Source organism: Dermacentor andersoni, chromosome 10 (genome assembly GCF_023375885.2).
Source record: "Dermacentor andersoni chromosome 10, qqDerAnde1_hic_scaffold, whole genome shotgun sequence".
Lineage (NCBI taxonomy): Eukaryota > Metazoa > Arthropoda > Arachnida > Ixodida > Ixodidae > Dermacentor > Dermacentor andersoni.
In genome coordinates, this window is record NC_092823.1 from 1,397,468 (window position 1) to 1,469,556 (window position 72,089).

A 72,089-nucleotide genomic window follows, 5' to 3' on the forward strand; every position below is an offset into this window, starting at 1 on the left:
AAATTTCACGGTCTAGCAGTAGACGTTGGTCGCCTTCGATGACGCCTTCTACGTCAGCGGGTGTTTCGGTGCCGACCGAAATAAAAATGCTGGAGCGAGGCGGGATGCTCACTTGATGTTCGAGCACACTCAAGGCGTGGTGACTACGAGGGCTCTCCGGCGGTATCGCATGATCTTCCGACAGCGTTATTGACTTCGACTTCAGGTCGATGACTGCGCCGTGTTGGTTGAGGAAGTCCATGCCGAGAATGACGTCTCGTGAACACTGTTGGAGGATAACGAAGGTGACAGGGTAAGTCCGGTCGTGGATGGTAATTCTTGCCGTGCACATTCCTGTCGGCGTAATCAGGTGTCCTCCAGCGGTCCGAATTTGAGGGCCTTCCCATGCAGTCTTAACCTTCTTCAACTGGATGGCGATGTGTCCACTCATGACTGAGTAATCGGCGCCTGTGTCGACTAAGCCGGTGACTGCGTGGCCGTCTAGAAGCACGTCGAGGTCGGTGGTTCTTTGTCTTGCGTTGCAGTAGGGTCTTGGCGTCGGATCACGGCTGCGTCGTGTTGAACTGAAGCTGGTACGTCGCGTCGTCAAGTCGTCTTTCGTCGGTGTAGTCTTGGCTTCCTGACTTCCTCGGGACGGCGGCGTGTCGTTATTATGTCGTCGAGATGGTTTCTTCGGCGTCTTCGTCGGCGGCGGAGGATCTTCGTCAGTTCGACGAACAGCAACCGCACCTCCATCGGTTGCTGCTTTTAGTTTTCCGGATATGGGCTCGCTGACCGGCCCCGGGCTGGGCCAGTGTATGGTCGGCGCTGTGGCGAGAGGTAGCGGCCTGGTGATGGCGAACGCGACGGTCGTCGAGAGCTCCACTGAGTAGCGGCGAGGTAGTCAGCGATGTCACGAGGGCGTTCACCTTCCCGAGGGCGCGGTGCATCGACGGCGAACCCTCGCAATCCCAGGTTGCGGTATGGCCATCGGCGGTATACATGGCCGGCTTCGCCGCAGTGGTAGCAGAGCGGGCGGTGGTCGGGGGCTCGCCAAATGTCCGTCTTCCTCGCATAGCTGCGCTGGGCGACGGGTGGGCGTGCTGGCAGCGGCGGTGGTGGACGACGGAATTGCGGCGTTACAGGGCCCTGGCGCGGTCGTGGAGGAGGACCTTGACGGCGTACGACGGCGGCGTAGGTCATCGCTTCGGGCTGGGGTTGCGGTAATTGAGGTTGCACCTCCGGAACTCCAAGCGACCGCTGAACCTCATCTTTGACGATGTCAGCGATCGAGGCCACTTGAGGCTGCGACGACGGGAAGATCTTCTGAAGCTCCTCTCGTACGACTGCTCTGATAGTCTCGCGTAGATCGTCGGTAGCCAGTGATTGAACCCCGGCGTAGTTTGTAGAGTTCGTGCGGCGATCGAATTGCCGGTTTCGGATCTCGAATGTCTTCTCAATGTTCGTCGCCTCACGAAGAAACTCTTCGACGGTCTTCGGTGGGCTTCTTACCATCCCGGCGAAAAGTTCCTCCTCTACACCACGCATCAGTAGGCGGACTTTCTTCTCCTCGGCCATATCCGGGTCGGCGTGGCGGAACAAACGGCTCATTTCTTCCGTGAAGATGGCAACGTTGTCGTTTGGTAGCTGCACTCGGGCGTCCAGCATAGCTTCATCCCTTTCCTTGAGCACGACGCTTGTAAAGGTGCGTAGGAAGCCGCTACGGAACAGGTCCCACGTTGTCAAGGTCGATTCCCTGTTCTCAAACCAAGTTCTGGCGGTGTCTTCTAAGGCGAAGTAGACATGCCGCAGCTTCTCGTCGGAGTCCCAGTTGTTGAATGTTGCGATTCGTTCGTAGGTCCCCTATTGAAAAAATATGTATGAGAATTGTACGAGAACTTCTCTACGCTATTATTGCTCCGTAGACTCAACGATGTCGTACGTCACATGTGTACGAGAGGACATCGTCACTGAACGACATCGTTCTCGTATGGGTACATTAAACGAGATTATTCTCGCATAGCTATGCTTGACGAGATAGTTCTCGCACGTCTATGCTCAACGATATCGTTCTCGTTTGTGTATGCTACATGAAAATATTCTCATTCAGCTATGCAAAATGACACTATTCTTGTTTAGCTGCATTCTACAAGTGTTCTCATTTGTGTTGAATGAGTTCTTTTGTTCATGCAATATTTTTGGTGAAGTTCCACACAGTAACATCTACTGCCAACATTACAGCGAGTTAATTTCTATCAAGTGAGTCGGCCGATGTGCCAGCTCGGAGACAAAGAGGACACTTTTTAGGGCCCACAATTAACACAAACCATCTTTATTTTGCATCCCGAAGCATGGTGGCCAGGTGCTTGTTCAGGTCCTTCAGCCTCCTTGCCTCTGTATCCACGGTGCTTGGCGTTTTTGAAACAAAGTGCTCGTATGCCTCTGCAAAAAAATGTAAACAAAGCAGCCGGCACTGTTAGATTCTAACAAGCCATTGGAACTGACATGCACAATAGGTGGCTCCACTGCATAACTGAATGGGCTGGTTCTTGCATGATATTGAGTAAAGCGTGAAAATCTCACAGAGAAACAGCAAAAAGAAAACACGGAGGCTTATGAGTTTTTTACCTATGTAAATTGATATTTCAACATTAACCACAGCAGTTGAAAGCAAGTGCTCGTCCTCGCATTGTCTTGTTCCTGTCTCTGTTAAATGTTCGTGTTTTACAAACAATATAAATGGCTGCAGAATTCCAATACAAGACCACAGAAATAGTCTAATACTTTTCCACAAGTATTTTACATTAAATGAACAAGCATAACAAGCTCATGCAAGTGAATACACAGATAGCACAGCTCTTTGCTACCGCACTGCGGAATATGCAGACGGAAAACACTGCATAGATGCCAGTGCAGAATTGTTTATAGGAAAGATTAATGCACCTTTAATACCACTATAGAAACTAAATGATAGCTTTTGTTAGCGAGCTAGAGCACAGCACTAAATATACGCATACAGCTATGCATGCCCCTGATGTGTAGATGTGAACTGTGTCAGCCCATATGAGAGATCACCTCAATACAACCTGATCTTACCGACAGCCCATTATATTCGTGCAGAAAAAGCACTGTGTGATAGGCATTACTCCTTTAACTTCGAAACACTTTGCAATCCTTATGAAAACACAAGCTAGCAGGACAGGGTCTACTTACTTAGATATGCACCAAGTTTTTGTGGTGTCAACGCTGGCTTGGCCTCACCACCTTCCTTTAGCTTTCGCATACATATTTTGCTCGTAACACTCCTGTGGATTAATTCATGTGCCTGCCACAAGCATTGGGCAATCTCCCTGGCAAACGTGCTGTCCGTTTTGGCTTGGTTTACCCACATCCACTTGCTAGCACAAATAAATAACCCATTTGGATTGTGAACCTACGAAAGATGAAAATTGCAAGAGATTAGTTACTCAAATACAAAAATAGCATATGTGCTCTCAGAAAAAGTATCTTTTCCCGAAATAATGGATAAAAAAGGTAACAGTTATTTAGGGAAACTAGGTTGCCAGACACAGTGATGGCACTCAAGGATAAAACTAAGATATATGCAAAAGGTTCAAAGTTTACATCCTGGCTGTAGGAAAGCCCTAGTCAATGAAGCTTCACTGATAATGGGCCAGGGACAATTCTAGCTCAGAGGATTCACCACATTTAATCTCACAGTCAGCGACAAGCACCTTTTGTACGGGATATACTAGATTTTCTTTACATTTGAGAAGAAGTTTAGGGAAGCAGATGGGAACAGTAGAAAACCACAGTAAAACTTCTTGCATCCTTAAGGAGCTGCTTTGTCCGAGCTAGAAATCTTACCCTTGAGGCTGAAAAAAGTTCTTGCAGTAACCCAGTGAGCTCAAATTACACATGCGGTGAAAGAAGGGGTGTATACAGTAAAAGCTCATTCATTTAAATTTCCCAGGACTGGAACAAAATTCTGAATTACCGGAATGTTGAATTACTAAGGGTATGAAAATAAAAAACAAACGTTCACACAGACACACTTTTATACTGAATTAATCCAGAAATCCTGTTTCTATTTCACACATAAGCAGTATGGGAGCTGCAAATGTCAATTCGCGACTGATTATACTGCTCGTAGTGGCAAGGGCCTTGAGGAAGTACTCCTTTGCAGTGCAGTCATAGCACAAGACTTGGTCACATCTTTATCAGAAACGTGCTATTCACTACCACGGGTCCATCCCGATAATTTTTTCACCATTGAGCTGGCTGTAACAGATTGTTCTACAAACTCAATGTAACTGGCTGATTGGATGCCAGCGTGCAGGCCACAGTACAATTATTGTCCTCGATAGCCATCATGTTTGTGAGACTGCGTGCATTGCACTAAGTCACAATGAAACTGCTACTTGCCACAGTTGACCGCTGCGAATGAAACCGTGGTCATGATCATCACAACTACAGAGTGTGACTATGCAGTTCTGAAAGGCGCCAGCCGCGGGGCGCGGCTGGCGACGTAGGCGCAGAGTAGGTCAATCGCGCGCGCCGGTAACCGAACGAACACGCCGAACAACCACCTCCGATCGCCCCCCAGCATTCATAGTAGCCATGCCACGTGTCGCATTCGCAGTTGTGCGAGCAACATGCATTGCCGATTTATCTGTTCTTGCCCTTTCGCTTCTCACTTGATGTTGCTGGGAAAGCAGTCAAACTGGATAGTTGTTAGACACTGGCGGTCATCTCCTTACCTTCCTTATGAATTGTGCGTTAAATGAGGCTTTTTTCTTGGTGAAAGAGTTCTAGTTTAAGGCCTAAAGAAGCTCCATGGCAGTTTGCATTTAAGGAGTGTAAGCATCCTCTGAAAACATGTACATGAGGAACACTGCAGAAAGAGCACTTTAAAAAAAGAACACGAGTGTATTTATCACCAAGGCCAACCCTTGTGTCTTCTTAAATATTTATCAAAAGTCAAACTGTAACTGATACTAAGGTGCAAGGTGTCCATATTATATTACCTTGTGAAAGCACCGTGGTGCCTGGATATTGTGGGACCAACTCGGACGTGGAGATCAGCACTGATCAGCAACACTGCAGTCTGCTTACAGCTTTTCTGCAGGCCCAGCCACACCTGCATTAAAACAAGTGAGCTTGGTGTCACAAGAGTACTGTATTTACCCGCATAATGATCGCACTTTTTTGTAAAAAAATGGTCGCAAATTCAGATGTGTGATCATTACGCCGGTTAAATTTCCCGCAAAAAGAATTTTTTTATCCCGCGTTTGCTACGGGATGGCAACAGGTCAACAAATAGGTGGCTGCCACTGAGTGTAGTGCGGAACACCAAAACAAAAATGGGGGCCGGCGCAGCAAGCTGAACACACCAAATGCGCCGAATGCGATATTTTTTTTCTCGTGAGTATGCTACATGCATTGAAACAGTTTCTTCCGTATCCGGAATGAATAATATCATTAATATCAGTAAGTCTGTGGCAATAACGTAGCCATGTCCACTATGAGGGGGCAGAAACAGATGGGCGCGCTTAGCTGCCAGTGACGTAGAAAGACACGGCGGGCATGCTGCGGAAACTGCGGCATTTGTCTTCACTACTATCCTAATACAGCACGTTTCCCCTAAGGGTGGGTGAATATCTTAGCTGTGTTACAAGTGTTACAAGATTTGTTGCGTGCCCACGAGTGCAGATGAGAAGAATCGAAAGGTGCCTTTTTTGTTGTTCTTGACCACAACCATTACAAAGCCTACACATAATAAAGGCAATTTTGGTTGTAGCTTTTTTGTCATGGAAGTGCGGAAAGTGATGAAAGGAATGAAATCGGGCATCTGCTGAAGAATGTTTGGTGCGTGCAGACTGCTTGGTTTGTCTTGAAGAGTTGTTCGCGTAGCATTCGACAGATGGTAAGCGCGATCATTAATAGCTAGACTTGGCACATGACAGATCGCTGCGGCAAGTTCGGAGTGTGATCAACACAGGAAATAAAAAAAAAATCGAATTTGGACGACAAAATTCAGGGCTGCGATCATTATGTGAGTAAATACGGTAAATATAGAAAGTGACACTGTGAACAAAGCAATACTTATTAGGTAAAAATAAGAATCAAATGCTGATATTTGCCCATAGAAAGCTTTAAGTAACAAAGCTTGCAAGATAAGAAAAATGCAATGTATGGGCCATCTGTACAAGAACATTAATCGAAGGTCCCTTCATTTTTTAGTCCCTTCTCCTCGTGCATAGATGGCAGTCGGGTTAAGTAAACTGGGCCAGATTACCACAAGTGTAAGCAAAGGTGGTCACTTTGTGGGCCAATTATGATACCATAGCACGACACGCATCCCTACAGTCGTTTTAATGTGTTCTGTAATGCTAGCCATCTTGTAGGCCCTACAGTGTCAAAGCATCCATAACCCTAACAGCGTTACCCAGTAGGGATAACCAATAAGTGTGCACAGCAGCACAACTCAGCATATCTATCAGGAGGCTTTCGTTACACTTTTACAACTCTCCTCCTATGGCTTCATCCCAATTTTTGTCAATACAAGCTTGAAGCATCTGCACAAGCTCAATGCACCAGGGCACCATAAGAAATACCACATCTTTCTACCCAATTCCATGTTGAATATAAGACTGGCAAGTTCACTATCATGTGTAGAACAAACCAAATTGTTCTGGAATCAAGTAATCTTCCACTACGTGTGAAAAAAAAGCACGCAAGAAAGAGTACGTAGAGCACAGGGGTGTTGATGGATATTAAATACCACTGTCGTGCAGTAGACACTACGTCGGCAAAACAGGCCAATGTATAAATGACTGGATTTGCAACCATGTTAACTGAATGCTCAGGTCATTTCGTGGTCACTTGGTAGTGCAAAGCTCACTTGCATTATTTTGTTTGAAAACTGTGCAACCGTGGTAATGTATAAGGACCATAGTGCTGGCGAAATTCGTTAAGATTTCCTTATATGTGTGACAGGGAATCTGCAAGTTGGCTCCACCTCCAGTGGACTATCAGATAGCAAGACTGCTTATTTATCATTGTAAAACAAGCGTCACAGTAGCCATGCCATGTGTCCTTTTCGCGGTTGTGTGAGCAACATGCATTTTCGATTTATCTGTTCTTGCCCTTCCACCTCTCGCTTTATAGTGCTGTGCAAGCAGTAAAACTGGATGGTTGTTAGACTTATGTCCTGTCACTTCCTCACCTTTCTTATGAATTGTGCATTAAATAAGGCTTTTCTTTTGGTGAAAGAGAGCTACTTTAAGGCATAAACAAGTTCCATGGCGGTTTGCATTTAAGCATCTTCTGAAAACATGTACATGAGGAACACTGCAAGAAGAACGCTTTAAAAAAGAACACGAGTGTATTTATCACCAAGGCCAACCCTTGTGTCTTAGCATATTTCTCAAAACTGATACTGAGGTGCAAGGTGTCTATATCATATTACCTTGTCAATGAAGCAAAGCACAGTGGCGCCTGGACGTTGTGAGGCCAACTCAGACGTAGAGATCAGCACCAGCACTGATCAGCAACACAGTAGTGTGCTTACACTCTTTCTGCAGGCCCAGCCACATCTGCATTAAAACAAGTGAGCTTATTCTCACAAGAGTATAATATAAAAAGTGACACTATGAACAAAGTAATTCTTATTAGGTATAAATAGGAATGAAATGCTGATATTCGCCCATAGAAAGCTTTGAGTTAACAAAGCCTGCAAGATAAGAAAAGTGCAATGTATGAGCCATCTGTGCAAAAACATTAATCGAAGGTACCTTTTTTTCGCTTCTGTCCTCCTCGTGCATACATGGCAGACAGGTTAAGTAAACTGGACCAGACTGCCCTGTAGGGTAAGCAAAGGTGGTCACTTCTTCGGGGAGCAGCCTATAGGCTGCTTCTTGAAAGAGTATTAGAAAATGCGAATAATGCATGTATGCATTATTCACAAGAGGCCTTGTTTCTCTGAGAATGCCACAGCCAATCACATATTTCAAATTGACCATTTTAAAATGCATGCAAAGTACAGCATGGCTTTGAGGGTACCCCAGACTACTGAAATTCACATCAGCCAAGTTCAGCAGACAACACCATAATTAAGCCTCTAGAAGTTGTGCATTTTACTGCAAGTTAACAGAATAATGAGGAAGAGAAGGTGAGGGAGATGGTGCCACTATAGCATAGTTCAAGCTCTATCCCACATCATGTGCAGAAGGGCAAAGAATGCCCAGCTTTCGGTTATACTCGCACCTGTGACCACTGCACCATGTTGACTGACATGCGTAACAAGCAGTTTGTGATACCACGTTATTACATCCTGCAACTGACGTGACATCAGAGATCAGCTTCAAGCTTGACGCTATGCTATACTAGGGACAGATAATGAACCGGCTACATTAAAATCTAAAGCAAAAGTGTTGAACATTGTTTGCCAAACCTGCCAGCCTCTGCACTTCATATTTTGCAAAAATTCTAGACAGAAATCTTGTGTTGGAAAGACAGCATGCACTTTCCTAAAGCTTTCTCTCAGCGCCCACATTTTTCTATGCATACATTATTAACCACTATTTACCTTGACACGCTGTACACAAACAGCATACTTGGAAAAGCAGAAACTAATCGGGAAAGTTGGCAGGTACCAAATACACGAATAGAACCTAGAACACATAAATGGCTGTGACCGTTTTGTACGTACCTTGTCAAAGCAGGCAGATCAGATGCTTGGTCGTGCTGTTCTGGCTGCATAGTGCCGCAGTCTCCTTTGTGGTGCAGAGATGCCTCCGTCTCAGGAAATTGTGACATCCCTAAACAATAAATGTTCAGCTTATTGTAATCACTGCTGAATCTGCAAACTTGTGATTTAACAACATCGCGTCAAATTGTGGAAAGCTCTCGTACAGCGAGCTACAAGAAGCTGCATCCGCTTAGACAAATAAATATTTCATCCTTACATCACAGGCGGTTATTAAACGTGTCAAAGGCACGAAAACAAACAGAACACTAAACACAAGAAATACAGGTTGTCTTGGCGACAATCTATAAGCATCAAAGTTTGCATACAAGCTAAAATCTTCTCACGAGTCAGATCATTTGGATGCCGTCGCGCGTTGACGTTAGCTGTGAAAACATTTGCACAACACATCAACGTACTTCTAGAATTGTCTATACGATTTCTTGCTGAGGAATTACGTACAGAAGCAGTGACATTCCCTGCTTGAATTTTTGTGCCCGTTCAGACCAAGCGATGCCCCGGCGCTAGCATACTTCATAACAAAAAGAAAATAAACAATAGATGAAGCTCTTAACAACATCAATCTCGGGGTAATTTTCGTGAAACGTTTTCCTAAATGTGCACTACGATATCGAACGAACATTAGGGAATCACTGTCACTGTTTTTGTAGCTGTACTAATCATCTTCTGCTGCGCATGACAAGGTACACTACATGAACCATAAGAATGCGCTAGGCGCCGGACTTACCTTCTGAGGCGAGCGCTCCTTCGTGTCCGTTCACGCCGCATCGACTGCACCAACAGTCCGTCCAGCGTAGTGTTGAATTGCGGTGAACTACAGCACGCGATAGCACAACTATCAACACATTCTTCCGTGCACTGTGAGCCGATGCGGGAGCGGCGAGAGTACAACACTTCTCATGAGCCGGGCACAAAGGAAGCGCGTGTGGACCGCACTACGATAATCAACAACGGCGCACCGCAAGAAACATACAGCGAGCTAATAGCATTGCACAGGACCCAGGGCTTAGTGATCGTTAATTCACACAAAAAAGGAGCACATGTTCTCTACGCACCGCGTAAATACGATCAAACGATCAGTACCACATCGACCGCCCGTGACCACCGGGCCGCCGCAACAACGTTTATAGATCCTCTTTAAGTACCCCAACTCCTAGCCTATGCGCACCATTTAGCCCGCTACCGTTCACGCCACCACAGCGCTGCCATCGACCTCCGCGCCGAGCGTCCAAGCATCGTCTGCTATAGCCTGGCACGGTTATAGGTGCTTGTCGCGGCACTCGGCATTTACATGGTGCTCGCTGAATAAAGCAGCCGTTATTTCTTTCTGTTGTTGTTTAAGCTGAAGTATAATATTTTACAGACACCATACATGGGGGTGCAGGTCCGAAGAAAGGAATGAGATGAAAAAAAAGTGGGCCTACAAACCAAAGTGCGCACGCAATGTTAACGCTCGGTGACCCACACTTCGCCGGTACTGGCGTCTCCGTGAGCGCAAAACTTGAACCGGACGCAAAAGACCTCGACCGCCAGCCACGTGCACGAGGACAGTGACAAGGCACACGCAGTGAGAAAATAAAATCGGCTACAGCACAAGAAGCGCTAACACCCGCAACTAACCTGCACATGTCAGCAGAGCAGCACCGCTCACTTGGTGCAGAGCTCGACCGCAGCGCCCTCACAGTCCCAGGAACAAGTCGCGCCTTGCTCGAAAGGAAGAGTCGTGCAACTGAGAAAGTAATTATAGGTCTCGGTCCGAAATGAGGGGAAATGACGTCTTTTGTTTACTTCGCCGTCTGTGGTTCCGGTAACCGTGATCGCATGGGTAGCGTGGGTAGTACAGGCGTATTATTTCAATGTTCTTGCGTGTTTTAGGCGACCTTTTTCAACAACTTTGGTGACATTGCTTTCAACAGCGAGGACAACCTGTGGAGCAGCCCTATCAACCGGACAGGGCCGTAAAATCTGTTTGAAGTTCGCAGCACATCGTCGTTTGGTTTGTGAATGTTAGAAAGTGTTCGTGATTCTCAGCGGCGTAATCGACGACAGATTTGGCGTCGAGTGGTGTACACTTTGTTCAGGCTTGTTGTGCGCCGTTCTACGGATGTGTACTGTGGTGTTGTTTGTGCTTCGGGAAATGGTGCCACGCCGGCGGGATTTGCTTTCTTGTAAGGCGAGTGCTTTCGGAAACTGCTCGCCTTTTGTGCTTGTGTGTGTGCGTGTGCGCGCACGCGCGCGCTTCTGATATGCGTCGAACGCGTAGGAACGTCCGTACAGTCTTTCGTGAGCGCTTTCGGAAACTGCTCGCATTCTGTCTGTGTGCGCGCGCTTGACATTCGTCGTTATTGCGATTTGCAAAGGTGTTTTTCATTTGGTGACTGCGTCCGCGAACGCCAGGATGTGATACACGTTCGTCATTTAAAGACCCTGCTTCAGTGTAGGGTCACTTACATTTTGGTTGCTTGGAGGTCAGCTTTCAACACATGGCAAGGCATTGCAGTGCGCTTAACCATCATTGGCACACGAACTGCTTTGTCATTTCTCCTTTAAATTTAAATTCAGTTTTGTGTAGTATGTAGGCAGATAATGGTCACCAAGTTGCGACGCTCATCTCGTTTTTTGCCACTGCTGTGCACATATGAGGATTTTTTACTAGGTCAAGCTCTCTTAGCAAGTTGTGAACACTTAGTGCAAATAATTTTTCACAGCAGTAACTGTGATCATGACCACAATTGATCACATGTCATTTTTAGGGATTGTGATTGTTATTACCACATTTTCTTATTTATTTGTGACAAAGTGCGATGGATTTTGACTGCTATTTTGGCTATCTGTTCACCAACCTATTACACTGTTTTGTGGTTGTGCTTTTTATTTTTATATGTGGGCATGCATGGCCAATCTCATGCCTACCTTCTACAATTTGACATAAACAGGCACTAACATGCTCTTAGCAGATTTGTATTTGACAGTATTGTGGTTGACGCACTTGGCTATTAGGAAAATATGCAGGTTCAAGTTCGCCCATTACTACCTCTGACTGATATCTCTGATGCAAAGCAATATTATTAGGATGTGACAAAGTGCATGCATAATTTGTCACTGATCAAACTGCCTGCAATAAACTTTGCCAACTCGTCCTTGTTTGAAGTGTTTCCAATGTGCTATAATCGCATTGCCAGATTATTTTATTGCGTGCACAAACATATAGCATTTTATTATGAAACTTTGATGGTACCCGACTCCTATATTGCAATAAAACCTTAGGCAGATCTACTCTGAACAAAGGATTCATTCTCTGATGATAGCTTTCGACAATATCATGGTGCTATCCAGTGCCTATTGGCTGGTCGAGGAATGCGTCATGCAAAGGCAGTAGTATCGCCATAAGTGTTCATCCGAGAATATGTCCCCAAGTGAAAATCATTGCATCAAAAGTACCGACAGCAGCTTTGATGGGGATGTATATGTGTTCGTTGCATGAAATTCCAGAAGTTGAACTCTGAACATCTTATTTACTCTGTAGTTTATGCTGGTATATATGTGTCACAATGGTTCAATGTGATCATGCAGCACATTGATCACGCTCTTGCATGTACTACAAACAACTAATCATAAATCTCACTGTCATTAATGAGCCTTTGTATGCACTACGACTTGAGTACACACACCTTGTATGCAATTCATAGTCATCCACAAAGATCAAGTTGCTCATACGACTACAGTGCGTACACATCACACACCACCTCACACACGTCATACATAATCTCGTCAGGTCTACGCAACTCATCGCACACATGTCATACAAGCTCTACGCATTCTTATCGCAGATCGCATAAATCTCGTGCACTTCGTAAAAGTCTGCGTAGCACATCATACAGATCTCGCTCATTTTCTACGAGAGTTCGTTCAATATGCATTTCATATCGTTCATTTCTCGTCAAATCTGTGCGACATGCATACATCTCGTTCAATTTCTCGTCAAATCTGTACGACATGCATACATCTCGTTCAATTTCTCATACAAATTTTTCAATAGGGTCTCCAGCCATGATTCCGGGTCTTCAGTCGCTGCTCCATGGAAGGTTGGTGGGTCCCGAGGTTGTTGTAGGATAACGGGGGGCGCTGGGGCAGCCATTGGGGTTGTCTTGACCACGATCTTCTTGTCGTCTCAGGTAGAAGTCCGTGCTCTGGGGGCAGTCCTTGCAGTCTGCGGCTAGCACGCTGGTCTTGGGCGATGTTGGTTCTGTCCTCGGGCTTCGGGCTTGTATCGCGGCTTTGCGGGGGCGTTCGGTACATGAACTCACAAGCACCTCCACCAGATGTCACGTGGTAGTGACGGTGAAGAAAAGCAGCAATACGGTGGAATACAAAACTAGCTTTTATTGGGCGAACCTGTGCCCACAAAAACAGGCTACACTTATAGCACAACGCACAACGATAGCGGCGAACACGGTCGGCGATCGTCGGAAATCTGATCAGCGAGTCAAGCACGTCGGCTTTTATACAGCAGTCGTCGAATGTTCCAGACTAATCGTTCGGACCCGCGTACCTTCCACAAAGTTCTACACCATTCGTCACACGATGAAATCAGATAACACAACGTTCGGCGACAACAGATAGCCGGGTAGAAGTATCGATAACTTTCCAGAAACGTCGGATACATGCAGGCGCGTCCCGCGCTGTGCGATTACTATTGTTAGGTGGCGAAACGTGGTCGCCCGATAAAGATAAGTACACGTGTCACTATCAAGACAGGGCAATGGATGGCTCACCAACACAGGTCACCATATTGCGTGATGAACATGGGTTGTGTGATTCCTATTTTCATACACAGTGGTATCTCTAAATTTTGATGTGCACACACAAGTGTGACAATGTGTAAACACGCAACCTAACATAGCAAAGCAGTTAGTATGGAATAAATACACTGCTGCAGGACACAGAGGGGAGTACACTACACTCACCTTGCATTGAACATAATTATGCACGTGTTTCACACTACCTTTGTAAGTTCAAGATGTGTAATTGTAACCAAGCCTTCTGGGCATATCCTAATCTTCCCGAGCTGCTAAAGATGACCTCCACACCATATCTGTGAACGGTTCTTTAGCTGTTGCGACATTTTATGAGTATAGACTCTTCTCTTTTCCTGCTGACCCTGTGTTAGTTTTGCCCCGTAGTTTTCACTCATTTGACTAGACTTTACAAGTTCACGTTATGATATCACTGGATATCCAGAATCTACCACCTGTTGCACCTGTTGGTCAAACACTTCCCTTAAGTGGGATTTAGAGCCGGCACGCTTGCCGACATGCAGCTTACGCCACTGTTGTTTCTGCAGGTTTTCGGTGCTTCCTGGACGGTGATCGCACATCGACCGCTTGGTGGGCGTGCGGTTAATCCGTGCTACCCCGAGCAATCTTCTGACTCATCATGGCACATATCGACAATCGACGCAAGCTCATCGCTGTACGAAGAACGCTGCAAGGCTCACTGGGATGGTTTTTTCGACCATGACGTCGACGGCAGGCTCGTCGAGCATTGCGAAACACGTGACCCGGGACTGGCTTATATAGCTGCGCAGCAACTTGACTGCGTGGGATTTAGAGCCAGCACGCTTGCCGACATGCAGCTTACGCCACTGTTGTTTCTGCAGGTTAGTACTGTTCACCTAATTGAAAGTACGAAAGCAGTCATGGCGTTGCCGGCTCTTCCCACGCGGGCGAGTGTTGCATGTACAGAGCGAGTACAGCGCACTGGACGTGATAGAAGTTTTCGTTTAGTTGTGAACCGAGTTCTATGGCTCGTTTTGCTCTTGCTTCTTTCAAGCGACATTGAGCTCAATCCTGGGCCTTTTGATAAAGGCGAAATGGATTTCTTGAAGAAACTACATGATACTATTATGAATAAGTTAGAAAACATTGATGCCAGGATAACTAGTCATGATGCCAAAATGGCTGAAATGGACAGTAAGCTTGACAAAACCCAAGACCAGATAGGAAATGTTATGAAGCTAGTACAAGAACAAGCAACTGTAATTAGGGATCTAAGTCATCAAGTAAGCATTCTGCAAAAGAAAAATTAGACCTCGAAAACAGAAGCCGTAGATCGAACCTCGTGTTTTACGGGATAGATGACAATGATCGGTCCGAAACGTGGGAACAACCTGAAGCCTTGGTTAAGGGTATCTGCGCTACAAATTTGGGAATTCAACTACAGTCCCTTCAAAGGGCACATCGGGTTGGTCGCTTTTATGAACGGAAGAAAAGACCTACCATTGTAAATTTTTCATCCGACAAAGAAAAAATGACCGCCTCGAAGAATGCAAGCAAGTTCAAGGGCTCCTCTTACAGTGCAGAACAGGACTTTTCATTTGAAACTCGAGCAGTGCGAAAGAAACTTTGGGAATACGGCAAAGTAAAGAAGGCTGATAAGAAAAACCAGGTTAAGTTGAAGGACGATAAACTGATCATAAATGGCAGAGAGTTTACATGGGACAATGAGAAGGAAGAAGTTATTGCCCTGTCAAAACGGTGACGTACAAATGATATTTGCTCTATTTATCGTGATGTAGTTATTGCGGTGGTAAATTGCCGTAGCATAGTCAACAAGATAGATGAGTTTGTCGGATTGGTTGAGCCATTAAAGGCAGATATAGTGATTGGTACTGAATCCTGGCTAAACCCGTCTATTACTGATAGCGAGGTGTTCCTCTGCAACTATACTGCTTATCGCGACGACAGGCCGGGTCATGGTGGTGGTGTTTTTATATTAGTTCATTCGTCCCTTTCGTCTTCGATGTTGAACATCGGTCATGACTCGGTCGAGTCGGTTTGGTGCACAGTTACACTGGCTAATAATCTTTCTTTTGTCACTGGAGCGTTTTATCGATCACCAAGCACGGATTTCAGTGTTTTGGAAAAGCTGTACGATATCGTTTCGGAGGTATCTGGCCAAATAATACTGCTTGCGGGTGATTTTAACTTGCCCGACCTAAAGTGGGAAAACGGTACATGCGAGCTAATGAATGCAAACCGTACTAATCTAGAAGTGAGGAACCTGGTTGATAGCTTTGGCTTTTTTCAGTATGTCCTCGAAACCACACGAATTAATAGTAGCCTAGATCTTCTCCTTTGTAATTCGCCAAATTTAGTTGGTAAAGTTGATATCATCCCAAGTATCAGTGATCATCGTGTTGTGGTTGCAGAGATCAAAACGAAAGTACAGCGCATAAAAAAGTGCATCAGCAGAAGAATTTTCTTCTTTGAAAAGGGCGATTATTCATCAATTTCTGATAAACTTCTTGATTTTCTTCCTGTTTTTGAATGCTTTGCGGAGGAACATGAAGAAGAATTTTTATGGAGCACATTTAAACAAAAGCTGTTTGACCTTACAGAGAAGTTCGTACTAAGTATTGAATCGGCTAGACTCCAAAAGCGTAAAAAACCATGGATCCCCTTTCGTGTATTGAGGTTAAGTAAAAAACGATGGCATGTGTTTCAAAGATATAAAAGAACAAAAACACACGCGTGTTTTAAAAGGCTACAAGAATTAACACGCGAATACAAAGACCTGTCGAAAAAAGCAAAAGAACAGTATCTTAAACGATTAAATGACAAAATGAAAACAAATCCTAAACCGGTCTGGCAATATTTGAAGGGATGTGGGTCTGATCCTGTTGGAATAAATGAAATTATTTACAATGAACGCATTCTTTCTGACGATGCAGAAAAAGCGACATGCCTAAACAGATATTTCCAATCAGTCTTTCTTTCTCAGTCTGCATGCGGCCCGAAATCATCCAATAGCAACGTTCCTCTTATGAAACCAATCGAACTCAGTGTTAGCAGCATTGAATCTCTACTAAAAAAACCTTGATGAAAGTAAGGCTATCGCTCCTGACGGTATGTCTCCGAGAACTTTAAAACAGTGTTCTCACGCCATCTCGCTTTACCTTTATTTTATATTTCACAAGTCATTAACTACTGGTCAGATGCCGCAGGACTGGAAAATTGCAAATGTAGTCCCTATTCAGAAAGCAGGCTTTAAAAAATAAGTTACTAATTATAGGCCTATCTCACTTACCTCGATTTCGTGCAAGATCATGGAACACATAATATATAAGGCTATCATGGAACATCTAACGGAAACACATTGCTTACAAACAGACAACACGGATTTCGCAAGGGGTTTTCATGTGCGACACAACTGATTGAATTTTATGATGACCTGGCGTCTGTAGTTGATATGGGTGGGCAAATAGACTGCATATTTCTGAACTTCCGCAAAGCATTTGATACTGTTTGCCATTCTTTACTACTTCATAAACTTCGAATGTTAAGTATAGATTCTACTGTTTTTAGCTGGATAAAGAACTATTTGTCAAGTCGCCGTCAACGCGTGGTCCAGAATGGTACTAATTCAGATTATCTTGAGGTTACATCAGGCGTCCCGCAAAGATCTGTTCTGAGGCTTCTTCTCTTTCTTATATATATTAATCATATTAACTTAGGTATTGACTCTACAATGCGGCTCGTCGCGGATGCTGTATTGTGTATAAAAAATCGATAATGAAGATGATGTTCTCAAACTGCAGGCCGACCTAGATCGTATTTGCTAATGGTGCTCTAAGTGGAAAATGAATTTGAATACCGGAAAGTGCGTCCATGTGCGGTTTACTAAGAAGAAAAAAGTAATCGATGCCAGCTGCAGTCTAATGAATAATATATTAAGTAATAAATCCAAGACTAAATATTTGGGCGTGATGCTGTCGGGCGACTACTCTTGGCGGGCACACGTGGACTATGTAGTTGGCAAAGCGGCAGTTGCTTTGAATTACATTCAAAGAAATTTAAAATGCGCAAATTCTAACCTTAGAAGCACGGCGTACCTAACTTGTATGCGACCTATTTTGGAATATGCTTGTACCCTATGGGACCCGTCGCAGATATGTCTTATAAACAAACTAGAAAAAATGCAAAACAGAGCAGCCAGGTTCGTCTCGAGTAGGTACGGGAGGAAGTACAGTTGCACAGCAATGAAAACAGAGCTCAACTGGGAGTCCCTGCCGTCTCTCCGAAAGAAGCTGCGGCTAAAGCTTCTGTAACAAATCTATCACAACAAAACTGGAATTGATAGGGAAATGTACATAAAACCACCAAACTATATATCGGCACGCACTGACCACCTGTGCAAAATTATAGAATACCGGGCTAGGAGGGGCCTTTATGCCAATTCTTTTTTTGTAAAAACTATCGCTCAGTGGAATAGACTGTCATGTGAAGAGGTGTGCAGCGAGAATCAAGATGTATTCTTTTCATGCTTGTAACCCCCCTGCTGCAACGCTTTCGGGCTAAGCGGGCATATGTCTGAATAAACAAATAAAGAATAGATGGGTGCAAGACTCATTCAATGCGACACCAAGGCAAGATCTTGGCTGATTCTATTCTTAAGAACTTGTAAGTGGTTTGATGTGAAATTGAGGAGAGAATTCAGAGTGGAGCGAGCAATGCCACAAAACCAGAGGTCGAAATCCAAAAACCAATACGTCATTTTTTTTTATTTTGCATTATCTTGACAGCTTAATAAACAAACCCCTGTTTACCTGTGATATGGCAAAAAAACAACTTGCAATTTTTCGATATGTGCCTCAAGTTTTGTGACCACCATGTTTGTTGGCAGTACTCATAACGTGCTGTTAAGTGTCCTAAATTCCACATCAAACCATTAAAAAGTGAAGATTTGATTTGGCTGAACTGGCTTTCAGGCAGCATTGACAAAGTTTAGCACCCATCTAATAAGAGAAGTGTCTGAGCAACAGATGATGGATTCTTGATATGCAGAGCATGTCAAGGCATAAGCTTGTGGAAAGCTAGTAAAATGGTTGAAAACTACTGCAAAAAAAAGCTGGCACAAGAAAAGCAGGTTGTACTGTTTTAATTGTACTGCCCTAATGCGCGAACTGTTGCATGGGGCAAAGGACATAGGTGGCACGTGATGTCACATCAATTTGTCAGCAGCAGGAAAATTAGGATATACCTAGCCATTCATTGAGGGCTCTTTTGCAGTTGTGTGCTTGAACCTCTAAGTGCAGTGTAAACCAAAGAATAATTATGTTCAATGCGGAGTGAAGGAAGTGCTTTCTCTTCTGTTGTTGAGCAGCAACATGTATATGGGCCACATCTCTGTCGAAAATGAAATTAGTGAGTTCAGCACTTGTCCTCTTGTTCTTTACTTTGCACTGCATCTTTCGTGCTGTTTTTCTTTCTCTGGGATGTAAGCTGACTCATGCTGGGAGGACATACTGAAACCTATGTTTTATTCATAACAGAACTTTCTTTGTTGCCCCCTGTTGCTGTTCTTTGGCTTATAATGCTTAAGAGGTGACAAATCTTTCCAAATTATAGTGGTTATGGCAAAAAAGTGTTAACAACTTAAGGAATATCCTCGACTGATTTAATATCAGCATCGTTTTATCACTAAATTTCGAGAAAAGATTTCTCATTTGCAAAAGAATGCCAACAGACATTTCCAGTTGGGCTTGTAGGTTGTTCATCATTACCATGAAAAAGCGCAGAAATCTGATGATAATGAAGAGAGGCACAAAGCGCTGTGGGTGTCTTCTTTTCTCATCGACAGGTTCTTTATGTTGTTCCTTGGTAGTAAAGAAAAATCAGACGTAACACTTTTGTATGTGTCCTGTCAGCATCATCTGGTTTGCATAAACGATTCTGTTGTGTGGCAAGACATGTGCAGGCCAGAATGATCTTCTTCTCAACACACACCTGCAGGATTAAATCAGTCTCTCTATTCTCTGCTCCCATTTGGCGATGAATTATCACACATGCGAGTCCACCCTAATTTTCTTGCAGTATAAAAAATAAAGCGCTTGTCTTTGTTTCGTTGCTATCCTTTTGCCGCCTTTTCCCCATTCACGCACCACTATGGATTACAACAAGCCCCGTCAGCCACCTTCCTAGTTCGCAGCTTTGTCATCAAGCAGTTGCACTACTGAAAGTATAGCTGTGCATAGTGTAGCTGTTCACTTCATTAATGCTTGATGTGAATTTTCTTATTTATGTCTACACCTTGCCACTTTCTCTATTTTTTAAACGCTGTAGTGCATCAACATATTGAAACTTCGCAGTTGCCAAGTGAGCTAAGTGCTTAGTGTGCCCTTTTTACATGTGTATCTTGCCATAGAGCGTTTGTGTCATGTGTGATAGTGCAACTACTTACATTACTGCAGTTGTATAAAAGATGCTCAAAGTGCACTTTTCATGTTACATGGAATTTTTTGTATTGCTGTGGTAGTGCATTCATGTATTGTAACTTTGTAGCTCGCATGTAAGATGGTTAGTCTGCATCTTGCCACAGAGCTTTTGTTTCACATGTCATAATGCAACTTCATTACATTACAGCATTTCCAGAAATGAAGCTTGAAGTTCACTTTTTCTTGTAACCATTAATATTTTTTTTGCTCTATCAATACATCTTAATGTGTCATTAGTTTCAATACAAGACGCTTAGCACCTGTTTTATGTCTACATCTTACCATAGAGCTTTTGTTTTGCTGACTCGTGATAGTGCAACTACAGTGCATTACTGCACTGTTGTAAATGATGCTCAAAATGCGCACTTTCTCTCGTGTACCTTGCCACTTTTTTTATTTGCTGTGGCAGTTTATCCACATAGTGTGCCTCTTTTCATCTACATCTTGCCACAAAGCTCTTGTTTCACTCACAAGGGGTGTTGCACCTACATCACATTGCAGTGTTTACATACCTGGTGTTCAAAGCGCACTTTCTGCTAGATCTTGCCATTTTGCTTACGTATGGTAGTGCAAGAGCACATTGTATTTTATAGTTGCCATGCTAGTTGTTTAGTGTATACACTTCTTGTTTATCAGTGTATATTGAAATAGAGGTCATATTTTCGTGCCCTGTATTACAGCTAATTATAGGCTATGCTGTCTGTCATGCCTCATGTAGTGATACTGATATGGCAGAACTTTGCAGTAGTCATGCCAGTTCAAAGCTTGTGCTTATTTTTGAAGTGCACATTATTTCTTGTTTCTATCTGCAGTGTGCCTTTTTTAATATCGGAGATCATATGACTTTCCATTTGTGGTTGGTTGCAGTAGATTGCAATGTTGAACTTCCATACATGCATATAGTGCAGTATGTATTTTATCTTGCACCTTGCACGAAATTAGTGCGTACGATAGAGGTGATTTTGGTGCAGTAGTGGACTGAATCACATTTGTTTTTGCAGTACATATGGAATTCATTTCATTAGCCATTCACAGTTTGCAAAGCTGAACTCATTTTCTTAAGGTATTTCTCCTGTTCACAATACTTGTAAACAAGAAGGTTACTGACAGTGCTCCTGTGCTTTAGGCAAGCCCATTTACAATGCCATTGTATGTGCAGGGGGATTTTTACATAAATACTTCTATACTTATTAAGTGAGAAAGTGTCTCTTCTAGTCATATATATATGTGCCCAGTTGTGTGAAAGTCATATTTTTATATGTATCGTCCAATCGAAATTTGATTGGAACTCAAGACATTTCTCCTATTGTGATGCTGAAGGAAACGTGGTTTGATCAATGCTGTGATATTTTTTTGCATTAATAAAGCTACCTTGAAACTTTTTGTGTGTGTTTCAGGTAAGTTCAAATGAGAGGTATGAAAAGCACATTAATTGCTGAATTGAAAACTGCAGACGATTAGGCTTTGCATTTAGTACTATCCTGCAGTAGATTCTTATTGCCATGGCTTTTATATCAATTTCATGCACATACTTTGAGGACACTCCTTTTCTTGTATAGTTTCCCGTATGTAATTTGTCAGCATGTGAAAGTTTAGGAGTTTCTTTAACCGAAGTCTCATGTAGCTGTGGCCATCCTGCTGTGTACTAGTAAGCAATGTCACGTTGTTATGAAGAAAATAGTGTATAGCTGAGTAAGATGGCCTTGCAGAGTGTGGCTAGCTTTAGCAGTCTCTATTGTGCCTATTGATAAGACAAGTCCCTGTAATATTTACTTAGCTTATTTCCAGTTCAGCAATAACAGCTGCCACTGTTGAGAAACTTTTGCTTCACCGTCATAGGTGTGCTCTTTTACTGTTTTGATGTGCATTTCTCATTTCCAGCATTCAATGTGGTCACTGCCTTCTTTGCATTTATTCCTTCTAGCCATGCGATTGTGTGACGAGGTAATATCAGTAATGTACAGGTTTCACCAAGTGAAAGTTCCCTTGCAGGTTGTCAAGAGACACATAAATATATAGTTACCTTTATGTGGAGAGGCTATTATCAGCCGCTTCGACCCGACTCATTTTGAGGAATCGCTTTACAATGTTGCTAAGAGTAAGCTGACGCATTTTGAATGGTCGCTTGACATTCCATTTAGTGTCACTTGACCCACTTAGAATAGTTACATTAGTCTTTTGTCGAGAGTCCATTCTCGACTCCTATTCAAAGGTCCCTTGACACCCGAAGAAGTAGTTAGGTGACCCTTTAAGTAAGGGTTCTTGTGATCCATATAAGAGTGTACAGGTGACTCTTACAAAGTAGTCTGCATGACTATTGCGTAAAGAGTTATTTAACCTCTTTTTACACAGCACAGAGAGTCTCGGGACTCTGCAAAAAGGTAGTTCGGGTGTCCCCGCCAAAGTGTGTCATATACGTGACGAGTCCAGACTCTTCGAAAGGAGTACGGGATACGCTTTCTTTTTCTTAGTGTGTAGCACGAATCCTGATCCTAACACCTCTTTTGTCATGCCCGTCCCCACAATGCGCTAAAATATGCACTAACATCGGCGCTACCGTTCACAACAGCGAGGTCCGTATTAGATATATTAACAGAAATAAAAATATATTTGTACCACATTGCGCAGAGCCAGATGTCAAATTCACAGGTCTTGGGATTTCTGCTAAGCAAGCTTCATTTCACAACTCCCCGACCTGACAATTCGAACACGTCACACAAAGCAAAGAAATAATAAGTTTCTAAGTCTATAGCTATCTGGAAATTGCGGTGTGTCGTGCCAGTAATGCTTGCCGCTGCAGAGAACTACCGTGAAAGGCTGAAAGGCGCTTTCAATATGATTTTAATAAAATCTTCAGAAGTAAGAAGAACCAATAAATAAGACATAATATTGTTACGCGAACGAAGGATTACGAACTGGAGACTATTTACAAAGTATATTTACAAAGGATAATGCAGCGCTGGTCAGTTCAGCCGACAGGCAGAGAGCGGTCGTCGTCTTCATCGGGGGGCCTAAGTGCATTGTCCACACGAAATACGCAACATGCATGTATCATTATCCCCGGTGGCGGAAGCACCATCCCGGTGCGTCTAAATATCGGTGATAACAGGAGAGTAATATGGCTTGAGGCGAGCGACATGCACGTCAGTGGAATTCGGGGCAGATGAGTCACTGGTACTGACTAGGGCGATTTCGCACGTAACTGGAGTCACAGCACGCAGCACTCGATATGAGCGTGTGTACCGAGAAAGGAGTGTTTCTGAGAGGCCAACGTGAGGAGTCGCAGACCACAGGAGTACCAGAGATCCAGGCGAAAAGTCTCTGTGTTGGCGATCGTACAAACGCCGTTGCTTTCTTGCGAGGTCAGGAGGCGAGCGCTGGCAATTTCACGTGCTTGAGCTGCCCTGAATATGGCGTCAAGTGCATACTCGCTGGTCTCTGCTGCGGCGGATGGAAGGGATGCGTCAAGTGGCAATGTAGGTTGTCGGCCGAACAACAGAAAGAACAAAGAATAACTGGAAGTGTCGTGACGCGAAGAATTATATGTAAAAGTGACAGAGCGTAGGGCAAGGTCCCAATCAGTATGGTGGGACGAGACATACTTTTCAAGCATGTCTGTTAGGGTACGATTCAGACGCCGCGTCAGACTATTAGTCTGTGGATGGTAAGATGTAGTCAGCTTGTGCTTCGTTGAGCAGGAGTGCAGGATGTCGGCGTTGACTTTAAAAAGAAATGTCCGACCACGGTCAATCAGTAGTTAGTGTGGAAGGCCATGCTGCAGAATCACGTCGCGTAAAAGAAAATCGGCGACATCAGTGGCGCAGCTCGTTGGAAGAGCTCTGGTGATGGCGTAGCGCGTGGCGTAACTGCTCATTACGAAGTGCTCACTCTACGAAGTTCCAACAAACCTTTCTGTGTTATGTACAGGCCCCCATCTGGTGCCATTTATCACTTTGAATTCCTTGAAACAATCTTTAGCTACGCATCTGATCAATCTACAGATATGGTTCTAGGTGGCCATATTAACATAAATATGCTTTCACTCAGTCAAACCCAAAAAGAACTGCAGTATTTAATTGCTGCTAATGGTTTTTTTGGCGTAATAACAAAGCCGACGCGAGTGACCTTAGAAAGTGACTCCTTATTAGATGTATTGATTATTAATGTTGACAGTAATTTAGTAGTTGCAGACGTAGTTTATACCGCTATTAGTGATCATCTTGGAATCGTCATGATAGCTGATAAGGCTGTTCATGGTAATTACAAAGGCAAATAATTTATACACAATCTATAACGAAAAAAAATCTTAAATCCTTTCTTTCTGTGATTAGCCAACAGACCTGGAACCGCGTTTTCGAGGCAGATAGTAGTAATACCGCTTACCTTAACTTCATCACTACATTGAAGGCTATATATGATGCACATTTTCGACTAGGAAAGACAGCCACGACATCAAAAGCACGGAAACCCTGCATGACGTCCGACTTGCTCCAAATGATCAAGCATAAGAACCGATTGTACGCAGAGTTTGTACAATCAAAAGATGGAGAGTTGCTTCGGCAATTCAAAAAGTACAGAAATAATCTAACTTTAAAGCTAAAAATGGCTCGAGACGCCTATTTCACAAATGTATTTTGCAGCCCTGAAGAACAGCGATCGGATGTAATCTGGCGCAAACTGAATTGCTTATTGCAACAAAATACCCGTGATACTACCGAAAACATTCAGCATGAAGGAAAACGAATTTATGGGACCTGTTTAGCTGACGCTTCCGAAAATTCCTTTAGTTTACAGGCATCTCAGATTGACGTAGAGTGCAGCCAAAATAACATTGAATCCATGAAGGGAAGGAGCTGTCCATCATCCCTTTTCGTTGCGCCCACGAATTGCACAGTTTTCTAGTGCATAAGTTGTATTAAAAATAGCAAGTCAGTAGATGCAACTGGTCTCCGAATAGCGCCCATTAAACATGTTCTCCACCTAATTGCTCCGTTGTTACTCACATTTACAATGTCATATTAGCTACTGCTGTATTTCCAAAGGCACTGCAAATGGCTCGAGTGATACCGGTTTTTAAAAGCTGCGACAAAAATTTGATTAGTAACTATCATGCAATTTCTATACTGCCGGTGTTCTCGAAGGGTATAGAAAAATTAATGCATCGTAGGGTACTATCTTTGAAAAGCATAACCTGCTCCTTGACTTTCAGCACGGGTTTCGAAAGAATCGATCCACTGAAACAACATTACTGACTCAAAAAGAAATCATAATAGATGTTTCAAAATAAGGAAAAAGGTGCAGGCATATATATAGATTTTATTAAGGCTTTGACTTGATAAACCACAAATTTTACTGCATAAACTGGCAAACTATGGTGTCCGAGGAAAAGCTCACGATCTTATGAAATCTTATTTGTCGAACAGAACACAATATGTAGACTTTAAAAATTCGTTGTCTTCAATACAAAGTATTTGTGCCGGATTCCCCCAAGGAAGCATTTTGGAGCCGCTCTTATTTTTCATCTATATAAATGATATTGAGCAATGTATAACTGATGGAAAGATTGTATCCTACGCTGATGACACCTCGGTGTTCATATGCGGGAGATCAGAAAGTGACATTGAAGAGAAAGCAATCAAAACACTGAATGCATTAAATACATGGGCAAAATCAAATTGTTTGAAGATTAATTCTAAAAAGAGAAAAATAATATTGTACTTTCCAAAAGAAAAGATCATTTCTAGGCCGTTGAACGTGTTCTTAAGCTCTGATACTGTTGAAATTGTAGATTCTGTTAAAATCCTTGGCGTTATATTTTCAAAGCATTTGACTTCGTATGATCACGTTGGCTATATCAGATCAAAAGTGTCTTCAGCTGTCGGTGTCATGTTGCGCCTGCACGGTATTCTTCCTGTCAAGGTTAGGCTTTGGCTATACAACTCATTAGTTCTCTTTCTTTTCCAATATTGTTGTACCGTTTGGGGCACTACGGGTGGCACAAATTTGTCGAAGCTTCGCCTATTTCAAGAAAGAGCTGTAAGATGCATTGCTGGTCTTCCTTATTGTTCCCCCACACATGACTTCTTGTGGGCAATGCAGCAGCAGCAGCTTCAGCATTTTGCCTAAACGCTTCTTCTTGTTTGCACAGCTCCTGGATTTCTTCGCTGGTCATGCCGTTCGTCACCGGGGCATGGCGTGCCTTGCACCGGTTGAACACGTGGTTGATGCCGGCAATTCGTCATGGTCCTGCCCTATCGTCCAGGCGTATGACTGGCGTAAATTTTCTGCGCACTTTCTTCATCTGGCAATTCTGCGCACTACTGTGGATGCTCCTAGCGTGGCCACTCCGACAGGGGACGCCATCGGATCAGTGACGTCAAGCTTCATCAGTACAAAAGCTCCGTCGTTCCGGCGCCCCGACAGTGGGCAATGCAGCAGCAGCAGCTTCAGCATGTTGCCTAAACGCTTCTTCTTGTTTGCACAGGTACGTTACTTGGACAACTCTTACTGTATTCGATCCGATAATCGATTCCTGCTGCTGCTGTGTTGCCCACACAGTCGTTTGCGTAGTAGACTGACAACTGTAAAAAGCGCTATGAAAGCTTTGTTACCGTTAAAAATGAGTCTTTTGGAATGTGGCGACGTTGAGTCAAACCCTGGCCCAACGGATAGGGAAATGTTGTCGCACGTTTATCTGGCCAAAGTAGCATGACTGCTTCTATCAATGATGTACTGGCTAAACAGAGTAAAATTTAAACAGATATCGCTGATTTAAAAGAACGCATGCTCAGCTTGGAAGCTCAACTGAGTACTTTACGTTTATTACAAACAGATGTTATTAATGTAAAAAAAACAGTAACTGATTTGGAAAATAATGTCTCCAGCTTGCTATGTAAAGTCGATGAATTAGAAAACAGAGGTAGAACAAACAATTTGATCGTGTATGGCCTAAATGAACAAGACGGGAGACGAACGATAGTCTCTTGAATGTGATCAAAAAAGATGTTTTCAAGGAAAGGCTTGGACTTACTATTGATTATGTAGAAAGATGTCACAGGCTAGGAAAGTAAAAGGAAAAAGCACACCCCGTGATTCTAAGAATCTTGGACTGTCGCGATAAAAGTTCAGTGCTGAAAGAGTGCAAAAAGCTTAAAGGGACAACGCTTTCTATAACAGAGGACTTTTCTTTGAAAGTTCGGGAGATAAGAAAAAAATTATGGCAAAGCTCAAAAGAAGAACGTGATCAGGGCTCCAAAGTTAAACTAGTTTTTGATAAATGCAGCATTGATGGTGAAATGTTTGTGTGGGATGTGGAAAAGGACAAGCGCTGTAAGCTAAAAAGAAGGAGCAAATGGCGCGCTAACACTTGCCAATCACCATTCACCATCTTAAACCTTAACTGCCGCAGCGTCGTTAACGAAGTAGAACAGCTTGAAGGCATCCTTTGCTCGCTTGACCCCGATATTGCCGTATTGACGGAAACGTGGTTAAATGAAGGTATATGTGATAGCGAATTTGTCCCGATAAACAACAGTATAATGCGAAAAGACCGCGATAGAAGAGGAGGGGGCGTAGCTATTCTTTTTAAAGATTTCTTTAAAAGCTTAAGAATGCCGGACAACTCCGGAGTAGAAAGTGTTTTCTGCACATTTGGCATTAACAACGTCAAATACATTCTTGGTGCCGTATACAGGCCCCCCAACTCGCCTGTCTCAAACTTGGAATGCTTAGGAGAATATATGTACACCCATATAAAACAAGCAGATAAACTAATCCTAACCGGCCATTTTAACTTGCCAAATGTCGACTGGAGCACATTCACGTCCCGCTCCACCACAAATATTGATAGTGAGATGATCGATATTGCTTTTAATTTTGACTTATCACAAGTAGTTAAGGATTTCACTAGAACCCACAAAGATTCAAATGCAGTTCTCGATCTAATTTTTGTGAGTGGAAATATACAACATAATGTCTCATGTATGGTCACAGACGGCATTTCAGATCATCAAGCAGTGGTATTGTCGTTGCAATGTGCCCCTCGTAGTAAAAACGACAAGATTCAATATTACCCTAATTTTTCTCGTGCAGATGACGAGACTGTAATTGATACACTAGCATTTCATCTGGACGACTTTAAAAATAACACAGCTAGCATGAATGATCTGTGGCTTCTATTTAAAGGCATTATATTCAACTGTATGCAACAGTTTGTCCCAAAAATTGCGAGGAAGGCTACGCGTCGGAATCCTTGGATTTCCCGGGAGACGTTGCGCCAGCAACGCAGGCTTAAACGGCTTAAAAATTTCGCAAAATTGAAAACTAGTTCCTATTCCAAAAGGGTCATTGAGGAAGCATCAAATAAATTAAAACAAATGATCATAAATGACAAACATAATTACTTTAATGTACAGCTTCCTAGTTTCATGAAAACGTCTCCAGGGAGATTCTGGAGGACGATGAGTCATTCTTCTTCCCTGTCCGATATGTTTATAATAGACGGTGAGAGTGTACACGATGAGCAGGTTGTATGTTCTGCTTTTAACAATCATTTCAGTAGTGTATTCACAACGGATGACGGTTGTCTGCCCTCTTTTTACATGGATTTGCCTCCCATTCCCGATATTGTTATTGCTGAGAATGGTATACGTCACTTACTGTTAAAAATTGATGAAAAAAAATCCCCAGGTCCAGATGGCATACCAAACACTTAAAACGTTATGCCGAGTGGTGGGCGAAATACTTGGAAATTTTATTTAGTAAATCGCTTCAGGATGGCATCCTTCCGGATGACTGGAAGACTGCAATAATAAAATCCTTACACAAATCGGGAAACAAGAATTACATAAAAAAGTATCGACCAATTTCCCTGACTTCAACAACATGCAAAATATTTGAACACATAGTCTATAAGCATGTAATCGGTTTCCTTGATGAGCATTGCGTATTGACAAACGCTCAGCATGGATTTCGGCAGGGCTTTTCCACAACCACTCAGTTAGCAGAAATAATTCACGATTTTGCCAACACAATAAATAATAGTAAACAAACCGACGCTATATTCATGGATTTCAGTAAAGCGTTCGACAAAGTAGCCCACAGCAAATTACTTCACAAATTAAGTTTTATACTTAGAAATGATAAGCTATTCAAATGGATACAGGCGTAACTAACCAACCGTTTCCAATACGTTAAAATAAACCAGACTTCCTCCAACACATTACCTGTTGCCTCTGGCGTTCCGCAGGGATCCGTGCTGGGTCCTCATTTATTCTTGCTTTATATAAATGACATTGGCAATAATCTATCAGTAAAAATTAAACTTTACGCGGATGACTGTGGACTATATGATGAAATTGACTCACCCCAAGATCAAATCAGGCTAAATAGTGAATGTGGCAAAATAGTTGCATGGTGCCATCAATGGCAAATGGCTATTAACTATGAAAAAACCGTCTTTATGAGTATAAGACTAAGAAAAAAGCCTCTTCTCTTCCACTATTTTGCCCAGAACACTTATATCTCTGAAGTATCTCACTATAAATATCTCGGTGTACATATATCCCATAATCTTTCCTGGTCAAAACATACTGACACTGTAATGGCTAATTGTCTTCGCAAATTGTTCACCCTCAGACGGTCGCTGAAATTCTCCACACCAACTGTCCGCCTCCTGGCATATAATACAATAGTTCGTCCTACTTTAGAATATGCAATAATCATTTGGGACCCCTACACAAAAACAAATATTGAAAAATTACAAAGAATTCATAAGAAAGCTGTCCGATTCATCTATAATTCTTACGGTTGAACTTCTATAACAGATCTCCATAAACGCAGTGGCTTCTCTTCGATTACAGAACAAAATCGTGTTTCCCGATTAAAATTCTTTTTTCAACTAATGAATGGCCACTACCATATTGATACCTCACACATCTTAACAGCTTCAACTGTTTATGCTACTCCTCATAAACACTCCCTAGCAGTAACCCCGTTAACACGGCACAACAACTGCTTCAAATACTCTTATTTTACAAGAACAATAGTTGATTGGAATAAACTTCCTGATAAAGTCGTGACACAAAATTATTTATCCCGTGTTCAGGCGCACCTGCATTCATGAATCAACCGCACATACTTTATTTGCTCCTTTCTTCATGCATTTTGTCCTTTTGCCATTTTGAATTCAAGCGTCGGCACGATTGGTTGAGCTGTATGTTTTTTATGAATGTACTTGTATGTTCCCACCCTGCTAAAATCTTTTAAAAGATCGCAGTATCTATAAACAAATAAATAAATAAAAATATGAAATCCCGCCAATCTATAGTTCATACAATTATAGACTTCAATGATCTATAAACGCCCTTCACAAAGTGATGAACATTACATTTGTTATCAGGCAAAACTTGAGGAAAACACGCATATCCTGCAGACTAGACATAAGGAAATTTGGTTAGTGCCGACGCCGAGGGCATATTATACCGAGCAGTCTCTTTCTTATCCTCTTCCAGTATTATTAAATAAATTAAACAAAGAATTGTTTGACCCCTTGCAGCATTCAAGATGTTATTAAGCGATTTTTTCTTAGCAAGATTACGTAATATTGCACTCAGTTTAAAGCTATACCCGTTATTATTATTTTTTCATTTCCCCATAACCTGTTATTGGTTTTTCTAATACCTATGTTTGTGCTGCAATGCATAGCACTGCTTTTTACAAAGTGTTTTGTTATTTTGTTTTACCGTTTATTTGGAAAATTGAAAATCTCTGCCTGTGTACTGTACTGCCAAGTTGGTGAAGGGGGCAGGACCTCTGTCAAGCTTACGAGCTCTTAGTCCTGTCTCCTTCTCTGTCCAAGAGAAAATAAAGACTGAATAGAATTGAACTGAATCGGTCGCCAAAGCTACCGTTGGGGCGTGCATTGTGGCCGTCTAATACACCATCCTGGAGAACAAATAGGTGAAGGGACAAATAGGAATACGAAGCTTCCAAGCCATCAATGATGACGCGCAATGTGGCATCACGGCGTTGCTCGTCGGCAAACTGTAGCAGCTGAGAAACGGAGAAAACGCAAGCGTCTGCATCGGGGTCAGGGTCGGCGGGTAGTTGGTCCACTGGATAGCGTGAGTTTTACACTATGTACAGCATAGGAATCTTGCAGCCGCAGAGCCCAGCGACCAAGCCGGCCGGCAGGATCCCTGATTGAGGAAAGCCAGCAGAGCACGTGGTGGTCCGTGATCCCATAGAAGTGCGTGCTATACAAGTACGGGCGGAATTTGAGAACCACCCAGATGGTAATGCCCTACTCCTCGCGCACAGGAAAAGATGATATCAAAACGACGAAAGTCAAGGCTTTACGCGGCACGCGAACGAAGGCGGTCGTACCAACGTTTGGCAGTTGGGCACAATACGCGCGAGTAGAAGTTCGAGGCAACAGCTACCGGCAGAACAGTCGATCAAAACTGAATGCACCGTAAGAAAGTCTTGTACGAGGATTTGGTAATGGCGACAATTGGTCAGCACTGTAAAAAGAACAGGAACGTGGCAGTCGGGGCAAGTAATACCAGAAGTACACATTCAAGTGACGTCAACAGTGCTACCATCGGCCAAGCGGATGGATTGAGTAGTAGGAGGCGTGAGAACATTGCCGAGTGGACGACGGAGGTTACAACTCTTTAAGGAAACCTGGACTCTAGTATCTATTAACGCCGTCAAAGGGACACCCCGTCGACGTGAACACGAAGTAAGTTCTGGTTTGTTGGGTGCGTCAATGGAGGATTTCGACACGACGAAGATAATGCAGCAATATATTACATTCTAACCTGAATTTAGGCTCGGCATACGCTTTCTTGTCCTCGAGCTCTTACGATGACTGTAGAGAGCGGGCAGGTGAAGACAGTGCAGCGCCCGCGCGAGTCACATTTAGCGCAGTCTTTTTTGTTTGCCACAAAGACGGTATACGCGTATTTGCACCGTGCCGTGTGCTATGGGTGCCGGCACAGATGTATTTGAGACGAGAAAAGCATCATCGATGGTTGTGCAAATGCTTCCGGAAATTTGCGGAAATACTTTTCCTGTATACAGCTAGAGTCATCACAGTCCACAGGTTCATACGATGGACTTTTGCCACAATTATAATAATATTAATAATAAGCTTTATTTCCATTAAAGCGATGTAGGGGCCGTGGGTAAAAGCTGCTGAGCAGCTTGACTAGAGACCAAGGTCCCCTCTACAAGGCACTACAGGAACATACATTAAACATAGAGGAATCTAACAAAAGCTAACGCAAAATTGATTCGATTTATTGCATTACAAGGAAATCAATATTAAAATTGTTCAAAGACATAAGATATCACGTGGCGCAGTTCGGGAACTGTAGTACGACCTCAATAAATTTCGTATTTATTCAGATTATTAAGAAGTGTAGGCAAAATATTCGACAGTGTACAACAGAATAGTTAAGACGGGGAGTGACCACCTTCCCGTATTCAAACTGACGTATAGTATAGGACGTCGGCCTTATTTCCAGCTTTGCTAGGTTGCGAAAAAAATTTCGATTTGCTTTTCATTCTCGCTTAAACGCAACAATTAGTCTATAGCTGTATAATTTCCAGACACGCATTATATCTGCTTTAATGAACAGATTATGTGTATGACCATTGTACGGGACATCAAAAAGAAGCCTAATAACCTTTTTTTTTTTTGTAGGATGTACATGTTTGTTAAGTTAGTTACTGTGCTAGATCCCCATACTAAATATCAGTGAGAGAGGTGATAATAAAAAACAGAATTATATATCAGCTTTTTTACGCTGAATGGTAATATCGACGTACATATAGATAAAACACCAACGACATTTGACAGTTTCGTGCAAACAGAATCTACATGAATATCTCGTAGCATATATTGCGAAAACGTCACCCCAACAATTTTAATACTACTTACTATTTCTATTTTTCGGGCACCGTAGATAAGATCTATGTTCATATTTACGTGTTTTGATTTCGGTCTAAATAGCACAGCCTTAGTTTTGTTGGTGTTAACCCCTAACTGATTTGCTCCAGACCCCTTGCGAAGTTTGAGAAGAGCGGAGTTTGCTATGTAGCTGATTTGCTCAGTCTGTAACAGAAAAAACATATGCTGGCATCGTCGGCGTACAATATATATTTGATTTCAGCGCATGTATTTACAAGATCATTTATATATATAAATGTATTAAAAAGAAAAGGTCCGAAAATATTGCCTTGAGGCACCCCTCTTGCAATCGGTTTTAGGTCGGAGCAGTGCTCACCTATTTAAACATACTGCCGCCGATAGCCAAGGTAAGATTTTATGAGATTGCGGCAATGGCCACCTACTCCATACAATTCGAGTTTTCTGAGTAAAATGGAATGAATATGCTGTCAAATGCTTTCGTGAAGTAAATGTAGAGGCCCAGTACAATCACCTTAGCTGAAAACTGTGATAAAATAATCCATCTATTTTTGTTCTATCAAGATAGTCCCGTAGACCTATGCTTTCTAAACCCAAATTGAGCTGGTGTTAGAAGGCCATATTTCCGAGAAAAAATTCCAAGGCGATCATGAATAATCTTTAAACACTGAAAATATTGGCAACAGTGAGATGGGGCAATAATTCTTGATGTCATTTCGATCACCTTTCTTTACCAATACTGTAATCTTAGCCAACTACATTCTTTGTGGAGTTCAACCTCCCTTTCGTCTGACTTCATCGTGATATGATAGCAAATTTTTTCCAGGTTGCCGCACCTGGTGCCACCTTTACAGGAGATTAAATGGTGTATTTGAGTGCGACGAATTCATATTTATTCGAACGCGGAAACACGAGTTGTACACCTCTAGGAAGTAGCAAACGATATTCGCTGTGCATACTCGCGTGATCTTTTTATTGCGAGTGACCGGGTTTACCCACAAACACCGGGCTGTCCGAGTGTCCGGGCGTGGTCCACAACGTTACATACGTTGTGGATAGATTTATAGTTATCAAATTTCGCTTGCGTTTCAGGCTTGAGTGCATGCAATTGTTAACGTGAACTATTCATAACCTATTCGAAAAATATTCCAATTTTAGAACACTGACTTTTTGTTTCGCTTTCTATATGTGATAATTGCCATTCTACTTGAAGACCGACTAAAAATAGCACCATGCTCTGTTCATCCCTCGAAAGTTTCGAATATCCTCAAACCTAAAAAGAATTTGTTGAAGATATTCTCCATTTGTAAAGCATCGCACGCGTCACGTAGAAGATCCTACCGACAGCTCATCGACTACCTTTTCGATATTTTCGCATTCCAGTAAAAGATACACCGGCAATTTCCATTATGTATGTTTTCTTTTTTCTCCGAAAAAGAAGCGAACGCGAAGGACAACGTACCTTGAGCCAGCAGCCGTCATTACGCCGAAGGAACACATCGGCGCGGCTGTCAGCAAAGCACAAACTAAGGTCATCAGAAAATCTGCAAGAGAAAAAAATTGCTCGTTTTCACACTATTGGCACTGAGGAGTCAAGGGTAAGCGTGGCAGGATGACTAGCGAATGTTCGCGCTTTGCTATCTTTTAGTATATGACGCTCATTGCGCTTTCTTTAAGCATAAGAGGAATGTGCGCGTGCTTGTTTAAAAAGATCAGTGAACCGCCTACCTGCACACTGTACCCTGCATAAATGTTGCATGGTATAGAAAAGTAACAAGGAGTTAACGGGCACTTTCTTGCTCCGTGCAAGATTTGACATCAAAACCACCATTGTGAAAGCAAAAAGGGACACTTCGTTTTAAGCATGAGCATATATAAAAAGACATTAACAAATACGAATTGAAGTATTTTTATTCCTCTGTATACAAAATTGTATAAGCAACGAGAAGGTTTGCGATTGCACTACAACATTACATGACATACAGATTTTCATGGTGCTGAAACAAGCGAATTTCTCATGCACCTAGCATGAGAAATTCGTTAACTAATTCGTTCAGTAACGAACAAGTAATTCGTTAACTAGTCATCGGGTAAGAATTCAAGTATTGGGCAAATTATTGTGCAACATTAGGTTTCCACCACTTCCTTTTTCTTTCTAGGAATAATCAATGTATTCTCGAATATTGCTCCTGTGTGATATATTGGCGTTGTATAGTAGGCAATTTTTTTTCTGTCATACGGAATCTGGTGTCACTGGTTTGTCAGATTAACAAGACCAACTTACAAATTTTGGCGCAAACATCATATGATACAATAATTACGCAAAGCCTATTCAGATAAGGATTATCCTGCGTTTTTGTTCTTTCTTGGTTTTCTGTATTGACTCAAATGGACCATTAGGTGTTCTCCTGTTATGACAGGTGTCACTTTCGTAAAATAATTGTTAATTACAACCTTACTAGTGTCAAATCATTCACAGGGTTTTGGCGCATTGCGTGGGAATTATTTCAATGTAATACATGCAGGCAACATTAGACTGTTTGTCATATAATTGAAATGTTTCTAGCGTATGAAAATGTAGGAAGGACAACCGGGCTAGTTGGTAAGAATTCATTATAGGTAGAACAACGCAAAACGCGTCAAAGACTAGGAAGTAAACAGGGCGGTGACTCGCAACTGCGTCAAGCTACATTCAGTCTAGCTGAACCTTACAATGAACATGCAAGCATGAAGAGCCGAAAAAATACAAAAGTAGGAGACACGAACGTAGTAGATAGCGACCTCAATCATACATACTTATAAGTCACTCCGGCAAGAGTAGATAATAGAGTTTCACATGCCAAAACCACAATCTAATTACGAGGCACGTTGTAGTTAGGACTCAGGATTATTACTACCTGGGGTTTTTAACGTGCACCTAAATCTAAGTACACCAGTGTTTTTGCATTTCGCCCACAACGCGGCGGCCGTGGCCGTGATTTGATCCCGCGACCTCGTGCTTAGCAGCGCGACTCCAAAGCCACTAAGCAACCTCGGCGGGTGTCACTCCGGCAGTGCAGATACGACTCTTATGTACCCACTGTAGATAAGTCGCGTGAGTTGACGCATGTCTACGTCACCGCAATTTTTGGCATGTCTACGATCCCTGAAGATTGAATGACACAAAACTCTCCTTTCGCAATAAGGTAGTCTTCAAGCATATTTGTTCCGCGTTGGTTTTTTTTCCAAGCACAGTATTGTGTAACACTGGGACACAACCGCACGATGCAGAATAGGCCCCCAAGATATTCTTGCTGTATAAAAAACGCTTCTCTGGAACACTCTGCACCCAGAATTCTCGCAAAACACCTTCTGCCGTAAATACGCATTCCCACAAGTCAGAGAAAGCTGATATACTACATTAGAGACGCATGAAACAATAGAGTTCCTGAGGTTAAGGATTTCATGGTCCCAGCAGGTAAATAAAAACGTGAGCACAAGTAAAAGCAAGGCAACGGGACGTTCGGCGATGGACTAGGCAGTTTTCAATTCAAAAACAATTCTGGAAATCACTGCCCTGCAGGCTCAAAAAAGAACACCGCCTCTAAGCAAGAGAAGGTCTACACAACACACATGTAGACCCTTAAGACCTTATAATGCAGAAACAAGTACACCAGCCACGTTGTTCGACGAGGAGAAGAGAGGGGCTACAAACACAAGCTCACAAACAGGAAATCCACTACCCAAAATATGCAAACACTGCTTCACTAGCTGAATAGATTGGCATGAATCCGAGCACGGGGCGACGGCAATTAGCCTAAACCCTCAAAAGTGCGTAGCCACCTAAGTCCACTTCATAATGATGTCACGGCCAAAGTCCATAGAACAGACTCTTCTAGCAGTGCTGAATTTGCAACCATCTTACTGCCTACGTTGGCTAAGTGGAATGTCATTGACCTTCCTAACATAATCACCCCGGCCTCCACTCTTTCGTAACACGCCAAACGTTGCACCGCAGAAATACTAGATGGACGGCGCACGGTTTAGAAAATGTTCAGAAAATGCCCAGCAAAATCTTACACCACCACAGTGATTACCTCCTAACTCAGACCACGAAAGCGTTTTCTGTAACGGTAATCTATCAGGTAATCAGATCGTTGTGGCGGGAGTGTACAGGCCACCTGGGGCTAATTGCAATTTTTTGCTAGATCTATACGATCATCTGGACAAATACCGGAATCAGAAGCTAATTATTGCAGGAGATTACAATCTTCCTAGTATTGACTGGTGTTCCTTGACCTGTGGCCCCATTGATGTGAATAGTTATCGAACGTTATAGGGAATGATGCTGGCGTAGAAGCTACGTCGAACAGTTCTACATCCAACACGTGCATCATCTTCACTCTTAGACCTCTGCTCGACTGGCGTCCGCGAGTGCACAACCGAAATCCACGAGGGGACTTCTGACCATAGCTCAGTGTGGGCTCTTGCACGCAATTCCCATTTACGCAACCCCAAATCGATAAGCATTAAAATCTTTACAGGCAGATGACCCTAACATTATACTTCGATTGGAAGAAGTCCTTGTTATATTTTGTGATGACAACGTCAAGGTAATGTAGACAGAAGTTGAAAGATGCCACCAGCACCGAACTGACACCTTAATTCCTAATAAAATGAAACGGATAGGTCGAGGTAACCTGTCGATGAGAGAAATTACTAAACTAAAACGCAGAATCAAACGTCATAGAAAGGAAAAGTATGATACCACCACTATATCGAATTTAGCTGTCGATTTAAAGTTAATGCTACATGATTCAAGAGAGCGATATTTTTTTACTAAGCTTGGTCGCTTCGTGAAAGAAAATCCTACCATATTTTGGTAATTTTTGTCCCGAAGAACGGTTGCAAAATAAATTCAATTCAATTCAATGGTAGTGTACTTACGTATGAAACAAATAGCTGAATCAGTTGACAAGTTCTTTCAAAGTGTTTTTTAGAGGCCATCTTATATAATGTGAAATTCATCTGCCGAAGTACTCCAAGAAAATGATCTATTGAAGGCGTTACTAAGTTTATCCTGTGCTTAAATATTAAAGAATTTCCAGTATTGGACAGCATTCCAAATGTGTTCCTCAAAAGATATTCGGCACAAGTGGCTGGCCTTTTAGCAACAATCTTCAAGAAGTATATCGACACAGCCACGCTTCCTGATGGTTGGCGTACAACAAGAGTTAACCCTGCTTTTAAGAAAGGCTCCCCATTATAGATAGACAATTATCGTCCCATCACCCTAACTTCTCCTTACTGTAAAATGCTTGAGCATATAGTAGCAAAATAAATAAATGACCTTCAATCGCCAAAAACACATAATAATTGATGCACAACACGGTTTCCGGCATGGGTACTCTGGCTAATATCTTGGACAGGAAGGCAAAAATTAGGTCTGAAATTTAGCAAAAAAAAATAAGGCGTTAGGATATTAAATGAAAACATGAACACACAGTGTCAATACAGGGCGAGGAACCAAATCGAGTGAAATAATATAAATACCTTGTTATATGGATAAGCGAAGGCAATATATATATGGAAACACAGCCAAAAAAAAACACTAACAGCAAGGGGAAGAGAAATGCGGTCATAAAGAAATACATAGCTTTATAGGGACACAATAGGTACGAGGTGGTCCGGCGTATGTGGAAAAGTGTAATAGTTCCGTGACTTGAATTTGGAAATGGGTTTGTTTGCTTGAAATCAGGGGTACAATAGAGACTCTAGGGCAACCAAAGGTCAGTGGGACGGCTCGCATCGGGCGGTCACGGGAACACTACAAATGCAGCTCTGCAGGGTGATATAGGCTAGACAAGCTTTTAAGTGAAAAAAGCTCAAAGTAAAGTTGATTATGAAGAGCGACTGAGGAATATGGAAGAAAGTGAATAGTCTGGGAGAGTGTTCAGGCATTTGTACAGGAAAAACACTGATTCACAGTGGAAGAAAAAGACTAATAAGCCTACCAGCAAGTAGACGACGTGTATGGTGACCAACATAGCGACAAAGGACGTCAAGCGGAAAGTCAGACAGGCTGAGATAGTCTCATGGGTGGCGGCAATGAAAAAAAAAACCTAATGTGAGTAACTACTCAATCGGGAAAGAAATAATGTATGATAATACAAAGGGAAGCTCATTCCTTTTCGAAGCGTGATCAGGATGCCCGAGAACACGTACTTACCAAGCGCGATATAAGAAATAAAAAGAAGTGTCCTTACTGCGCTAAAGCTAGGGAAACGATGGAGCATATTCATTAAAATGTGAAGACATCTGCCCAGCGGTCCATTTAGGCACCTCTGGCCTCACTGATGACCTTGGGTTCAGCGAGAGCAGGGGCAAAGTAAACGTGTCCGCTATAGGGGGGCAATTCGAAGATTGGTGAAAGAAAAGTATGGAAATGACAAACAATGCAGGCGTACAAAAACAAATTTCACAATAGAAGTACAGAAACTTTGGCCATGGAAATCGATGTCTTTTCTTCCTTCTTTTTTAACACAAGAGCATTTGGCAATATAGTAACAAGAGCTTGGTGGCGCAACCCACCATCCCACCGTCCCAAAGTTGACGCTCATAGCGCCCATCAAGCGGGCACAGGGTGTTCAATGGGAACATATTAATTTACTTAGTAATGTCGATATAGTTCCAAAGAGCGAAGTCTAACCTAAACAAGTGGGCCATTCCTATTTTCTCTTTCCATAAACAAAAAGCTACAAACGCGGCTTGTCTGAAGAAGCAGATAGATAATTCCACTCTTAGCTTGGGCGTGGTATAAAAGAATTGAAAAAAAAAGACGCTTAGTGCGGAATGTACCATTTTGAGTACGTGGCAGCGCCGAGAAGAAACGTAGGTGGAGGCAGAAGAAACTGTCTTTCAAGAAGTGGGGAAATAAAATAAATCCTCGTTAATGAACTTAATCGAGATCACATACGGCATCGTTCAAGACAAGGAAGACCACGCGTTGATATTCTAGAAGACACACTGACTTCACGTCAGTAATTCAATGCAACAAAACACGGACGGCAAGATGTTTAACCCTTGCGAGAGCGTGCGACAAGCTTTCGCAATTCCTGGATCGCAGACAGAAGTGGCGCACTTGAAGACTGGCCCCACCGTGGATTTACAGAGTGAAATATTCCGACGGAGATCACTTCGGAGCAAGAAAAGAAGCATGCGGTTGGCATTGCTTCTTAAAAATTCAACATAGATATCAAAAATGTGCGTGATGTGTAACCGGAAATGTGTATAAGAAGAAACGTTTTCAGAGGCGTGTCGTTGAGGGTTTAGGTGGGACTCTGGATTTAACAAGGAATGCAAGATACTCTTTGTTTTACACTTTTGAATGCGAACGTTTATCAACCATATGTCGCACAAATAGAGGAGCCTATGTATGTCACCACGCAAAATAGAAACATCATAGGTTTATTGATTAGCTGATGCAAGACTCAAGCTTCAGCGAACCGCCTAATCAAACATTGAAAAGAATTCCCAGAGTGTCTACCAAGTTCCCCTTCCCAAATTCCCTGAGCTTTCCAGGTTTTCCCTGAGTGCCTTTGAAAAATTCCCTGGGTGATGCAGAACTATGTTTTATGTCAAGACGGGCTGAAACCGCATTGCCCGTTGCTGTCACTCTCTAGTCAGCATATGAAAAAAATTAAAAAAACTGTGCAATTTGAATACGAAGTAGTACTGTGTATGTTATCCAAAAGAGAATAGAGGGAGGGGTTAGTAAAATGCACGGCAAATAAAATGTCTTCGAAAAAATTGCAAATCGAGTCGGACCATCTCAAATACGAAAAAGGAGATGCATACAGAAGCAATTATTTTCGAATATGAGCTATTTCTATCAACTGATAGCAAGCTCAGTGGTATGAGGCCCGAACTTTGTCACAATTGAGATTCTCTATCAACAGCTCGTAAGTCAACCTCAACTGTCCCGACATGCTCTTAACCCGCGCACGACGCCTCAGTGTTTTGTTTCACTGCTTTAAAGAGTGTATTTTGGTTTGGATGAGGCACACCTGCATCTCGGCATCAGCCAACACTGTTTTTTGAGCTCTAGCTCCTTCAAAACGGCGGCAGCACGCTTCCTTTCCCGTTCATTCCTCAATGCGTAGGTCCTTTCTGTTCCTGTCCTCCCTCCGCCACTCCTTCGTCCCACGGACCATTTAAAGCATCTTTGTCAGTTACACAGTCCACGTCCGATTTTTCGAACTCCCTAGGGTGCGCGAAAACGTCCGAGAAATCGGCCAGCTGGAGCAACTAAATGCATGTCATTTACAGCCCTTAACGGCTCAAACAACCACAGGCGCATTCTAGAACACCCTGAAGGCCTGTCGATACACGTATTAGGCATATCGATGCTCGTACTGTGAGAGGAAATACCGGGTGCACACGTGTGTAATTAAGCAATACATACTCTGTCCCGTGGAAATAGCCCCTTCCCACGCTTGTTATGCTTCCCTGCGATACATTTGCGTCCGCTTCACCAAGTAACATTTCTGTACGGAGGCGAAGCTGACTTTCGAGAACCGGCACTATACAACGCACCGTGCCTTCCAAGCTTCTAAGTCAATCGCGAAGACCGAAAAGGCGAAGTCCGTGCCATTGCTGACAGCAGCGAATTATTTCAATAAAAAACACGGCACCCAACGGCAAGAAGCTTCATATCGAACGTCGAAACAGCTAGGCCTAGCTTTGCCGTAGTGGTGCCTACTGCTGCCAGTGGATCTGCGTGCGAGAGTGACGGTTCGAGGCGGCGAGGAAATCAAAATGGCAGCGGTGGTGGCTTTGATTAATGCCGTTTCGAACCTGCGGTCACGGCAAAACATCCGGAAAATCGGACGGCGAAGAGTTCTTGCGTCAGAAAGTTTAGACGTTCCGATACATTAACTCTATGGGGTACCTGGTGGTGCCGCGAAGCACTCCAAGTTATCGGGAATCCGGAAGGTCGGTCGTTGACTGTACACTGGCAACTCCTCCAGCCGGCAACAGGACGTGTAAGACGATTCATTACGATTCCTGTCTGTTACTCGAGCCAGCATTACCGCGACTTCCGGGCCTTTCAATAAAATTACAGCTAATTTTACCTGATAGAAGCACAAATTCCTTGAGTTTTCCCTGAGTTTTTCCAGACTGCTCAAAATCCATGAGAATTCCCGGTTTTCCCGGCTGGTAGACACCCCAATTCCAAATAAAGTGATCCGGCCAGCAATGAGGAATGGCTGGCGTATACCACTTGACCAGGCAAGGAGGTTTCCTGGCTGTAGTAGTGGCAGGGATGCATGTTTGAAGCCGTTCTAGGGCTTCCCTCTGGGCAGTATCGCCGAAAGTTAGTATCTGATGATGACGATATGTGGTGTTTAATGGCGCAAGGCCAGGTATGGCCGAAAAGCGCCATGGCAATTGCTAATTTTAAGTTATTGTGAATGGTGTGTGACACTGAATGCATCATGGTAGATGTGACATAGCCGTAGAAGGGCCCAAAAACTGTCCCTGTAAATAGCGTAAAATATATAGGTATTAAAACGATGCGTAAATAGTGTAAATGCGTAAAAATAGCGTAAATGCATACATCAAGCGCCCATTGATTTGTTATAACGCAGTGCGCTTGCGTCGCTCCTAAGAAATCTCCGATCGAACGATTCAACACAATAAAAAACTTCAAACATATCAGCCTCCACAACAAAACAAAAAATCTGAGCGCTCTTTCCCTCTTTGAAGACGGATGACCAGCGAAGCTGTGTATGTGGACCGCTGAATGACTGTCACGGTGTGACATGTTCCAGTCGGCGAAGCCTCGATCAACGGGCGCCAAAACGTCGTGGAAATAGGAACCGGGGAGCAAGATGTGTATTCCCGGCCACTCAGGCAAGCGGCCGAGAAAAGCCGAAGGCAGGTCTCGAAACTATTTTTTGTTGTTGTTGGCGCAAGCGTGACGCCCCGGCGGCTTTTTGTAGGTACCCTTGTTTATGCTGTGCCCCATGCGTGCACTGAGAAGCTTGCTAACACGGCCGAGGTGCGGATACCCCGAATTAGGTGGTGTCTGTGTGCACGAATTGCTGGTAGTGTATGTGCGTCCGAACGTTTGGCACCGTGTGGCCGGCTGCGGTCGTTTCTTCTGTGTTTGTCAACGGACTATACAGGCCCACCACGGACTCAAGGGTGTGAGTGCGTTTGTGTGCTGCAATACAGGTGCCCGACGCCTAACTGCAAGGGGGAATCACCCGTTCCCTTACCCCCAATTAAAAGGGGCGCGGCCAAGATGTTGGGAGGAATGGGGATACAATTGGGTGAACTTGATTTTGATCGCCACGAATTTCTGCCGTTCCCCGGCACAGGGAACCAGGGAAAGAAGTTATTTGAACGCAGGTTTGAGACCGAGCTGAGCAGTCTAGAAGCAGAACCTATAATGTTCTAAGAAGCGTCAAGGAGCTTGTGCCGTCGAGTATCGCCTGGGCCGCCAAGAAACGTTTGAACTGCGAGTTGCTATTTGGCGTAAGAGACGACAAACCAATGCCTGCAACCAAGCTCATGGTAGCTCCCCTCAGGTTAGCTCAACCTGCGCAAAGGATGTCGTCAGTACCGCAATCGCATCAACCGCACCGAGATCGGCTCGCCAGCGTTCTTCGGGAAAGCTCTGCCGTCGACTCCACGCTTTATGGACTTTCTGCTGCTCCTCGGCCATGCGTATCCCATCATTTGTTTTCTTTAGAACTCTTTAGTAAACCACCCTTAAGTTTATTTTTGTGTAGTGTTAGTTTTTATATCCCCTGTTAATTGCTCGTTCTATTTCTTTGTCGTCGTCATTGATATATATTAAGTGCATGTGTGTTAGTGTTCTTGTGGTCCTCTTAATTTGTGTATCATTGTCAGTCGATCAATGAATTTTTGTTTCTTCTGTTCTCCCGACTCTCACCTCTTCACTGTGTTCGCTTGAGCACGGAACGACAAACCGGCATTTATGCCCCGTCGATGACTTCGCGCATACGGCGAACGGGTGAAAAACCAGGACGATCTGTACAAGAGCAGCGCAGTGAACGAAGAACGAGAATCGCGGATGTTGATAAATTACTGCTACTGACACATTAGTGCTACTGACACAATGTCGAACGCACGTGCATGCGAACTGTGAGCCTGGAAGTTTTCGAGGTGTAGCGGCATTTTTGAAGAAATGGAATTCGAAAACAGGATAGAACGGGCCAAACCACTTTTTAGGTTAGGCCTAGAGGGCGCTTAGTTGAGTACATGGGCCGCGTAACAGCAAGGACAGGCAGTGGCCCGAAAGAATTGGGCATTGGCTCCAGAGCAAAATGAGAAGGAACGAGTGGCGGCGAAGGAAGCCGGAGAGCGGGAAATACTGTTGTTACAAGGATTCAGCTTATTCAAAGAAGTGACGAGAGCAGGGCTATAAACGAGAACCTAGAAGTACAGGACTTAGAAGAAAAGCAGCAGAAGTGTCAAGCGCCCGTATAGGTTGCGCACAGACGGCGCAAATAAGTCGCATGCACGGTTCTACTGATGGTAGAAAGGAAGGCTAACCTTTACGAGCCTAAATTTAGGTCCATAGGCGATTCCCGCTCTTTAGCCGCGGCGTAGTTGCTGAGGAGCCCGTTGGTGGAGATTGGATTGAGCGCGACAAGATACCGCACCAATGGTATGCTGGAGAAGCAGCTAGGCCAGGTTTGGACGATTGCGCACAGTTATCAAGGGAGTACGTCGCGTAGGTAGCTCTTGCAGAAGCCCTAAGTGGCAGCGACTCATTAGACAAGAGCAACAGTGTAATGCTCAATCGGTCAGAAAAGCGCGCTAAGGCACAGTGTAGGCAAGGTAGTGCAGTTGTGGTATGCAAGCAACGTTGTGCATGTGAAAATTTGGAGTACGCTTAAACTTCGCCTTCAAAAGTGGAACGCGATAGCGTTATCGCACCCTGTTCGCACCGCCCACTCAAACGCGCTACGCCAGCCAAACGTCGCGATCGGCACAGGTAGCCGGGCCCCGACGCGCCATGAAGGCGGACGCAATCATGGGGCGAGTGGCACGTTACGTGTCGTGGCAGCGCCGTACATTGCGAGGAGGGGGTTTTCTGTGTTTGCCGCAAGATGGCTCTGCGTGTGCGCAGAGCGCAGAAGAAATGTAGCGGAAACGTACTTCGCTTCTCGTGAAACTGCGACTTCTGTAAGTTACATGGTCATAATTACCGATATATACCGCAATATAACTTTCTACGGCACGTTTCTAAGGCAACACCGCATTCACCAGAGGCGATTTTGTCCCGTTTTGAAGGAGCGAATTCGTGGCTGAGTGGTAGCGTCTCCGTTTCCCTGGTTCGATTCCCACCCGCCGATCTTGCAAGATGTTTTTTCTTTATGAAGTGCCTTTTGGTATTTATCGCTCACGGCCAACGCCGCTGACGATGACACCGACGACACCGGCTTTTCTGCGAAACGAGCTCCTTAACGCTCTCGCGTTAAAGCAGCTGCACTGTCTCCAGGTGCATGAAGCTCTCTGCCAGTCGAGGTAGCTATGATAGGAATGATTTACCTGCTAATCATTCAAACTGTGCGGTTCAGATGGCAATCGTGACCGACGATATGAGTGCCGGTCAGCACGAGACGCGAGCGGAAGTCTCGGAAATGAGCACCAGGGAGCGTGCTAGAAAAACGCCGAGTCGCAGAGTTAGGAATGTAGCGCAAAAAACAATGTGGCCGAACAAATCTAAAGGCGCTAAACCCTGTTAGGAGCGCTCTCAAAAAATTCGATTAAACTAGTTTTTCAATGCGTCATTCCTTTTTTTAAGCAGATGCGCTTATTTTATTTTTCTTTGAAAGAGAGACATGCGCTCGTAACGTGAAGTCCAGATTATTCGTTGGAGGCCTGTGGTGGCGCGCTTGAGCGTCAGAATGAATGAATGAATGAATGAATGAATGAATGAATGAATGAATGCTTTTTATTGGCGCTAGGGCCAGATATGGCCAAAGAGCGCCAAATCCGCGGTGATGAGTTTGCAATGTAGGAATGAGTTCTTGAAGTTGGTGTGGGGTGGTCGTAAAGAGGCCTTAAAAATAGTCGCTCTAGAGTGCGTAAAATCTATCTGCAATAAGATTATCTCGACGACAAATGACGCGCTCTATGAGCATTAAAATCCATGATAAAAGAATGATGCAAAATAGAAAATATATGAGATGGTAAATTACCTGGAGCACAGCTGCCTCGCCAGAGCCCTTGAAACACAAGAGCCTGGAGGCATGTGCTATACGAAACATCTATCAGAGCGGCATCCTCTGAAGACAGGAGACGCTACGAACTTGTGGGGCTAATAAGATGCAACACAGCATCTTTCAGACAACCTAGGACTGCGTTGGTGTCAAAGAGCGGTTCTGGGCCGAGTAGCATTACAGGATGAAGGGGGATGTGATACCGGTATGCTAGGGGGAAATGTTTCTCTCTCTCGGATTCGGCTACCCGACACTCCAGTAGGACGTGGATGACAGTCAGCCTCTCCCCACATCTACCACAGGTTGGAGGCTGACTTCCAGTAAGCAGAAAATTATGTGTGCCAAATGTGTGTCCTATTCTGAAGCGATAGAATCTGTTCGTGGAGATTTTGTTGGGGAGGGCCAAAAACCTAACTGGGGCTTTATAACGTGCAGTTTATTATTTGTTTGGGCGTCCCACGTGCACTGCCAGTGGTTTCGCAGTTGCTTCAGTAAGAAAGGCCTCAGATCTGTGACAGGCACATCTGCGGTAGGGATAACAGCTTGCGATGCGATTGACGTGGCCATCTCGTCCGCCAGAAGGTTACCTTCGATTTCCCTATGGCCAGGTACCCAGCATATTATGATATTCTGGTTAGATGAGTATGCTTTACACAAGAACGAATAGAGTTCATTAAATACGGGATTGTTATGTTTGCTGAGTGACATTAAGGCCTTCGCGACGCTTAGAGAGTCTGCATAGCTCGCTGCCTTTGGAAGATTTGATTTTCTTATCTGCTTTACAGCAGAGAGTAATGCGTGGGCCTCAGCCGTAAAGATGTTTCTTTCCGGATGCAGTACATCAGATTCCGAGAAGGATGGGTCGACGGCTGCATAGGATATCCCGGCATTTGACTTCGAAGCCTCTGCGTAGAACTCTGCGCAGGAGTGTTCGTACTGAAGTTCTAGGAAATGCATTATGATTTCGGCCTCAGGAGCGTGCTTTGTAACTTTTATAAAGGATAAGTCACATTGTATCACCTGCCACTCCCAAGGAGGTAAGAGCTTGTTAGGTGCATTAAGCGATGCTCCAGGAGTCGGACATGCATTTCATCGCTAAGCTCCTTCACACACAGCGAGAAAGGCTGTCTTATAGACGGACGGTTGCGGAAAAGTGTAGCACACGTCATATCGGTAACGGTTTTAAAACATGGATGTTCAGGACTAGAGTGCACTTTAATATGTAGAGCTGATGTATGTATGATCTCTGGAGCGGCAATCGGGCTTGTTCTGAAAGTGCCAGCGGCTAAGTGGATACCTAGATGATGGGCAGGATCCAGCATCCTTAGCACGCTCGGGGCGGCAGAGTTATACACTACGGCCCCATAACCCAATCGTGACCAAATTAGGCTCTTATAGAGATTCATTACATACCTTCTGTCACTACCGCACATAGTCTTAGCTAGAAGTTTCATTAAGTTCATTGTTCTTAGACTTCTTTTATTTCAGATTTTTTATGTGTGGATTGAAAGTGAGTCTATCGTCAAGTATAATACCCAGGAATTTGTGCTCTTTGTTGATAGGTATTTGTTGTCCACACAGTTCTAAGCAAGCATCCGGGACCAGGCCACTCGTTCGTGTAAAAAGAACACAAGAACTCTGTTAAGATTGATTTTAAATCCGTTTTTCTCTGCCCATTTTGATGCTTTGTTCAAGCCATGCTGTACCTATCTCTCGCACACTGCGAGGTTACAGGATTTAAAAGCTATTTGAATGTCGTCCACATAGGCAGAATGAAAAATGGCCGGTGGTAGTGAAGCACGAAGCGTGTTCATCTTCAAGATAAAGAGCGTGCAGCTAAGGACGCCTCCCTGGGGTACACCAGTTTCTTGTGTAAAAGGACGTGACAGTACATTGCCGACTTTTACCCAGAATGTACGATTGGACAAATAGCTTTCTATTAGGTTTAGCAATATTACCATGAATGCCCGTTTCTGACAAGTCTCTCAAGATTCCGTAGCGCCACGTTGTGTCGTATGCCTTCTCCATATCGAGGAATATAGATAGGAAGAACTGTTTGTGTACAAATGCGTCACGGATGTTTCCTTCAATACGTACAAGATGATCAGTTGTGGAGCGTCCCTCTTTGAAGCCCCACTGATAGGGATCAAGCATTTTTTTCTATTCAAGGAAATGAATGAGTCATCGACTAATCATCTTTTCTAAATACCTTACAAAGGCACCTTGTGAGGGCTATCGGGCGATAACACGCCGCTGAGGAAGGATCTTTACCTTGTTTCAAAACAGGGACCACAATGGCTTCTTTCCATGCGGTTGGAAGGTATCCTACAGCACAAATAGTGTTAAAAAGTGCGAGTATTGTAACTTGCGTGTCATTGTGTAGGTTTTTGAACATTTCATGCATTATTCTGTCACATCCCGGTGCAGAGCTCATGCTTGCGCTCAAGGCAGCTCTCAGCTCGGCAATACTAAAATGACGGTTGTATGCTTCATTCTGACGACATTTTCTGGTGAAAGGCTTACATTCTTCTATTTTTTTGTATTTGAGAAAGGAATGTGAAAAATTTGTTGAACTTGACACGCTCTCAAAATGCTCCCCAAGTGAGTCTGCCTGGTCTTGCAGTTTATCGCCCCGTGTATTTACCAAAGGGAGTGAATATTGACACGTGTACTTAGCTTTATCGGGCGACCACGTTTCGCCGCCTAACAAATGTTATCGCACAGCGCGGGACGCGCCTGCATGTATCCGAAGTTTCTGGAAAGTTATCGATGCTTCTATCCGCTGTCTGTTGTTGCCCAATCTTATGTTATCTGATTTCATCACCTGACGCGAATGGTGTAGAACTTAGTGAAAGGCACGCGGGTCCCAACGATAGGTCTAGAACATTCGACGATTGGTGTATAAATGCCGACGCGCTTGACGCGTTAATCAGATTTTCGACGATGACCCACCGTGTTCCCCGCTATCGCTGTGCTATAAATGTAGCCTGTCTTGTGGGCACAGGTTCGCCCAATAAAACTTAGTTTTGTCGTTCACAGTATTGCTACTGTGTTCTTCAACGTCACCACCACGTGACATCTGGTGGAGGTGTTTTTTCGTACATGTACCGGACGCCCTCGACAAGCCGTGATCCAAGCCCGGACCGCAAAGAGAACACCAACGTAGTCCCGGACCATCTACCAAGCCGCCGTCATCAACAGCTGCCCCCGGAGCACGGACTTCTACCTGAGAAGACTAAGAGCATTGTGCCCAAGGCAACCCCAAAGGCAGCCCCAGCGTCCCCCATCGGGTTGCAGCAGCCCAGGGAACCACCGACGTTCCGCGGTTCCACATTTGAGGACCCGGAAAGCTGGCTGGAAACGTATGAGAGGGTCGCTACGTTTAACAGCTGGGCAAGCAACGACAAGCTGCGACATGTGTATTTCGCATTGGAGGACACCGCCAGGACGTGGTTCGAGAATCGAGAAGCCACCTTGACGAGGTGGGACCTGTTCCGAAGCGGCTTCCTGCAAACATTTACAAGTGTCGTGCGAAAAGAGCGAGCCCAAGCTCTACCGGAGACCAGAGCGCCGCTGCCGAATGAGACGATCGCGATCTTCACTGTGGAAATGAGCCGTCCGTTCCGCCACGCTGACCCGGAAATGTCCGAGGAGAAGAAAGTCCGCCTACTGATGCGTGGTGTAAAGGAGGAACTTTTCGCCGAAATGGTAAGAAGCCTACCGAAAACCGTCGACGAGTTTCTTCGTGAAGCCACGAGCATCGAGAAGACACTCGAATTGCGGAACCGGCAATTCGATCGACGCACCAAGCCAACAAGCTACTCCGGAGTTCAATCAATGGCCACCGACAACCTGCGGGAGACCATCCGGGTAGTCGAACGAGAGGAGCTTCAAAGAATCTTCCCTTCATCGCAAACTGAAGTGGCCTCAATTGCCGAAATTGTCAAAGAAGTCCAGCGATCGCAAGTAGTTCCCGAGATCCAACCACAATTCTCGCAGCCCCAGGCAGAAGCGATGACCTACGCCGCCGTCGTCCGCCGTGAAGGTCCTCCTCCACGACCGCACCACGGCCCTGTACCGCCGCACTTCCGTCGACCACCGCCGCCGCCGCCAGCACGCCCATCCGTCGCCCAGCGCAGCTACCCGAGGAAGACAGACGTTTCGCGCGCTCCTGACTGACCACGGCCGGCTCTGCTACCACTGCGGAGAAGCGTGTCACATCTACCGTCGATGCCCATACCGGGAGAGGGACTCCGAGGGTTCGCCGTCTACGCGCCGCGACCACAGATTGGCGAACGACCTCGCGATATCCCCGACTACCTCGCCGCCACTCAGTGGAGCCCTCGACGACCGTTCCATTCGCCGTCACCAGGCCGCTACCTGTCACCGCAGCGCCGACCATACACCGGCCCAGCCCGGGGCCGCTCTGCGAGCCCATATCCGGAAAACAAAAAGCAGCAACCGATGGAGGTGCGGTTGCTGCTCGTCGAACTCACGAAGATCCTCCGCCGCCAACGAAGAGACCATATCGACGACATAATAATGACACGCCGCCGAAGCGACGAAGTTAGGAAGCCAAGAATACACCGACGAAAGACGACTTGACGACGCCACGTTCCAACTTCAGTTCAACACAACGCAGCCGTGATCCGACGCCAAGACCTAACTGCAACGCCAGACAAAGAACCACCGACCTCGACGTGCTTCTCGACGGCCACGCAGTTACCGCCTTAGTGGACACAGGGGCTGATTACTCCGTAATGAGTGGACACATCGCCGCCCCCAGTTGAAGAAAGTTAAGACCGCATGGGAAGGCCCACAAATTCGGACCGCTGGAGGACACTTATTCACGCCGACTGGAATCTGCACGGCAAAAATAACCATTCATGACCGGACTTGCCCTGCCACCTTCGTTATCCTCCAACAGTGTTCACGAGACGTCATTCTCCGTATGGACTTCCTGAACCGACACGGCGCAATCATCGACGGGAAGTCGAAGTCAATAACGCTGTCGGAAGATAAAGAGATACCGTCGGAGAGCCCTCGTAGTCACCACGCCTTGAGTGTGCTCCAAGATCAAGTGAGTTTCCCGCCTCGCTCCAGCATTGTTATTTCGGTCGGCACCGAAACACCCGCTGACGTAGAAAGCGTCATCGAAGGCGACCAACGTCTACTGCTAGACCGTGAAATTTGCATCGCAAGAGGGATCGCTCGACTGCATGGAGGGAAAACTGAAGTGTTGCTCACAAATTTCAGCCAGGAGTTCAAGCACATCAACAAGGGCACGACGATCGCGTACATCGAGGAATGTCCGGAAACCAGTAATGCGTTTGTCCTCTCGGATTACGCCGCATCTACACCGACGACCATGGTCCCCGAACCAGACTACCACAATAATCCAAGTCTCCCAGTGATTAAGCAACACCAGCTCAGAAGTCTGCTCCGACGATACAAAGGGTGCTTTTCGACGTCATCGAGGATTCGACAAACACCAGTCGCCAAACATCGCATAATCACCGAGGAGTGCGCTCGAGCACTCCGCCACAGCCCTTACTGAGTTTCGCCGCGAGGACGTGAAGCTACAAAAGAACAAGTCGACGAAATCCTGCGCGACGACATCATCCAACCGTCGAAAAGCCCGTGGGCATCCCCTGTTGTCCTGGTGAAGAAAAAGGACGGAACCTTACGTTTCCGCGTCGATTATCGTCGTCTGAACAAGATCACCGAAGAAGGACGTATACCCCCTCCCACGGATAGACGACGCATTGGGTCGGCTCTGCAAGGCTAAATACTTCTCGTCGATGGACCTCAAGTCTGGCTACCGGGAAATAGAAGTCGACGAAAGAGATCGCGAAAAGACCGCCTTAATCACCCCAGACGGCCTCTACGAGTTCAAGCTTATGCCATTGCGCTCGGCGCCTGCAACGTTCCAGCGCGTGATGGACACGGTTTTACCAGGATTGAACTGGCAGACCTGTCTCTTTACTTCCATGATGTCGTTCTCTTCGCCGGAAATTTCGACGATCAAATTAGGCTGCTTGCAACAGTACTAGAAGCCATCAAGTCATCAGGGCTCACTCTGAAGCCGGAAGAGTGCCGCTTCGCTTACGATGAGCTTCTGTTCCTAGGCCACGTCATCAGCAAGTCTGGAGTCCGCCCCGACCCGCAGAAGACAGCTGCCATCGCAAAGTTCCGGCAGCCCATCGACAAGAAGGCAGTGTGTAGGTTTCTTGGCATGTGTGCCTACTACAGACTATTTGTCAAGGACTTTTTACGCATCGCTGAGCTACTGACACAGCTAACTAAACGCGACGTCGAGTTCAAGTGGGAAACGCCACAGGCCGACGCATTTCAAGAACTCCAACGACGCATGCAGTCGCCGCCCGTACTTGCGCACTTCGAAGAGCACGCCGATACTGAAATCCACACTGACGCAAGTAGCCTAGGCCTCGGTGCCGTCCTAGTCCAGAGAAAGGATGGACATGAAGACGTGATAGATTACGCGAGTCGGTAGTTGTCAAAAGCGGAAGGCAATTATTCTACATCCGATAAGGAATGCCTTGCCATCGTTTGGGCTACAGAGAGATTTCGCCCTTACCTATATGGTAGGCCATTCAAAGTAGTCAGCGACCATCACGCGTTGTGTTGGCTTGTTAACTTAAAGGACCCTTCGGACGGCTGCCACGGTGGAGCCTCAGACTACAAGAATACAACATCATTGTAACATACAAGTCCGGACGAAAACACTGAGATGCCAATTGCCTATCACGCGCCCCCACGGACCCGCCGCCGCAAGATGGCGAAGATGACGACGCCTTCCTTGGAATAATAAGCGCGGAAGACTTCGCCGAACAACAACGAGGAGACCCGGAGCTAAAAGCCCTATTCGAGTATCTGGAAGGGCACAGCGACGTTGTCCATAGGGCATTTACGCATGGATTTTCTTCGTTCACGCTTCAAAACAACCTACTCTTCAAGAAGAACTTCTCACCAGTCCGCACCAACTACCTTCTTGTTGTTCCGTCGGCGCAGCGTCCAGAAGTACTGCGCGCCCTACATGACGATCCGACCGCTGGGCACCTCGGTTTCTGCCGGACGCGACAAGAAAGGTATTACTGGCCGCACCTAACCGCCGATGTGGCCCGTTACGTCAAGACATGCCGAGACTCTCAACGACGCAAGACACCACCGACAACGCCAGCGGGTTTACTACAGCCGATCAAGCCTCCTTACCGACCTTTTCAGCAGATCGGGATGGACTTGTCGGGACCGTTTCCGACATCAATTTCCGGAAATAAGTGGATCGTCGTGGCGACGGACTATCTTGCCCGCTTCGCTGAAACTAAACTCTACCGAAAGGCAGCGCAGCCGAAGTGGCGAAATTTTTCGTTGAGAACATCCTGCTGCGACATGGTGCTCCAGAAGTCCTCATCACCAACACAGGAACGGTTTTTACAGCAGAGCTCAAGGAAGCCATTCTGCAATACAGCCAGACAAGTCACAGGAGAACAGCTGCCTACCATCCGCTGACGAACGCTCTCACGGAACGACATGCTAGCAATGTACGTCGACGTCGAGCAGAAGACGTGGGATGCGGTCCTGCCGTACGTAGCATTCGCTTACAACATGGCGCTGCAAGAAACAACACAGACCACGCCATTTAAGCTGGTCTACGGCGGGATCCCGACGACGACGCTCGACGGCATGTTGCCGCACGTCACTGACGAGGAAAATCTTAACGTCGCTACCTATCTCCAGCACGCCGAAGAAGCCCGACAGCTCGCCCTCCTGCGGATCAAGAACTAGCAGAGGACCGACAGCTGACACTACAACCTCCGACGACGCTTCGTCGAATACCAGCCCAGCGACCGTGTTTGGGTATGGACCCCGATACGCCGACGAGGACTCAGTGAGAAACTACTGCGACGCTATTTCGGAGCCTACAAGGTCATTCGACGTATTGGCGCACTGGACTATGAGGTCGTGCCAGGCGGCATTTCGCATTCACAGCGGCGCCGCGCACGATCTGAAGAGGTCCACATGGTGCGCCTTAAACCCTATTACGGACGCTGACAAACTTCCTTATTTTGTTGTTTCCTTTGCTACGAGTGCTTTTCTTTATTCCTTTTGTTTGTATGGAGCATCCGGTCGATGCTTTTTAAGATTGGGGCATTGACACGTGTACTTAGCTTTATCGGGCGACCACGTTTCGCCGCCTAACAAATGTTATCGCACAGCGTGGCACGCGCCTGCATGTATCCGAAGTTTCTGGAAAATTATCGATGCTTCTATCCGCTGTCTGTTGTCGCCTAATCTTATGTTATCTGATTTCATCACCTGACGCGAATGGTGTAGAACTTTGTGGAAGGCACGCGGGTCCAAACGATTAGTCTGGAACATTCGATAACTGCTCTATAAAAGCCGACGCGCTTGACCCGTTGATCAGATTTTCGACGATCGCCGGCCGTGTTCGCCGCTATCGTTGTGCATAAGTGTAGCCTGTCTTGTGGGCACAGGTTCGCCCAATAAACGTTAGTTTTGTCGTTCACAGTATTGCTACTGTGTTCTTCAACGTCACCACCACGTGACAATATGTTTGCCGCCGTCTTATTAACCCTGCTCCAAACTTTAGCCTCATCTGTAAACGAGTTGATACTCGATGAAAACTTCTTCCAACTTTCTCTTCTGGCCTGTAGGCGGGTTCGCCTGCTTTGGCGACTTTACTTTTTTAAAGTTGATCAGATTCTCTTCAGTGGGAGAAGCGCGTAGCAACTCCCACGTCTTGTTCTGTTTCTTACGGGCGATCCCACATTCGCTGTTTCACCACGGTACACGTCGTGTGCATGCCACACCACTTCGGATATGAATTTTGATGCGGCATCTATTATGAATGCTATAAGATACTCCAGAGCAGCATCAATTTCTAAAGAAGACATGTCAGCCCATGAGATGCTAGTGAGAGTTGGAAATTTCTCCCAGTCGGCTGTATCTATCTTCCACCTAGGAGCTTGTGGAGAACATTCGTTTTCTTTAGATGTTCTTAGTAGTATGGGGAAGTGGTCGCTCCTGTAAAGATTCTTCGTAACTTCCCATTCGAGTTCGGGCAGTATAGACGGGGAAACTATACTAAGATCTATTGAAGAAAAGGTTCTGTTTGCTTGAGAGTAATATGTGGGTTCCTTCTTATTCAGCAAGCACGCACCTGTAGAAAAAAGGAACTGTTCAACAAGACGACCTCGCGCGTCTATACGAGAGTCGCCCCACAGGCAGCTGTTTGCATTGAAATCGCCAAGAACAACATAAGGTTCTGGCAATTCGTCTATAAATGACTGAAATTCATGTTTGTTTAATTTCTACTGTGGGGTACGTAAAGCGAGCAAATGGTGACGAGTTTGTTGAGAACAACTCGAACCGCCACTGCTTCAAGGAGCGTTTCTAAGCTGTAAACGCTGACACGAAATGCTTTTATGAATAAAAATGGCAACACCACCTGATGATACGACAGCATCATCGCGATCGTTGCGAAACGTGACATACGGTCGGAGAAAGTTTGTGTGTTGTGGTTGTAGGTGTGTTTCCTGTAGACACAGCACTTTTTGATTATGTTTTTGGATAAGCTCTTGCACATCATCAAGGTTCCTAAGAAAACCTCTGACGTTCCATTCAAGTATTTGTGTATCCATATTGAAAACAAATAAGTGCTGTGTGTATAGAAACAGAAGTATTAATTGCAGAGATTTCAGAGATTAGATCACAGAGCTCTTTCGAGGCCCTGTAACCGGGGTTTTGCCCTTTCTGAAGCGTTCGAGGGAGCGTCGCCGCTCCTTAGGCGCTTGGTGCGCCTTGAGGATAGGTGTACTGTCCATTGCCTCTTGTGAGGCGCCGGACACGTGTTCTTGCGAGCGAGAAGTTACCCGAGAGAGCCCCGCCTTGGAGGGCAAGACCCCTGCGCCCACCAGCCCGGAGGTCGATGGGGCTCCCTGAGGGATTTGGCTGCGCCAGCTGTTGCCAGCGCTGGATGGTGCTGGGGAGGTTGGGGCAGCTTCGGCTGCGCCCACCTTCAGGGTCGATGGCGCCGTCTCCTGGTTTGGCGTAGCAGCGCTAGCTGCAGCCACCGGCGGGGGGGGGGGGGGGGGGGTGGCGTCACTGCCGCCTTACTGGGTGTGGGTCGGACAGCCGCCGGAGACCGCTGTGGCGCTGCCCCCTGACGCGCCACATCGGCAAAGGTTTTCTTGGGCAGGTAAGCTACCCGCCTGCGTGCCTCCTTGAAACTTATATTTTACTTTACTTTTGTTACAATTTCCTTTTCTTTTTCCAGGATGGGCACGACCGCGAGTACACGGCGTGCTCGCCATCACAGATTACACAGTGGAGAGCGTTCTTACAAGCTTCAGTAGTGTGTTCATGGGCACTACATTTCGCACATGTTTGGTGGCCCCGGCAGCTCTGCGAACTATGCCCGAAACGCTGTCATTCGAAACATCTTAGGGGATTTAGCACATATGGTCTGACATGGACCTTGATGTACCCGGCCTACAGACTCGGGCAGAATACTTGAACCGAATGTGAGTATTAGGTGCTTCGTTTGAATTTCTTTACCATCCCTTCTCATCTTTATTCTTCTGACATTGGCACCACTCTGCTCACTGAAGCCCTCCAAGAGCTCAGCCTCTGTCAGCTGGAGCAAATCATCATCCGAGACAACGCGGCGGGTAGTGTCCAGAGTGCGGTGGGGAGTTACTGTCAATTGAACATCCGTGAATGATGCTAGACTGCGCAACTTTTCGTATTGTTTCTGATCATGCAGCTCTAACAGGAGATCACCGCTTGCCAGCCATGATACCTGGACCGAGGACATCAGTTAAGGACTTGGAAACTAGAAAAGGGGAAATGTTTCGTACTTGTTTATCGGATTTTTCTGAGTGGATCACATGGTAGCATGGGAAGTTCGGTCTTTGACGTCCAAGGAACTGGAAAACATCTTCGGTGCGCCCTCTCTTCTGAGGGCGATCGGGAACGTGAGGAAAGCTACTAGCCATAGAATAATGTATTTTCGGCAATAACGCCAGCCACCCACCGTGGAGCCCTACAAGGGGATGCTACAGGAACTGTAAAAACAGGTCCTGCAAAGGCCAGCTGTACGTTATCACTATAACCAAATATGAGATAACCTAGGTTGGCTATTCACACAACGTTAACCCTTGCTGCCTGGAAAAAGTGGAAGTAATCGGAAGCTAGGAGAAGATAGGAAACATGAAATAAGAAAGACGAAGGCTGGAGGGAGAGATAGACAGGAAAAGGCCACTACCGATTTCCCCCGGGTGGGTCAGTCCGGGGGTGCCGTCCACGTGAAGCCGAGGCCAAAGAGGTATGTTGCCTACACCGAGGGGCCGTAAAGGTCCAAACACCCGGCATCGGCTCAACCCCCACGATCCCCTCTTCCCCGGACACGGCTAAGCCACGCACGGTTAAACGCGGGAATGTCCAACCCTCGTGTGATCGGGTACGCGGTGTCGCAACACACCAAACGCCTCCTTACGCAGACGCCCCTGCGGGGCTTGAGTGTCAGTTCGCTTTTCGGAAATGCTCGCAAGCGTTTTTGGTATCAAAGTGGAACGCTTTATCTCAAAGAGTGGTTGTTTCACTGCACAGTTTTGGAACGTGTTTTTGCCTTTCCTTAGGGGCGTGTGTTGCGCGGCCACGAAGAGGCAGGGAGTTGGTGCATGTCGCACGTGTGTGTTAAGAAGACGGCACCATATTGTGGTTTGCTTACTGCATGAAGTACTCGCATTTAGAGGTAAGCGCAAATTTTGGAATTTTGAGTGTGTAATGTAGCCAAGATTTTTGTTTCTTTCTTTCTTTGGAGCCTGTCCTTTATAGACATGAGAAAGAAAATGTTAGTGCACGAGTCGCAGGCATGAGTTTTCACCGCAAAATGAGAGCCACCCTGATAAATCCATTACGCAAATGTGGCTCTAGGGGCACTAGTACGTGCGTTAATAACGGATGTGGAGTACGAACAGACTGTTCATGGCGGTTGTGCTGCGTATATTTCTATTATCAATTTTTAGAGTATTATTCTGTATCTTACTATTGGTCTCGTACAACGCGTGTGTCTGGCGTTGGTCTGGGGAGGCTAAAAATTCTCCATCTACTGCTCTGGTGCTCATTTTTTTCCTCCAAACCGACCACCAACCGCTCAGCTATATGAGACAGGCGAAACAACTGAACGGTCGGGTATTTCGATACAGCTTACTAGTTCAGCAATACCAGTTTACGATCACCCACATTAAGAGAAGCGAGAATGTGGGAGCCGAATATTGGAGCCGAATACGAGGTCATTCTGCCGTTGGAGATTTTTCTGTTTTATACATAAGCGTGCAGTTTTATTTTCGATGAATTTTCTTATATAGTGAACATTTCATATTGTGTGTACACAGTTTTGTATACATGGAACGGCGCTTATCCTTTTTTCTCGAAAATTGCACTCGAGAAAGCGAATATTAATTTTTAATATTTTGAAAGTGGGAAGGCAGTTGTCACGGGGCGGCATTGTTCGACTCGGCGAAGCACCGATGAACGGGCGCCGAAAGGTCGGGGGAATAGGAACCGGCGAGCAAGACGGGTATTGCCAGCTACTCGGGCAAGCGGCCGAAAAAAGTCGAAGCCAGATTTGAAGAATATTTTTGTCTTCTTGCTGGCGCGGTTATGACGCCCGACCGCTTTTTGTAAGTACCCCGGCGTATTCTCGGCCCCGCGCGTGTACTGAGAAGCTTGCCAAGAACGCAGGGTTGCGTTAACCGAGAAATATGTGGTGCCTCTGTGCAATCCCGTGTCCTCGAATCGCTCAATGTGCATGTGTGCCGACAGCGCCCTATGACCGGCTGCCGTCGTTTCTCATGTCTATGTGTGAACGGACAATACAGGCCCGGCACCGACTCAAGGGTGTACGTGTGTGGGGCAATAGAAGTGCGCGACTTCTAAAAGCTGGGGGAATCACCCGTCCCCTCGCCATTAACTAAAAGGGGAGCGGGCAAGACCTTGGCAGGAGCCGCGAAACAATTCGGTGAACTTGATCGGATCGTCACCAATACCTGCCGTTCACAGACCTAGGGAAATATGAAAAGGAGAAGTTATTTAAACGCACGATTTAGATCGAGCTAAGCAGTCTAGAAGCTGAACCTACAATATGCTGAAAAGCGTCAAGGAGCTACTGCCGTCCAGTATCTTCAAGAGGAGTACGGTAGCGCAATTCAAAGACGGAACAAAAGAAGACACAAAGGGACACACTCCCCTTGAAGATGCATTACCAACAAGCCCACACTGCAACCCTCGCATCTAGCACCGCCTGGACCGCCTAGCCGCGTCTGAACTGCGAGTTACTAGTTGGCGTAAGAGACGACAGACCAACGTCTGCAGCGAAGCACACGATAGTTCCCCTCAAGGTAGCTCCATCTGCTCGAGGGGCGTCGTCAGATCTAGACTCCCGGGAAACCACGCACAGCAATCAAGCCAACCGCAACGACATCAGCTCACCAGCGTTCGGGAAAGCTCTGCCGTCGACTCCACGCTTTATGGACACATTTTGGTTTCACCATTTGGTCTCATCATTTGCTTTCTTTTGAACTCAGTTTAGTGGACAACCGTTAAGTTTATTCTTGCGTAGTGCACGTTTTCATATCCACGGTGAATTGCTCGTCGTATCTCTTTGTCGTGGCCATTTATCTATATTAAGCGCATGCGTGTTAGTGGTTTTGTGTTTGTTTTAATGAATTATAAATTAATTGATTTATTTAGTACATACTACAGACCACATTGTGGTCCTTGCAGGACGGGCAGACATTGAGTACTAGAGGGTTTAACCCCATTCTTTCGGTGCCACCATGCCCAGGAGTCGGAGTGTGTATCATTCTAAGTCAATACGCTGCAGCGGTGGCGTTGAAGTAGAACATCCGCCTCGCGTGCAAGAAGACCGCGGTTCCAATCCCGGTGCCGCGGAATTTTTCCACCGGATTAAAAAAAAAAGATCTGCGTGTTGATAAAATTGCATAAACAGGCCTGGAGTGTGGCCTCATCCCGGTGAGCAGAACCGGTAACGCACTCTCTCACCAGAGCAGCACTGGTCACCCTGGTGCAGTACTTGGCCACAACCTCCTATATGAACACAACAATCAAACCCCGGCGCTCAGTCCCCAGCAGCTGCGAAGCATCTGACCACGACGCCGGTCAGACCGGCGACGCAGCAGAGGGTGCTATAATAATCCCTGGTTCCGGACAGGCCGCCATTGGAATCTGAACCTGGCAACGTTTAACGCAAGGACGTTGTCTAGTGAGGCGAGTCTAGCAGTGCTATTGGAGGAAGTAGAGGGCAATAAATGGGATATAATAGGGCTCAGTGAAGTTACGAGGACGAAAGAAGTATATACAGTGTTGAAAAGCGGGCACGTCCTATGCTACCGGGGCTTAGCGGAGAGACAAGAACTAGGAGTCGGATTCCTGTATAATAAGGATATAGCTGGTAACATACAGGAATTCTACAGCATTAACGAGAGGGTGGCAGGTCTTGTTGTGAAACTTACTAAGAGGTACAAAATGAAGGTTGTACAGATCTACGCCCCTACATCCAGTCATGATGACCAGGAAGTTGAAAGCTTCTATGAAGACGTGGAATCGGCAATGGGCAGAGTGAAAACAAAATACACTATACTGATGGGCGACTTCAATGCCAGGGTAGGCAAGAAGCAGGCTGGAGACAAGGCAGTGGGGGAATATGGCATAGCCTCTAGGAATAGCAGGGGAGAGTTATTAGTAGAGCTTGCAGAACAGAATAATATGCGGATAATGAATACCTTCTTCCGCCAGCGGGATAGCCGAAAGTGGACGTGGAGGAGCCCGAATGGCGAGAATAGAAATGAAATAGACCTTATACTCTGCGCTAACCCTGGCATCAAACAAGATGTGGACGTGCTCGGCAAGGTACGCTACAGTGACCATAGGATGGTAAGAACTCGAATTAGCCTAGACCTGAGGAGGGAACGGAAGAAACTGATACATAAGAAGTTGATCAATGAGTTAGCGGTAAGGGGGAAAATAGAGGAATTCCGGATCAAGCTACAGAACAGGTAATCGGCCTTAACTCAAGAAGAGCACCTTAGTGTTGAAGATATGAACGACAATCTCATGGGCATCATCAAGGAATGTGCAATAGAAGTCGGTGGTAACTCCGTTAAACATGATGCCATTAAGCTATCGCAGGAGACGAAAGATCTGAGCAAGAAACGCCAATGTATGAAAGCCTCTAACCCTACAGCTAGAATAGAACTGGCAGAACATTCCAAGTTAATCAACAAGCGGAAGACAGCCGACATAAGGAAGTATGATATGGATAAAATTGAACATACTATCAAGAATGGAGGAAGCCTGAAAGCAGTGAAGAAACTCGGAATAGGCAAGGATCGGATGTATGCGTTAAGCGACAAAGCCGGCAATATCATTACTAATGTGGATGACATAGTTCAAGAGATTTATACAGTACCAGTGGTACCGCGACGATAATGGAAGAGACAATAGTCTAGAAGAATTTGATATCCCGCAAGTAGCGCCGGAAGTAAAGAAAGCCTTGGGAGCTATGCAAAGGGGGAAGGCAGCTGGGGAGCTTCAGGTAACAGCAGATTTGTTGAAGTATGGTGGGCAGATTGTTCTAGAACTGGTCACCCTGTATACGCAATGCCTCATGACTTCGATCGTACTGGAATCTTGCAAGACCGCTAACATAATCCTAATCCACAAGAAAGGGGACGCCAACGACTTGAAAAATTATAGACCGATAAGCTTACTGTCTGTTGCCTACAAAGTATTTACTAAGGTAATTGCAAATAGAATCAGGAACAGCTGAGACTTCCGTCAACCAAAGGACCAGGTAGAATTCCGTAAAGGCAACTCAAAAATAGACCATATTCGCACTATCAATCAGGTCATAGAGAAATGTGCGGAACACAACCAACCATTATATATAGCTTTCATTGATTACGAGAAAGTGTTTGATTCAGTCGAAACCTCAGCAGTCATGGAGGCATTACGGAATCGGGGTGTAGAAGAGTCGTATGTAAAAATACTGGAAGATATCCATAGTGGCTCGACAGCCACCGTAGTCCTCCATAAAGAAAACAACAAAATCCCAATAAGGAGAGGTGACAGGCAGGGAGATACGATCTCTCCAATGCTATTCACAGCGTGTTTACAGGAAGTATTCAGAGACCTGGATTGGGAAGAATTGGGGATAGGAATTAATGGAGAATACCTTAGTAACTTGCGATTCGCTGATGATATTGCTTTGCTTAGAAACTCAGGGGACCAACTGCAATGCATGCTCACTGACCTGGAGAGGCAAAGCAGAAGGTTGGGTCTAAAAATTTATCTGCAGGAAACTACAGCAACGTTAACGGTCTCGGAAGAGAACACCAGTTTACGATAGGTAGCCAGGCACTGGAAGTGGTAAGAGAATACATCTACTTTGGACAGGTAGTGACTGCGGATCCGGATCATGAGACAGCAATAATCCGAAGAATAAGAATGGGCTGGGGTGCGTTTGACAGGCATTCCGAGATCATGAACAGCAGGTTGTCAATATCCCTCAAGAGAAAACTGTATAACAGCTGCGTCTTACTATACTCACGTACGGGGCAGAAACCTGGAGGCTTACGAAAAGGGTTCTACTTAAACTGGCGACGACGGAACGAGCTATGGAAAGAAGAATCGTAGTCGTCGTCTTCACACTGCTCGCCTCTTCGTCATTGAATATACTGTTCCGTAGCAATATAAAGGCAACTCAGAATTTTGTGCATGCTATGCAGCGAGAGTCTAACGTTGAGTGTACTTCCAACCATAAGCGACTGCCAAAACGAAATCAAGCTGGGTATCCTTAGGGTGATATAAACTGAGGCACTACGCGATGTATACGTGTAGCGAGTTCAAATGGGACACCCAAGACGACAGACAAGGCCAATTTCTCGGTCACATAGCGTGTCCCGTTTTAGCTACACATCACTCGAGTTAAGTTCGTAACCTCCTTGGAACGGAAGGAACTTAAGTAGTAGTGACCAAGAAAATATTACCGTCTATCAATGACTTGCGCGTTTAATGTGTATCGCTCACTTATGGTGCGCGCACGAAGGGCATGGCTCTTCACTGTCTAGCTTTTATGTTTCACGCAATTTTCTCACGAAGAGGCAAGGTGCTGCTTTGCATGTAGTTCAATAGACAGTGCATGAACTTTAAGCTATTCACGATTGAGAGACAACACCGTTTTCGCGCGTCGCTTCATGACATGGACGAAAACAGCGAAGTGCATGCTGTTAAGAACTGCCCGATGACGTGTAAGTTTTGCCTGCCAGTTGCGACAGCGGGCGTCAACTTTTCCTAGAGCGCCGTCGAACCTCTAGCCACGGCGTCACTAAGTCGACTTTGTGTGGACAATACTCGCGTCCTCGACTCTCTGTCGCTGGAGCCGAGTTTGACGAAGCAGGCTTTGTGCCTGAAGCTGCCACTGCGTATCTGATCTGCTATGAGCGGGGGAGTTGCCGCGGGAACGCCTACGGAGACCCCTTCCCACGCGCCGATCAAGACGCAAGAGAATGGCTGCCGGCGGGCGCGCTGCGGGGGTAAGCTCGGGGAATAAAAAGCGCCTGCGGTGCCTGGTCGTCTCGCCTACGGTGCCTCGTCAACTTGTCTACGGTGCCTGGTCGAACGTTTCCCTCACCTTGGGATCGATTGAGGACCTAGTGTTTATAAACCGCTGTTGTGCGGCTGCTCAGTACTTTCTGAAGCAGTCACGTTAGACTGATGTACATTTCCCTCGCAGTCATGCTAGACTGATGAACTTCATGTTGATACTGTAAATAAACCCATATTCCTCGTTCTCGATGACAAGCAGTCCTTCCCTTCAACAATGTCCTGAGCGTGGGTAAGTTGGACGACGGCATAAGCCAGCTACCATCTAATTCATGCCCTACTCCAATCTTGACAACTGATCACGAGCGATGGGATTGAGCCCCCAATCCTAACAATGGGGAGCAACTAACTGCTGTCGTTCGTCCTCCCGTTGCTCTCTTTCCTACCAGGGACTGAACACTTACTCTCCGAAATTTGCACACGGCCCGCACATTCATGCAGTTAGTCCTTTATTGGACGAAAGCGCCCTTTTTAGGACTAACGTCCCAGTTACTCTCGTTTTCCCCGGGATTTTTCCTTGAGTGTACTACACGAAATGGGTATAGGTTGTTGCGTGTCCAGCGACCACCGCTGCAGAAGCTACTAATGCCTTAGTCGAGCAAATTGCCTTACGCCATGGGACACCAGAAAGAGTGATAACTTATCGAGGGTAGCATTTTGTCACCAACCTTACTCAAGAAATTTTCCGACTTGTAGGTAGCGAACGCGTCACTACTACAGCGTACGACCCTCAAGCCAACGGCTTGTGCGAGCGCTTCAACCGCACGTTGGCCGATATGCTCAGTATGTACTTTTCTCGCACCATCGCAACTGGGACGAATTTCTTCCGTATGTGCTCTTTGTATACAATTCTTCTACCCACGAGTCCACCGGGTTCACCCAGTTATTTCTTCTTCACGGACATGAGTGCACACTTACTATAGATGTAGCGCTGGGCGCTGAACGCGGTTTCGACTCCACACTAGACGCCAAGAAAGTGGCCCGCCGGCTGCAGCGTGCTCGCGAACTAGTGACCCAAGAGAGATGCGTCAGAAAGGAAAGAACAAACGTAATTACGACGCTAAACGACGTAGACCAGTCTACAATACGGGGGACTTGGTGTATTTGTGGACTCTCTTCAGAGCTTGGGGAAAGAAAACAACTCATTCACCGATACGACGGGCCTTTTCGTCTTGTTAGGCGAATCGACGAGAACAACTGGGAGGTAGTGGATAGAATTGGCAAAAAACGCAACGTTGTTAACATTGCGCGGCTAAAACCGTGCCACGTCAGACCGTGCTCCGACAATGACGACGCAGACGACGAGTCTGTTGACGGACATCGAGAGAAAGTGTGTAATCTAAGTGATGTGCACGAGCGCGACTTGAGTGGTGTTGTGCGCTAGTGCGGTTGGCGTAGTGATCCTGTGCGCGAGACAGAGACCAACGAAAGAGTGCGCCGTAGAAAACTCAGACGCCGGGACAGAACTTTACTCCGACTAGAGGACATTCCATAATGAGGCCGAACCTGGAACCATCCGTGCTTACGACACGGACACTGACGTGTATTACAGAGCAAGTGAATAAGCTTCAGTGTTAATTTTCTTGTGTAGCGCACGTGAATGAACTTTAACGTTACTTTTCTTGTCCATTTTGCTTTCCATTTTGTTAAAACGTGCTTGTTGTTTTGTTTTTATGTTATTTTCTATTTTATTATATGAAGCCGTAATGTACGCGTTTAATTTCTTGAGCCCCCTTTTATTTAGCAATAAGTTCTTTGCAACGAGTGGGACACTCTTTTTCATAGGGGGGAGGTGTCGCAAAAAGAGTTTACCGCGGGCTGCTTTTCTTTCTTTCCGCGAATGTTTGGGTCCATCGATGCAGGGGAAGCCTTTGTGCCGAAACAACTGCGACGGCGCCTCGGGCATGAGCTCCTGCCCGGCCGACGCCGCCGCACATGAGACGTCACTACGTGCGCCCTCTTCCCACGCTCGACTGTATCGGGCGTCAAAAATTGATTAGTTATGGGCGAATTGATTTTGTATGCGGAGTGTTTGAGCCACCATTTCTGGCCTCTTTAAATTCTGGCTCTTATTGGATGCTGTCGGCCTGCCTGATTGGTCAAAGTAACCCATTGGTGGAGAAGCCTGCGCCTCCCGCCGGACCGCGGGTCCCTTGAATGCTGCAGAAACTCATTTAGCGAATGGTTTCAATAGTTTCGCAGTGAGCAAGGAGGCCGCAGCGCACGGCGCACTGGGAGGCCAGGCCGGTCGGGGACACGGGTATGACATCGTTTTGTATGTAAATATGTGTGGAGTGCAAACTTAAATAAATGTCAAGTTAATAAACCTAGTTGTTGGAATGCTACTTCTCGTCGTCGTACCTGTCGTACCCTGCCGGAGCTCATCCCCCTTCATCTTCGTCTGCCTGGTGAGCTGATGCGTCAGATTTCTAACAGCTGCGTCACTTCACTACAGTATATTGACCTAACAGGAATATTGCGTCTAGAGGCGAAACGTGCCCAAGTGGTCAATGAGCAACATTACAGCTAAATTTACTTTTACACACATTTAGTAGCAAAAATTAAATTATGGGGTTTTACGTGCCGAAACCACTTCCTCATTATAAGGCACGCCGTAGTGGAGGACTCCGGAAACTTTGACCTTAAAGTGCACCTAAATCTAAGTACACGGGTGTGTTGCATTTCGCCGCTATCGAAACACGGCCGCCGTGGCCGGGATCCGATCCCGCGACCTCGTGATCAGCAGCCCAACACCATAGCCACTCAGCAACCACGGCGGGTACATTTCGTAGCAAATGAATAGACTCCTCACAAATAATCCCATAAAATCTGAACAAAACATCCGATTTCCTAGCATCCCTCCCTACCCGGGCATTGTTTCCTGCCCTTTAAGAGCACAAATACACGGGTGACTGCGCGTTTCCAAAACAACTTGGCCTCAGTCGACCCGACAGTACTCCAAGTACACAGAGGTGGCTACAACATAGGCCCTCAGCCAAACCATGTTACACGCTCGCAGAATGCCCTCTAGTCCCACTCAAGACAAATTTGTGGGTGCAAAGCCTGTTTTCAGTCGCTCAGAAGACAGAAATGTCAAGTTCTTGAGGTCCTCGGCCTTATCTTTTACGGGTCCTGCCGGCGCATGCAAGAAACTCCCGTGTTATCACTTTTGGCAATTGATCATCGCGTTTTCGACAAGCATGAGTACCGAAATAAGGTATATCCTGTTGCAGGGCCATAAAAAGCGTCACAAGCTTGTCGTACTACAATTCAGTACACGCACAACTAACTGACCATGGCCGGCTTGCTTCTTTGCTAGCAGCTTCATAACCCCAGGCGCGGCGAGCATGACCCACAAGTATCCCAAAAAGTTACGAAATCAATTCCAATAATTTTTGGGGTCAGAGAATGCGTCACGAACTTCTCCCAGTAGGATTCAGTACACGCGAGTCTAACTGCGACACACAGCCGAGCTGCTTTTCGCTAACTGCACCACTACGCCGAGCGCGGCCACTGTGCTTGAAAAATACCGCAAAAAGTAACGAAATTAGTTGCAATAATGTCTGGGGTCAGAGAAAGCGTCGAAACTTGTCCCGGTAAAATTCAGTACACGCGAAACTGGGTGACACAGCCGAGGTGCTTTTCGTCACAAAGCCAGGTGCGGCGAGCGTGCCCAAAAGCTACCGAAATAAGTTATAATAATGCTTGGGCTCATAGAAAGCGTCGCAAACATCTCCCACTGCGAGTAATTACCTCAAATTAACTAGGCCTGGACGGCGGACCTGTTTTTCGATAACTGAGTCACTATATAAGTTCAGTTTTCTGCAGCAGGCCTAAATGTGGTTGAAGTGCGTCGTAAACTCAAACGAAATTCCTCACCTTGCTGCAGTCCAGTAGTGCAGCGGTACGTGTCTAAATGCAGACGCAACGCAAGAAAACGCTGGAAACCCGACTAACGGGCTACATACAAAAGAAACGGGTCGCCGAGCAGGCGAGCTTCACATGCGCAGCCGGCCTCGCTCGCTTCGGTGTCATGTCTGGCGAATGACGCATGCATATAGCGCGTCCGGCGAGCCGCTAGCCTATTACTAGGTGACGCATAAAATTAGTCGCGATGTCTTCATTTACAGGTAACACTTTTGTTTTAGCGGGAAAGATAAAATAATAAAACGATGTTTGTATGTTCATTTCACATTCTTTTTTTCCGATGCTCGCGTCAACTAACTGATGGAGTTGAGACTAGGCGTGACGTGCTTCCTGTTGCCAGTTTTCGCCGAGTGTCCCCTGTTGTTGAATTTCTTTCTCTATGGTTCCAGAGTAATCGCTCAGGCCCGCGTGTCTTCTATAATGTTCTACACCATTCGCGTCGCGCGACAAAATCAGATTACACAAGGTTGGGTGAGAACAGACAGCGTATAGAACAATCCATAACTGTCAAGAAATTACCGATACATGCAGACGCGTTCTGCGATGTGCGATAATATTTATTCGACAGTGAAACGTAGTCACCCGATAAAGATAAACAAGTACAGGTGTCTATACCCACTTTTAAAAAGCATCGTCCCGATGCTACACAGAGCGAAGCACAAAAGGACACTTATACAACAGAAGTAACAAAATAACAATGTTCAAGGCTACACAGTCGATCAACAGAAGGTCCACAGTTCAGCTATACAAAGTCCCAAAGCTCGTTAGCGTTCGTAGAACGGCTTAGGTCACACAACATGGACTATATCAGGTCGTGAGCGGCGCCGCTGTGATAGCGAGATGCCGTCTGGCGCGACCTCATTGTCGAGTGCCCCAATGCGCCGGATGATCTTGTAGGGTCCGAAATAGCGGCGTAATAGTTTCTCACTGAGTCCTCGTCGGCGTACCGGGGTCCAAACCAAAACACAATGGCCGGGCTGGAACTTGGCGTAACGGTGTCGAAGGTTGTAGTGTCGGCTGTCGGGCTTTTTCGGCGCGCTGCAGACAGGTGGCGACGTCAAGATTCTTTTCGTCGGTGAGGAGTGGCAGCATGGCGTCGAGAGTCATCGTCGGGACTCCGCCGTAAACCAGCTTGCATGGCGTGATCTGTGCTGTTTCTTGCACCGCCGTGTTGTAAGCGAAGGTTACGTACGGCTGGACGGCATCACAGGCTTTGTGTTCCACGTCGATGTACACTGCAAGCATGTCGGCGACGGTCTTATTCAGGCGCTCCGTAAGACCATCTTTCCTGCGGGTGGCAGGCAGTTGTCCTCCTGTGGCTTGTCTGGCTGCATTGCAGAACGACTTGGGTTAGCTCTGTTGTAAAGGCCGTTCCTTTGTCGGTGATGAGGACTTCTGGGGGGCCATGTCGCAGCAGGATGTACAAGACGAAGAATTTCGCCACTTCGGTTGCGCTACCTTTCGGCAGAGCTTTCGTTTCAGCGAAGCGGGTGAGGTAGTCCGTCGCCACGACGATCCACCTATTTCCGGATACTGACTTCGGAAAGGGTCTCAACAAGTAAATCCCGCTCTGCTGAAATGGTAGGCAAGGAGGATCGATCGGCTGCAGTAATCCCGCTCGCCTTGTCGATGGTGTCTTGCGTCGCTGACTCTCTCGGCATGTCTTGACGTAAGGAGCGGCGTCGGCGGTCAGGCGCGGCAAGTAATACTTTTCCCGTACTCTCGATAGCGTCCGCAACAATCCGAGGTGCCCAGCGGTCGAATCGTCATGTAAGATGTGCGGTACTTCTGGACGAAGCGCTGAGCAAACAACAAGGTAGTTGGCACGGACTGGTGAGAAGTTCTTTACGAGTAGGCTGTTTTGAAGCGAGGACGAAGACAATTCTCGCTCAAATGCCCTAGGGACAACGTTTGTGTGCCCTTCCAAATACTCGACGAGCCTTTTTAGCTCCAGGTCTGTTCGTGGCTGGTCAGCGAAGTCTTCCGCGCTTATTATTCCAAGGAACGCGTCGTCATTTTCGTCATCTTGTGGCGGCGGGTCAATGCCGGCGCGTGATAGGCAATCGGCATCGGAGTGTTTTAGTCTGGACTGGTAGGTTACAGTGATGTCATATTCTTCAAGTCTGAGGCTGCACTGTACCAGCCGTCCTGAAGGCTCCTTTAAATTCGCTAGCCTAACACAAAGCGTCATGGTCACTGAACCTTTCGAATTTCCTGACATAGGACGAAATTTTGCTGTAGCCAAACGATGACGAGGCATTCCTTTTCGGTCATAGAATAATTGCCTTCCCCTTTTAACAGCGACCGGCTAGTCTTAGCTATCACCCGAAGTCCGTCTTTCCTCTGCACTAGGTAGGACCCCAAGCCAAAGCTATTGGCATCAGTGTGGATTTCCTTATCGGCGTAATCGTCGAAATGCGGAGGCACCGGTGGCGACTGCGTGCGTCGTTTGAGTTCTTCAAATGCGCCGCGCTGCGGCGTTTCCCACTTGAACTCAACATCACATTTAGTTAGATGTGTCAGTGGCTCAGCGACGCGTGAAAAGAGCTTGACAATGCGCCTGTGGTATACACACATGCCAAGGAATCTACGCACTACCTTCTTGTCGATGGGCTGCTAGAACTGCTAACTCCAGATTTGCTGATGACGTGGCCCAGGAACAGAAGCTCATAGTAAGCGAAGCGCCACTTTTGCGGCTTCATATTGAGCCCTGATGACTCCACGACCTCTAATGCAGCAAGCTGCCTAAGGTGATCGTGGAAATTTTCGGCGAAGACGACGACGTCATCCAATGAAACAAGCCAGGTCTGCCACTTCAATCGTCCTGACACCGAGTTCATGACGCGCTGGAAAGTTGCAGGCGCTGAGCAGTCCGAATGGCATCACCTTGAAACTCGTAGAAGCCGTCTGGCATGGTAAAGGCGGCTTTCTCGCGATCTTTCTCGTAGACTTCTATTTCCCAGTAGCCAGATGTGAGATGCATCAACAAAAAGTATTAAGCATTGTAGAGCCGATCCATGCGTCGTCTATCCGTGGTTGGGGTATGCGTCCTTCTTAATTATCTTTTACAGTCGACCATCATCGACGTAGAAACTTAGGGTTCCATTCTTTTTCTTCACGAAGACAAGAGGGGACACAAACGGGCTTTTCGACGGCTGGATGATGTCGATGCGCAGCATTTCGTCGACTTGTCTTATAGCTTCACCTTTTCGCGTTGAAACTCGGTAAGGGTTTTGGCGGAGTGGTCGAGTGCACTGTTCGGTTTTTATGCGATCCTTTGTGATTGGTGTTTGTCGAATCCTCGATGACGTCGAAAAGCAACCTTTGTATCGTCGAATCAGACTTCTGAGCTGTTGCTGCTTAATAATGGGGCGACTTGGATTTATGTCGAAGTCTGGTTCGCGAAATATGGCGTCGGCGTAGATGCGGCAGAATCCGAGAGGACAAACGCATTGCTGGTTTCCACAATGTTTTCAATGTACGCGATCGTCGTGCCCTTGTCGGTGTACTTGAAGTCCTGGCTGTAGTTTGTAAGCATCACTTTCACTTTCCCTCCGTGCTGTCAAGCGATCCCTCTTGCCACGCAAATTTCACAATGGAGTCGTAGCCTTCGGTTGCCCTCGATGACGCCTTCTACTTCGGCGGGCGTTTCGCTGCCGACGGAAATGACAATGCTGGAGCGAGGGGGGATGATGACATGGTCCTCCAATACACTTAAGGCACGCTGACTGGAACGCCTCTCCGTCGGTATCGCTTGATCTGTGGATCAAGGGTTATCGACTTCGACCTCAGGTAGATGATGGCACCGTGTTTGTTCAGGAAGTCGATGCCGAGAATTACATCTCGCGATTACGTCTGTTGCAGGACAACGAGCGTCGCCGGGTAGGTCGGGGAATGAACCGTAATTCTTGCCATGCAAATTCCCGTTGGCATTATTAGGTGTCCTCCAGCAGTTCGAATTCGAGGGCCATCCCATGCAATCTTGACTTTCTTCAACTTCGCAGCGAGCAATTCACTGATGAATGAGTAGTCGGCTCCTGTGTCCGCTAAGGCGGTGCAGTTAGGTCTCGGCATCGGATCACGGCTTCACTGCGCCGACTTGTGGCTGGTACGTCGCGTCGTCGGGTCTTTGGTCAGTGCATTCTTTGCTTCCAGGCTTCGTCAGGATGGCGGCGTGTCGTTCTGATGTCGTCGAGATAGCCTCTTCGGTGTCTTTGTCGGCGGCGGAGGATA

General features: G+C 45.8%; 1 long non-coding RNA gene across 1 annotated transcript; it reads right to left on the reverse strand.

Annotated features, from left to right (window-relative positions):
* Window positions 1-2,295: 2,295 nt before the first annotated feature.
* On the reverse strand, window positions 2,296-9,845 carry LOC140213788 (uncharacterized). The gene is made up of 6 exons (XR_011890739.1): window positions 9,477-9,845; window positions 8,693-8,801; window positions 7,451-7,577; window positions 5,007-5,119; window positions 3,193-3,412; window positions 2,296-2,421 (listed from the first exon to the last, which is right to left on the reverse strand). It is a non-coding gene; the product is annotated as an uncharacterized lncRNA (long non-coding RNA).
* Between the last annotated feature and the right edge of the window lie 62,244 nt (window positions 9,846-72,089).